The 63,063-nt window shown below is 43.1% G+C and overlaps 6 protein-coding genes and 1 long non-coding RNA gene across 7 annotated transcripts; all 7 read right to left on the reverse strand.

The window, feature by feature from the left end:
- Nucleotides 1–882: 882 nt before the first annotated feature.
- Nucleotides 883–1,433, reverse strand: LOC139351844 (uncharacterized). The gene is made up of 3 exons (XR_011603592.1): nt 1,383–1,433; nt 983–1,061; nt 883–898 (listed from the first exon to the last, which is right to left on the reverse strand). It is a non-coding gene; the product is annotated as an uncharacterized lncRNA (long non-coding RNA).
- A 6,473-nt stretch (nt 1,434–7,906) lies between these two features.
- Nucleotides 7,907–11,324, reverse strand: LOC139351843 (E3 ubiquitin-protein ligase TRIM21-like). The gene is made up of 7 exons (XM_070993848.1): nt 11,247–11,324; nt 10,149–10,717; nt 9,963–10,058; nt 9,408–9,641; nt 9,138–9,285; nt 9,030–9,056; nt 7,907–8,933 (listed from the first exon to the last, which is right to left on the reverse strand). Exons 2-7 carry the CDS (start codon nt 10,713–10,715, stop codon nt 8,365–8,367), a joined length of 1,641 nt encoding a protein of 546 aa, XP_070849949.1. The 5' UTR covers nt 10,716–10,717; nt 11,247–11,324; the 3' UTR covers nt 7,907–8,364.
- A 1,078-nt stretch (nt 11,325–12,402) lies between these two features.
- LOC139351765 (E3 ubiquitin-protein ligase TRIM47-like) lies at nt 12,403–14,110 on the reverse strand. Its single transcript, XM_070993771.1, has 2 exons — nt 13,583–14,110; nt 12,403–12,702 (listed from the first exon to the last, which is right to left on the reverse strand). Exons 1-2 carry the CDS (start codon nt 14,108–14,110, stop codon nt 12,403–12,405), a joined length of 828 nt encoding a protein of 275 aa, XP_070849872.1.
- Nucleotides 14,111–17,392: 3,282 nt separating this feature from the next.
- On the reverse strand, nt 17,393–20,050 carry LOC139351532 (E3 ubiquitin-protein ligase TRIM39-like). Its single transcript, XM_070993475.1, has 7 exons — nt 20,011–20,050; nt 19,091–19,679; nt 18,913–19,008; nt 18,595–18,828; nt 18,182–18,326; nt 18,072–18,098; nt 17,393–18,000 (listed from the first exon to the last, which is right to left on the reverse strand). Exons 2-7 carry the CDS (start codon nt 19,667–19,669, stop codon nt 17,474–17,476), a joined length of 1,608 nt encoding a protein of 535 aa, XP_070849576.1. The 5' UTR covers nt 19,670–19,679; nt 20,011–20,050; the 3' UTR covers nt 17,393–17,473.
- A 681-nt stretch (nt 20,051–20,731) lies between these two features.
- Nucleotides 20,732–24,080, reverse strand: LOC139351360 (E3 ubiquitin-protein ligase TRIM39-like). The gene is made up of 6 exons (XM_070993213.1): nt 23,130–24,080; nt 22,291–22,386; nt 21,947–22,177; nt 21,522–21,669; nt 21,377–21,403; nt 20,732–21,285 (listed from the first exon to the last, which is right to left on the reverse strand). Exons 1-6 carry the CDS (start codon nt 24,078–24,080, stop codon nt 20,732–20,734), a joined length of 2,007 nt encoding a protein of 668 aa, XP_070849314.1.
- Nucleotides 24,081–25,698: 1,618 nt separating this feature from the next.
- Nucleotides 25,699–35,626, reverse strand: LOC139351364 (E3 ubiquitin-protein ligase TRIM39-like). The gene is made up of 8 exons (XM_070993223.1): nt 35,563–35,626; nt 33,402–33,868; nt 33,095–33,286; nt 32,720–32,815; nt 30,301–30,534; nt 29,070–29,217; nt 28,106–28,132; nt 25,699–27,316 (listed from the first exon to the last, which is right to left on the reverse strand). Exons 1-8 carry the CDS (start codon nt 35,567–35,569, stop codon nt 26,778–26,780), a joined length of 1,710 nt encoding a protein of 569 aa, XP_070849324.1. The 5' UTR covers nt 35,570–35,626; the 3' UTR covers nt 25,699–26,777.
- A 757-nt stretch (nt 35,627–36,383) lies between these two features.
- LOC139351367 (E3 ubiquitin-protein ligase TRIM39-like) lies at nt 36,384–41,762 on the reverse strand. The gene is made up of 6 exons (XM_070993227.1): nt 39,708–41,762; nt 39,151–39,246; nt 38,225–38,458; nt 37,605–37,752; nt 37,352–37,378; nt 36,384–37,266 (listed from the first exon to the last, which is right to left on the reverse strand). The coding sequence occupies exons 1-6, from the start codon at nt 40,269–40,271 to the stop codon at nt 36,707–36,709; spliced, it is 1,629 nt and encodes a 542-aa protein (XP_070849328.1). The 5' UTR covers nt 40,272–41,762; the 3' UTR covers nt 36,384–36,706.
- Nucleotides 41,763–63,063: the final 21,301 nt, after the last annotated feature.

Raw genomic sequence — 63,063 nt, forward strand, 5'->3', positions numbered from 1 at the left:
GCAGGTGAAGCAAAAATCAAGGGTCTTAAACAGTAATACCTGTGACGATGTTTGATCCTCCCTGTCTTTCTCCTTAGGCTTGACTGCTGTTGCCGCAGGTGGAGTTGTTGGATGCTCCCCGTTAGATCTCTTCACCTGAAAGATGTCAGTCAATTTACACGTCGCTCTTCCAAACAACCAGACATGTATCAATAAAGAAACTAGGCTAGAAATGGACCATATTGGTAAGAGGATCCCAAAACACCTCTGACAATTTGACAGGGTCCAGATATCCTGTTTTGTCCAACCAACAGTCTAAAAAACAAACTGGAGAGCCTGAAAACAGCACCTCTTGCTTGGAAAGTGATTCATGTCTGTAGATAACTTCATTACAACCATTTAAAGCTATTTGTCAGTCTGGACCAACGTCGTGGACCAACCAATGGACACAGCCATGGGTACAATACAGCAGAGGCACCCGGGCTGTACCTGTGATAGTTTTTGAACCTCCTTGTCCTTCTCCTTCAGTTGGACTGCTGAAGGCTTCTGGGCAACATGCTTCATTTGAAAGAATGAAACAGGGAAACATTTCTGTATTCAAGCAAATCCTCTCCCATGAGGCCTCTCAGTGAGCTCAAATATAAGATTTACAGAGTCTACTACCTCTGATAGCTTTTGTTCCTGTCTGTGTTTCCTCTTTGGTTGGTCTGCTGTTTCCTGGGTCGTAGGAGCTGCAAACATCTGGGCCAGTTCCTTCACCTGAAACACATTGAACATTCAGTGAAAGGCAAGTCAGACCCAAATGATAACATCATGACCTCTACTGCACTATCAGCATTAGTTTATGCACCAAAGTCAAGATCCTGCTGTTCAGGTACCTTCATGCCAGTGGAGAAATCAGGTTGTGCAGTGTCACAAACTGTAGAGAAGAATACAGCAGTTTCTTAATTTTCTTGATCATTTAGTCATTTCCTGTGCTGAGTGAAACCATGCTACTACATACCTGATTTGGTATCCACCTTTGTTGTGGTCTCTGCTGCTGAATTAATTTGGGTGTTGGTCATCGTTGAATCTGGGACACTCTGTCAGACAAACAGTACACTGTAATTTGTGACATGACTTTTCCGGCACTTTTCCAGGTGGTTTCACATCGTTCATCGTTTCTGTGGCCGGTTCTTTCACATTAATAAGGTTTTCCTTGAAGGAAAGACTAATCTCATGCCTTCCTCAATCTCATCCACCATCAGTTTCATTTTAGTGTGAGTTCGAAGAGAATTCAAGTCATTTTCTTTTTTAGGTGGCAGCAACAACAGTGTGGTATATTACTTTTTATAATATGTGAAAAAGAATAAAATGCTGCTGTTTACCCCACAGGCTCTCTCCAATTGTCTGATTTCACTCACCTTTTCCTTTCTCAGCTGTGGTTTCGGCAGTAATTCAGGTTTAACTTTCCTCTGGCTTGCCTTGAATGAAAGCACGCACACAGTGCATGAACACACGTAGATATAATGAACATCTTGTCAGTGAACAGTGTCGAGTACAAAGTGGCTGTTTGTTTTCAAGGATCTTAAACAGTAATACCTGTGACAATGTTTGATCCTCCTTGTCTTTCTTCTTAGGCTTGACTGGAGGTGGAGTTTTTGGACGCTTCCCACTAGATCTATTCACCTGAAAGATGTCAGTCAATTTACACATCATTCTTCCAAACAACCAGACATGTAACTTACAAGAAACAAGGCTAGAAAAGGACCATATTGGTAAGAGGATCCCAAAACACCTCTGACAATTTCATAGGGTCCAATGTGGAAGTGAAAGGCAAGTCAGACCCAAATGATAACATCATGACCTCTACTGCACTATCAGCATTGGTTTATGCACCAAAGTCAAGATCCTGCTGTTCAGGTACCTTCATGCCGGTGGAGAAATCAGGTTGTGCAGTGTTACAAACTGTAGAGAAGAATACAGCAGTTTCTTAATTTTCTTGATCATTTAGTCATTTCCTGTGCTGAGTGAAACCATGCTACTACATACCTGATTTGGTATCCACCTTTGTTGTGGTCTCTGCTGCTGAATTAATTTGGGTGTTGGTCGTCGTTGAATCTGGGACACTCTGTCAGACAAACAGTACACTGTAATTTGTGACATGACTTTTCCGGCACTTTTCCAGGTGGTTTCACATCGTTCATCGTTTCTGTGGCCGGTTCTTTCACATTAATAAGGTTTTCCTTGAAGGAAAGACTAATCTCATGCATTCAGTATCCACCATCAGTTTCATTTTGGTGTAATTTCAAAGAGAATTACCCTAACCCTAACCCTACCCCAGCAATTCTTAACCCTATCCCTAACCCTAACCTTTACAGAATCACAGAAAGCCCTGCTGAGCAACTGAAAATATAGTCAAGAGTCTTCAACAGTAAATGGTCAAATTATAACAGTGATACTTGTGACAATGTTTGATCCTCCCTGTCTATCTTCTTAGGCTTGACTGGAGGTGGAGTTGTTGGATGCTCCCTGCTAGATCTCTTCACCTGAAAGATGTCAATGAATTTACACATCACTCCTCCAAACAACCAGAGACATAACAATAAAGAAACAAGGCTAGAAAGGACCATGTTGGTCAGAGGATCCAAATAAATTTGCTTTACCTGCACACCAGTGGAGGAGTCCTGCAGCTGAAGGCTCGCTTTTGAGTTTGTGGATTTTTGAAAAGGACGTTGTGGAGTTGCAAAAGCTGCAGTGAAATTACACGATCAGTCTCAGCTTCAGATGCTTCATTTAGGTTTTTATGATTTTTCTGCAAAATCTTGTTCTGGCTGATTTATTGTCTTGTGCATACGTGATTTGGGCTCCTCCTTGATTCTTGCTGATGCTGCAGAGCTGATGCTTGGTGAGATGTTCTGGCAGGTATAAGTGGAAAGTTAAAAGGTGTTAACACAGAGAAGATATTACTATTCATTTCGTAGTTAACCTTTAATGACAAATTCAGTTTCTCAATAGAGTCTAGAAATACTCCTCAGCTGTTGCAGCTAAAGTGAGTTCACACAAGCTTCTAAACCAGCTTCCCATCCTGCACCTGAAAACATGAAAAAAAAAAATAATAATAATAATATGGGGTCTAAAACACAGAGGAGTTCAGTACCTGTGATAATGTTTGATCCTGTTTTTCTTTAGGTTGGACTTCTGCTGCTGGGAAGGTCTTTGTTGGACCCTTCCCCACCAAACTCTTCACCTGAAACATGTCAAGTACTCAGTTAAAAAAAAAAAAAAAAAAAAAACTGACTGAATTCATTCATTCATTAAAACAGTGGTACATATGACAATAAGCAAAATGTTAAATAAATAAAGACACAAGACAAAAATTAGGATGAAATATCTAAAAAGTTTCTTAAATTCTCTGTATGTCCAAAAGATGTTTAAACCAATTACCTGTGATGATGTTTGAGCCTTCATCTCTTTCTCCTGACACTGGACAGCTGACAAATCATGTGACTTTCTGGCTATTTGAGAAGACCTTTGTGGCATTTCTGAAGCTGTAATGAAAGGAGATGATCAGTGTCACCTTGAGCTGAATTATTTTTCAGATTGATTTTCTAAATTTTCTCTTGAATGAAGTGCAATTCGGGTTCTTTGCGTACGTGATCTGGGCTCTTCCTTGACTCTGGCAGCTGTAGTTGCAGAGTTGGTACAGTTGTTGATGCTCCAATTTCCTGTCATCTCTCTATGGTCTGCTGGCTAATGAAGATATTAAAAAAATGCTTTAAATATACTATTAAATTACTTAATGTAAAATGTAATGCTACAGTAAAGAGTACCTGTGATAATGCTGGGTGCCTCCTGTGTTTCTCTTTTGGTCGGACTACTGTTACAGGCTGTGTTGGTGTTTGTTGCTCCCTGACTGGTCTATTCACCTGAAAGATGTCCATTTCATATAAATATTAATTTTCACATTTTTGTACATCAAGGTCAGAGAAATTGAACTGATCTGCTTTACCTGCACATCATCGTAGACGTCATGCTGCCGACGACGTGACTTTGGCTTTGTGGCTGTTTGAGTAGAGTGCTGAGAAGTGGCATAATCTGCAGTAGAAAGAGATGCTTTAGCTGTTTCATTTTTCAGATGAGTTTCCAAAATCTTGTTCTGACTGATTTATAATCCTGCACATACATGAGTTGTACTCCTCCTTGATTGTGGTTGTCATTGCTGCAGAGCTGGTATAGATGTTGGTGCTTGATGGCGATAGCGCAGTCTGTCAGGTTAAGGTTTAAAGTTGAAAATAAGTTGATATTATTTATATCAAGATCACAGTAATGATTGCAACTGTTCACTTACTGCTTAATGAATAAAGTAAACAATAAATTAGTCTGCAGCCAAGCTAGCTGCTCTGTGAAGCTGCACAAAAATAGCTTCCTGTGTGTCTCCTTTGGTTGGACTACTGTTACAGGCTGTGTTGGTGTTTGATGCTCCCTGACTGGTCTATTCACCCGAAAGATGTTCATTTCATATAAATATTAATTTTCACATTTTTGTACATCAAGGTCAGAGAAATTGAACTGATCTGCTTTACCTGCAGGTCATCGTAGACGTCATGCTGCCGACAACGTGACTTTGGCTTTGTGCCTGTTTGAGTAGAGTGCTGAGAAGTGGCATAATCTGCAGTAGAAAGAGATGCTTTAGCTGTTTCATTTTTCAGATGAGTTTCCAAAATCTTGTTCTGATTGATCTATAATCTTGCACATACATGAGTTGTACTCCTCCTTGATTGTGGTTGTCATTGCTGCAGAGCTGGTATAGATGTTGATGCTTGATGGTGATAGCGCAGTCTGTCAGGTTAAGGTTTAAAGTTGAAAATAAGTTGATATTATTTATATCAAGATCACAGTAATGATTGCAACTGTTCACTTACTGCTGAATGAATAAAGTAAATAATAAATTAGTCTGCAGCCAAGCTAGCTGCTCTGTGAAGCTGCACAAAAATAGCTTCCTGTGTGTCTCCTTTGGTTGGACTACTGTTACAGGCTGTGTTGGTGTTTGATGCTCCCTGACTGGTCTATTCACCCGAAAGATGTTCATTTCATATAGCTACTAATCTTCATATTTTTTACATCAAGGTCAGAGAAATTCAACTGATCTGCTTTACCTGCAGGTCATCGTAGACGTCATGCTGCCGACGACGTGACTTTGGCTTTGTGGCTGTTTGAGTAGAGTGCTGAGAAGTGGCATAATCTGCAGTAGAAAGAGATGCTTTAGCTGTTTCATTTTTCAGATGAGTTTCCAAAATCTTGTTCTGATTGATCTATAATCTTGCACATACATGAGTTGTACTCCTCCTTGATTGTGGTTGTCATTGCTGCAGAGCTGGTATAGATGTTGGTGCTTGATGGCGATAGCGCAGTCTGTCAGGTTAAGGTTTAAAGTTGAAAATAAGTTGATATTATTTATATCAAGATCACAGTAATGATTGCAACTGTTCACTTACTGCTTAATGAATAAAGTAAATAATAAATTAGTCTACAGCCAAGCTAGCTGCTCTGTGAAGCTGCACAAAAATAGCTTTCTGTGTGTCTCCTTTCACCACTCTGTCCCATAGCCGTTGAGATATTTCAGTCTGGACCAAAGTAGTGAACTAATCAACAGAGACCTTCATCCTGAGAGCCACAGCACTAACATGGTTAAAAATAGCCCTTTTTCTAACTGAATTTAAACTGGTTGTCTGTCACTGCTAAAACATCTACCTCCTTCTTGATCGTGGTTCTCTTAGCAGGCTGCTTTTTCTCTGGGATCCTCATTCCCTTCGTTGTGCATCCCATCTTCCCCTGGTGAGTCCTCAGGCCTTGGTAAGTCGTCACTTTGGACCAGCCACAGTGGCAAACCTGGAGGCTCTTGCTGGAGTAGTGGTCTGTTTTGACACATAAGTGAAGAGTTGACTTCAATCACATCCATTTTTTGAAGATTTTAACCTCTAGGTGGTAATAAAATTCACCAGTAGTTGTCGTTTTTACTCTATTTGTTGCTTCGTCCCTCTCATTCCACTTATCTGGCCTTGTTAATTAGCATGTCTTGTTGTTTGTGGCAATGTGAGGAATGAATGCGACGTGTAATCAGGCACATTTGCCAATACCCACCAATCTCGACATAGGCGTAGAAATCCAGACTGAAACTGTCCTTTTCAATGTATGTAAATCCCGTATCAGCCCACATCTGCTGCTGTTGACTCTGTACATCCCTCACACCCCTTGCCGTGCATCCCATCTTCCCCTGGTGAGTCCTCAGGCCATGGTAACTTGTCACTTTGGACCAGCCACAGTGACAAACCTGGAGGCTCATGTCTGGTGTTTGTCTGTATAAAACATTATACAACACATTACTGTTGATCAGGGATGGAAGAAGTGTTCAGATCCTTTACTGAAGTAAAAACACCAACAACACAATGAGAAAATACTCCATTACAGCTTTGTGATGATGCACTTTCCAGCTAATTTTTTAAGTAGTTAATTTATCTTAAAGAGGAGAATTTTCTCAACCCATTAAGGACAACTAAATTCTTCAGTTTTCAAATCACCAAATTTCAACATACGTGGTTTTCACTGGATGAGCAGGGTATGAAAAGCTGTAATCTGAAAAGTAACTAGTAGCTAAAGCTGTCAGACAAATGTAGTGGAGTAAAAAACACAGTATTTCTCTCTGAGATGCAGTGGAGTACACGTATAAAGCTGCATAAAATGGACAAACTCAAGTACAAGCACCTCAAATTTGTACTTAAGTACAGTGCTTGAGTAATTGTACTCAGTTACATTCCACCACTGCTGTCGATTCAGAGACTGCGTGCCTCTTTTCACTTGCATCCGGTAACACTTGCTATATATGTACTGCAAGCAGAGGTGGAAAGTTTTTCTGTGCTTTGCTTGAGTATTTTAATTTTGTGCTTCTTTCTGTTTGTGCTCTACTATCACAGGGAAATACTGCACTAGTACTAGTACTCTGTATTACGGTGAATAAAGGCTGAATTGAATTTCTGCCTCATCCAGGAAAACTGTCAGCTATTTCAACTAACCCTCCGCCTTTTCAATAAAAAACGTTAATTTCATCCTCTGGATATAAACTTCCTAATTAAATGTATCAATCAGCATTTGTAAATGATCTATGACTCCATGCGTAGAAAAATTATTTACTGCACCACTACAATTTTTATACTTAGGTTATTATATATTACAATGCATGATAATCAGGTCAGTGTGCTGATGCAGCTGTAAAGGCTGATGAGGTGTTTCTTATCAAATCAAATTAAAGCACAAAAATCTCTCCGTGGTCTTCTTAATCTCCGTTATTTTGAACGACTTCGTGTAAGTAGCACTTAAGCCGACTTGAAAAAGCTTGCGCCCTGCACACAATCCTACACTGGCATTCAAATTTTCAAAGAAAAAGATCAAGAGATGAGATTTAAGAAAATATATTGATGTGTTGCCTACCTTGTGCTCTTCTTCTCTATTGTGTTGCTGCCCTGCTTCTAAAATATTTCCTTTATGCCACTGTGATATTTGGCGGGTTCACTTTTTCTGCTTTCATTTTCATTTCCAAAAAGGCGCCACCCGCCCTCACTCAGCACCGCCCTGAATGACTCAGATGCAGAGGGGATTCTCCTCTAACTGAGCCCAGGCATGCTTCAGCCACACTGTGGTGTCAGACAGACCGGATCCAGTGGTGGATTACAGAAGTCACACATATTTGCAGAAGAAAAAAGAAACCAGATGTAATTTGAAAATGTTCATTTTATTTAGATTTTGGATAAAACATGTAATTACAGCATATTTTGTGAATAATCAGACTTCACTCTGCACACACACACACACACACACACACACACACACACACACACACACACACACACACACACACACACACACACACACACACACACTTCATGCCTAGAAGAATAAGTTGATGTTCCCTCATCACAGTGTTGCCGACTCTCACAAGACAAATAAGTGAGTGCAGCTTCAAAAGCAAGGCCAATATTGTGCCATAAACCTTTGCCACGTCTTGGTCGGGTGAAGCAGCTTTCAATCAAACTGACAGAAGCATTGTCCATGTACCAGAGAAAGAGAAAACAGCTGTGGATGCGCTATAACAATACAAGCAAATGCAAGAGGCGTGTAAACGTCATCAAATGTAATGTGGTAACATGTTGCATTGTGACTCCGGAGCAGCAAGGCTTGTTGATTTCATATATCTGCACACCTTTTTGCGTATTCATGGTGTCTTTTCCACCCACACTTCCAAATAATTTTGCTGGTTTCTCTACTGTTTATTTCTTCATACTACCACTGACCACAAATTCCCCAAAATAGATTCTACCAAGCACAACTGACCAAAACCAGAAGAGAAACTCACACATACTTCATATCCACGTCCTCACACTTTTTCACAGCAGAAATAACCAAAGGATCAGAGTTTTTCTCATCTTGTTTCACATGTGGACTGAAATACGGGAAGATCTTGCCACCAAACGAACACTCGGTAAAAGAGTAAATGTGAGACTGAGCCGTCACGTCGTAGAAGGACACAAGGCCTTCCTCGTAATCCACGAACACGCCCACCTTCTTTGGTTTCTCTTCCAGGGAAAGACAAACCGGCGGCGCCGTCAGGGCTGCGTACTTTTCATCTTCATAATGAACTGTAACCCAGTACCCATTATCTGGGTTCAGCGAGAGCTTTCCTTTACGGTTTGCGTCGCCTCGCGCCACACCCAGGTCCCACCCTGTCTTGTTGTTGACCTCCACCTCCCAGTAGGACTTCCCAGAGGTCAACATGTTGAGCCCCAGGATGCTGGCGTACAGATCAAACCTCTCAGGAGCCTCATCTACTTCCTTGTCCTCTCCTCTGTCTTTGACCTCCTTCCCATCATCAGAAATAAAAAGACGTTGGTGCGCAGTGGTTGGGTCCAGCCTTACGTCCACTGCCAATTTCAAGGTGAAAATAATTAGAAGACCTGAAGGCAAAAGTGTCTGTTTTGGAAGGATATTGTCATGAAGAAACAGATTTAATCACACACCTGTAAACTTTGGAACTCTCAGAAGTTCTGTGGAATGAAGGAATTGTTTTAGATCAGTTGGGTCCAGATTTTAGCTTTTGACATTTCCCACCATGATATGTCTCTTACCCGTCGACGTCAGCTTCTCTAGTTCTTGTTGAATTTGGTCCAACAGGGTTGTTGTGGTTTTTCTCAAGGTGCCAAAAGACAGTGAGGTATCAAACTCTACTTCTGTCCGGTCTTTGATGCTGTCCACATCTTGAAGAGATGGGTAAATCTGAGACAGGGAAGAAGACGAAGGAAGAAATCAACTAAGCTCCTTAAAAGCCGCACTTTGTCTTCATCGGCCAAACATGTATCAACCAAAAAGTCGTCCACTCCTGAAGAGTTTCCTCTCACCTGCAGGAAATGGACATGATCGTCAAGCTCAAATATATCGTCCAGCTTAGTGACGGCCTTCTCAAGCTTGTTGATCTCTTCTTCCAGCTCTTCTATGAGGTCTTTTGCCTGTTTCTCCACGGCCTGCCTCCTGTCCTTCAGCGGCTGGAGAGCTGCTGCCTGGGCTCTCTCCACGATTGCAATCACAGCTGTGAACACGCCATCAATTTCCCACCACTCGTTTTCAATCTGGTCCTGAAATTTGTAGAAAAGCAAGCATTGTCCAATTGACATTTGACCTTTCTTTCTGTCTCATACATTGTTTTTTAACACTTGCAGAAATGCTACATATACCACTAATGGTCAACATTTCCATTACTGGCATTACTGATATTTACCAACTGGCCAAAGATGTGGCATTATCATTTGTGTGGGGCACCTATAAATACTTCCCACTACATTTAACTGCCACAACGTTTGACAGCTTGCTCTGCCAGTTTAGGCTTTGACAGACTGGTCTGACTGGTTTTTCAATCCATGTCTGTCCAGGATCAGTTTGTCTCCCTGGCAACTTACCTTGCAGGTCTGTAGAGATGTATTAATCTCGTCCACCTGCGTTTGTCTCTTCTTAATTTTCTCTTCTATCTCCATCTTGGTGTTTTCAAAATCAGCCTGTAAAAACAGCACAATATGAGTCAATACATTTAATGTTTTACCTTGTGCATAAACAGTCAAAACTGTCAAGCCTTCATGGTAATTTACCTTCTTTTTTCTCCATTCGTCCTCCGTAGAAACAATCTCCTTGTGACCTTCATCCATGCACTGTACACAAATGCATCTCTCCTTCTTCCTGCTGTACAGCTCCAAAGGGCGTCCATGCTGCAGACAGGCCCTCTCATCTAAATTCTTCACAGGCTCCACCAGCTTGTGGCCCTTCAGCCTTTCAGCGGAGTGATTCTCCAGGTGGGTCGAACAGTACGAGGCAAGACACAAAAGGCAGGACTTCTTAGCCTTCAGCTTTGGCTCTTTGCAAATGTCACAGGCCACCTCGTCGGATGCTCCGGTGAACCTATCGTCGTCTTCCTCCGCGGCCTTTTTTATCTGCTCTACAATGTTTCTCAGGATGATGTTCACATCTGGGGCTTTGCTCTGATGCCTCTTGCACAGGGGGCACGACGAGTCATTGACCTTCATGTTGCGTTCCACACATTCCTTACAAAAGGAGTGGCCACAAGCAGTAGTGACGGGGTCCACAAATAAATCCATGCAGATGGGACATATTAGCTGCTTCTCCAGTGAGCAGGTCTCGTCGAGTGATGCTTGAGCCATATCTGCTTAAAGAGAGCACCATGAGGTTACTCTCGTAGGGATGTAATGTCTCAGATGAGTATGTTGTTGCATTTCAAAGAAGTGCACTGCAAACATTCTTGTTTTGTACTGAAATATTTGTCTAAATGTGCAATGAATAACCAGTTACTTAAAGCGAAGAGACTTTTGTGATAATTGCTTTGGCAGATGACAAGTACAGGATAGTGCTAAATGCTAAAACAACAGCAAAAGCAGACAAGAGTGAAGTACTCATAGCCATTTCTGGTGACACGGCCACTGGAAAATTCAGCCTTGTGTGTGTGTGTGAAGTCGAGATTTAAGTACTAAACCAACACACTTTCCCAAATCATTAATTAGGTAAAATCCCTGTCTAAAAAACCACCAACTTAATTCAACATATTTTGAAATTAAGTGCTACACACAGTAAAATAATAGACAAGGAACTACTGGTTTTAACCACAAAGACTTAATTCTCTTTATTAGAAGCATGTCTAATGTGATATAATTGTTATATGTGGAGGATAATATTACCTTTCAGCGACTGAGAGGCTTCTTATCTCTTCAGGCTTCTGTCTCGTTCCCTCTCTACTCCCAGCTATTGTGTGTCCTTCCTCTGGGGTTTCCTCCCTCTGTTAAGTTTCATTTCTGTTCTAAAGCTCTACTAGTCACTTCCTTTATTGAACGAGGCATGTCAGCATGCAACGGAGCTTCCAACTCATCTGTTTGTGAGCTGCAGGGTGTGTTGCATGTTGAGCAAGTTCGCACAGATCCAGCGGTGGATGAAGAATTCAATTGTTTAGCGAAAGTGTCAATAACAGTGAAAAGTCCTGCATTAAAAAGCTTAGCTAAGTGTTATCAGCCAAATTTATGTTAAGTATCATAAGTGAAAGATGCAGAATATGATCCAAGTAATTATTATATTTATTATTAGTAGAAGTAGCAGTAGTATTAATGATGTTTTTTGATTAATACTACTGGTGCATTAATGTCCATTAATATCCACACATTTCATTTCCAGAGTTTTGGCTAAAGTACAACTCCAACAACACACAAAAGTATTGATTTCTCTTATTTTTATTGTAAAAAAAAATGTTTTTACCATAAGCAATGTTTTGAGTTTGACATTTTATTAATTTATCCAAGAAAACAACACAAAAACACACAAACATGTGTACAGGTGCATGTAAGCTGACGAAATGACATCATCCATCCAAGCATAAGTTACATTCATACAATATATTCTCAGTTATTGTCCAAACCCCGGATCAAGTTCAGCTTATTTTAATTTACCGATCTATTGTGGTTCTTGAGATTTACTGTTTCTTTAAATTCATACAAATCATTAATAATTCATTTGCACATACAATATTTGCTCTTTTAAATCTGAGATAAGGGGATCAATTCCACTGTCTTCAACATGAGGCCAGCAGCTGGTTAGCTTAGCTTAGCATAGCACCAAGACTGGAAACTCTCAGCCAGACAGTGAATAAGCATGTTTCTCACCATCAAACTGGATATGCTGAATATGGATTATTAAACCATTTCAGAGAATAATAAAAAATGTTGTTCCGGTGCTCTTGAAGGTCAGTCGTCAACGTGTTCGTCCAATCGTTAAGATGAAGCGCTGAGGAGAAATTTCTGTCAAAACCAAGAGAGAGATGGCATTAAGGATCAGTGTTGATCAGCGTCACAGACCAAAGAAACTAAAAGGAGGAGATTTCACTGAATGATGGATGTGTCGACTTTCCGTGCAGACCTGTATGAAGCGGAGGTTGTCTTCAATCTGCTCCAGCTGCTCCAGCTCAGCGTTTCTCCTCTGCAGCTCACAGATTTCTTCTTCCAGCTGTCTGATGAGCTCTTTACTTTGTGGCCACGACTTGTCCGGACGTCCTCCGCCGAGGTCTGCAGAGAGCTTGATTTTCTCGACTTTGCTCAGTCTCTCTTGAACGGCTTGCTGAAGGTTCATCCTCTTCCGTTTTAGTTTAATCTTTTGAGGAAACGTTAGACACAGCGTTATTCTCATAAAGACAAACCAGACCTCAGTGTCACTGCTGCATTGTTCTCTCAGCATCTGAAGCATGTCGCAGTCCTGACCACAACTCTTCACTGATGTCAGTTTGTTCTTATTTTCCTTTGACAGTTGATGCAAAACAGGCCTGAATTTACTTCATTGAGCTTTTCAGAGCTTCAACCCACCAGCATGAAGGGTTCTCTTCCTTCCTTCATATACTCCCTCTTCAGATTCTATGCAAATTAATTGTGGTATTTTTGTATAAATGTGTGCTTAAATGAAATCATGCTTAAATATTTCTGTCATCCTGGTGGTTTTACTCTTGTTTTTCACAATTAAGACAAGATGTTCTCTAAAAGTTGTAGCTTCCTGCCGTAGAAACGATGTTTGTTTCCCCTCCCCTTTCTTTTGTTTTGTCTGTCAAACATTATATGTCATGATGAGAAAGCTTTAGCTCAGCTTTCAGGTTTTCTCATGAACATGAAACCATAAACAAATACAGCATGCAAGCAGATTCCAAAGCAGTTTTGTTAAGCTGTAAAGTATTTGAGCATTTAGCTAAACGCTAAAGTTACTGCAGCATAAGTGGAGAAGAGTCAGCAAACTGTCTGAAAACAACACCTTCAGTCTGCTAACATCAGCAACTGGTCATACCAGACCATGTAAAGTGAAGTGGTTTTAGTGTTGGGCAGCTTTTTATTTGAAAGCATTATGTTGTGAAATGTTAAACAATCAATAATATATCTGCACTCTGCAACTTCAAATGGGTTACAGAGTCCAAAGTTCAGCAAAATTGTCTATGAGAAGCAATATGCTCTTTAATGTTTCCTGCTGTGGGGCTTTTATTAGACTTTACCTTCTTCTTTGTGGCTTCCCCGCTGATAGAAATCATGTGATGGCCCCTGTGGTCCGTCTGGACGCACATGGCACAAATGCACGTTTGATCACTCCTGCAGAACCTGGTCAGCTGCTTTCCATGCAGCCGACACACAGAGTCCTCCAGGTTCTTCGCCACGCTGATCAGAAGATGGCGCCCAAGAGCTTCGTTCCGGTAATGCGGCTCCAGATGAGCAGCGCAGTATGAGGCCATGCAGTCCAGGCAGGACTTGACTGCTCGGAGCTTTTGTGGGCAGAAATCACAGGGAACCTCTCTGGCTGTTAAAGGCACAGTTGCTTCCTCTGTGGGGGCGCCGGCATGCAGTGTTTGGTGCGTTCTAAGTTGTGGCCTGGTGGGGAAAATGGCCTTGCAGAGGGGGCACTGACAGGCCCCATGGATCCTCCAGAATTCGCCTATGCAGGACAGGCAGAAGCAGTGTCCACAGGGGAGCGAGACAGGGCTGGTGAACTCATCCAGACAGATGCAGCACTTAGGAGGCTCTGACATGAGGTCAAAACTTAGCGTCTGTCTTTGCATGCGTCTGCACACACCTGCAGTCTGTCTGTCTGTTTATCAGCACGCACAGAAGATGGTGCATTCAGCTGGTTGTTGAATACAGTGTATCTGTACAGAAAACAAAGACTTATGTTTGCACACATATAAATGACAGGACCTCTCAGTCAATTTAGCTTTGATGGCAGGAAACTAAACCAGCTGAACAAGACTGAGTATAAGCATTTGTGTCTCAGTCTGTGGGTCACATGACAGGATCAAAAGACCAAAAAATTATTTATTCAACTGCACAACTACAAGTTATCTGAAGCATTTAAATTGTTTAGCCATTGAAGGAGTTCCTAGAATCATTTGCACCCTTTTCCAGAGACAATGCTGTCTGAATAACATGGAGCAGAGCTCAGTGTGGACTGGTTTGTGGATACCTGGACTGGTAATTTATGGAGTCCAGCAGTGAACTCACACCTGACCACAGTTTACCTGATTCCCAACTCTAACAAGAAGAGTGCACTCAGTAGATTGCAGATCTCTGTCAGGTGTGCAGCTGAAACCGAGGAACAGGAAATATCTGGTGGAGATTTGCCCTACGTTTACACGTAGCAGGGTATATTGGAAAACGGATATTTTGGCCCCTCTGTTTTCAAAAATAACATCATGCACACAACATTGTTTTCAAAAATGTTGTGTACATGAACCCAGATAAATAGGCCGTCAAGCGCTATCATAACTATGCCAAACCTATGTGTAGTGTAAACATAAGTCGCTCTCATGACATTAAGTATCTTCAGTCGCATGTTGTCACATTTTGGAACCTAAAATGTTGTTTAACCCTGTTTACATGCCAACACATAACCAGCGTTTTCAGAAATCTCTACTTTGGCCGGATTTTTTAAAAACGAACGTGAAAAAAAACTGTTTGCGTGTAAACGAGAGGCCAAACCGCATGAAAACATATGTGTTTTCCCTAAATGTGAACATAGCCTTAAATAAAAAGGTTTTTTTGTGCTGTAGAGTCTCAGTCTACTTTAAGATGCATAGAATAGTGTAATGCTATTGTTACTTAGTCTAAGAAATGCAAAGTTCTCCTTCAGGTTCAGTTTGAACCTTTTAACGTAACGTATCGTAACACACCACACAAAATAAAACATAAAACTTAACTCCTGCAAAGCCTCCAGCTGTTTTTAATATATTGTTTGCGGCTTTATGTTTTTCATGCTGCCTTCACTGTTTACATTTTCAAGCACCATGCGGAGAGGGTTGAACAGCAAATCATAGTTAAATTTACGAGAGTGTTTTGATTAAAGCGGAGGACCACTCCCTTAGACTTTGAGCTCTTTCTTAGCTTACATGCTAACAAACTTCTTTACTGGACAATAAATATGTTGAATTATATTTGTAATGCGTGAGAAACTTCTTAAATTGGAGTTTTAAGACAGACAATGAGGTTTAGCTGACCCTGACACACACTCACTCCTTATTGGGGTCAGGAAGTAACAGAGGAGCGAAGGAGGGTAGATTGCACAATATCGTTAAATATAGAGAAGTATAAACTATTTATGTCATTCCTGTGTTTAATTATAGGCCCTAATAGAGTGTACTGAATTTTATATACAAGTATTGTTGTCCACTGTTGGGGAAATACTTTCCGTCAGCACCGAACATAAACAAAACATGATTTTCCCTCTTCAGCAAGAAGAAGCCACAACATAGGAACATCTGACATGAATGAGCTTCCAGTCATGACGGGCTGCCATTCAGACCAGTGGTGGTGATGCTGAGTCAGAGCCATGTGGTCACTTCCAGGTTACAATCAGAATCCAGTATTCTCTCTAACGAAGGTAAGCGATTCATTCAAAATGGCCTGCTGATCACTGCATTTGTCAGAAGTATATAGAGTATAAAGTATTCAGTAAAAATAGAGTTCAGGTTGTGTGTTTCTGCTTTGACATGTCGGTCTAAATGCTGAAAATGAAAAGTGACTTAAATGAAACAGATTCACTTATAACTTGCACAACAGCAAACAATTTCTAATTAATGATCAGCTCACAGCTTGACTCATTTTTGCCTGAAAATCCACTGCACTAATCAAAACTTCAAAATAATGGACCATTAAAGTATAAGCAGCACATACCTTTCTTTCCTGAGGCTCTGCCAGGTTTGTGTTGCGCTCTTATCACCTGTTCTTCCGCTGTGCAGGCAAACACGCCTTTCACTGCAGGGAAAGAGGGCGGCCCTGCTGGACCATGCCATTTCATCAACACTCATAAACACATAAACACCTGCAGAAGCAGGAAGTGAACTTTCCTCATAACAAATAAGGTGCAGCTTCAAAACAGGGCAACAAATAAACATCTACCTCTAAATATGTTTATTGTAGTTCAGTAATGATACAAACACACGCTAATACCTTATTTCACCTTTATTCTAACCAAGACAGTCAATATAAGTTCATAAAATATCATTTTGTCACATCATGACAGTATTGCAAAATCACTTATAATGTGCTGTAGGTGATTACACCTTCACCTGATGAGAAGTCCGTTGCATTAATTTTAACACACAGGAGTTAAAGTGGAAGGGATGGATTAAACAGTGCTGCAGCCGTTTGCATTGCCGGCTAAACAACTTGCTACCCACCAGGCTGAGGAGCACATCCGCTGAGTAATATTAGCTTCCATAATCACCGATGATGTATAGTTCATTCACTTGTTCACTAAGCAAATGCACTTCTGTATGTATGCCAGTAAAGGAAAGGAAATTTAAAGTGTCAAGTTCAATCAATTAGAGCAAAAACAAAGGAGACAAACATCGGCGGTCAGCGTTTGCTCATCAGGTCCCGACATTCACGACTCGTTCGCCTTTTTGTCTGAATGCCGATTGGTTGACTGAACTCATTGAACACGGTAGCTGGGTTTCCATCCAAATGCATTGCAAGTTTTGACAGAATTTTAAAAACAATTGTCAAAAGCAAATGTTCATTGAGATAAGCAGTAGGTGGCGCCAATTCTCCAGTCAGAAAACCATGATAGCGTTGCAGAAGAAGGCACAACAAGATGACGTGACATTTTCTGAAAAAGTCACCAAAGGGGTCTTAAAAGTCAGCAAATGTAGACTGAAAGATGCTAAATAAGCAACACTACATGCAAAAATGGAAGGTTTGCAGACGTAGCAACAGCAACATCAGGGCCTTTTTTGGACGTTCGATGAGATTACTCAACAGTGCGTCTTTTAGGATCGATGGTTTTGAAGGTTTCATTTCAGAGGACCTTCGGTTTGACCTTGTAACACCTTTATATTCTTCAGTTACTCTTTAGCTTTTTCGAGGGACTGAATGAGAGAAAGCAGCGATGCCTGATCTTACACAAAGGTAATCGCCATAGGCTCCGATTTCTTGGCCCTGCTGTACAGATAGAAGTAGGGGAACAGTTTCTCTGTGAAAGACTCTCCTGTGAAAGAGTAAATGTGCAACTTCCTGTCCACGTCATAGAAAGAGACTCTGCCCTCCATGTAGTCCACGTAGACGCCTATGTTTCTCGGCCTGGGACACAGGTGAAGGACTGTGTAGGGCGTGCAGTGAACCTCATAATCGAGACCCCTCTTTCTTATGGCGAAGAAGCCATTTTCTTTTTTCAGAGGGACCTTCCCGGTTCTGTTTGCCGTCTCCTTGGCAACACCGACATCCCAGTCGGCTCTCAGGCCCACTTGGACCTCCCAGTAGTGGCGCCCAGAGGTGAAGCCCTTTGTGCCGAAAATCATGGGACAGGTGGACCTCTCCGTGTCATCTGATGATGAGTAGCTTGCATTTCTGGTGTGCTTCAAACGTTTCCCGGATTCATACACCACAAGGTAGCCGCCAGCCGTGGCCGGGTCGAAGGTGACAGACTCTGAGGACAGGACGTTTAGTTAAAGCTCTTGTCTTAACTGATGAATGAATTTAATATATTTATGATCTCACCTTTATATTGTCTCATCTTGGTCAGTTCTGGAAGAAGCGAAAACACCTCAGTTACACACACGGAAAGCAGAGAAATCCTCGCTGACGGAGGGAAAGCAGGAGATATTTACCGATTTCTGTCAGATTTTTCAGCTCTGCTTGAAAAGTGCACACGAGATGAGACATGGCTCTCCTCACCGTCTGCACACACAGGTCTGAGTAAACCCTGATCTTGGACCAGTTCTTGGTGACAGATGGGCTCAGGGCCTGCAAAGTCTGCAGTGATTCACAAACACATGATCGTGAGTGGCGCTGAGTTATATTTAATCTGTTTTTTAAAGCCAACCATCTGCACCGAAGCAGACATCTTCTTGTAGGCCTGTCTCAACACACTGTCTCACTGTCTCCTTAAGTGAGTCTCAGCCAAGAAATCCTGCATGTTGTCTACATATATTTGGGTTTCTGTATGGATTAAACAAACATCTCAAAAGTAAAAGATGCAGAAGAAGGGAAACGAGGTGACGAATGACGAGTGCTGCCTGACCTGCAGAAGGTGAAGGTGGTCGTCACTTTGCGAAAGCTCCTCCAGCTCAGAGCGAATCCTCTGCAGTTGGATGATTTCCTCCTGCAGCTCTTCAATCATAGCTTTGTCTTTGTCCTGTGATTTTCTGAGCTTCTCCTTGATATTCCACTTCAGGTTAGAATGCGCCTCTTGTACGCGATTCATCAGCGTAGTGAAGAGCTTATCGCTGTCTTCCAACTCTGTGATTGTTTTTTCCTAAAAATTAAATGGAAACATTGCATGAGCACAGATTTATATTGAAGTGCAAAATACTGCTTGTGCAAAACTTGCAGTACTCACTCGGCTTATTTCAGAGGAGTCAGTGAACTCCTTTATCTTCTCCATTCTGTCCTCAATCATAATTTTGATATTTTCTTTCTTGGATTCAATGTTTTCCTACAATATAGAATTTCAAGAGAAAAAGGTGACTCAGGTGCTCAATCCTTCAGTTTACTCATTTAACTAAATGAACTCTTACTTTCTGCTGAGCCCCTTCTTCTTCAACGGGCACCGTCTTGTGGTTTTTGTGATCTGTCTCAATGCACAGCAGACAGATGCACACCTGATCATCCCTGCAGAAGAGTTCCAGCAGCCGCCCGTGCTTCTCGCACATCCTCTTCTCCAGGTCGTCCACCGGGTCGATCAGCTTGTGCCTCATCAGCGCGGGGACTCTGTGGTGAGGCTCCAGGTGGTCTTCACAGTACGACGTCAAACAGGCGAGGCAGGACTTCAGGGCCGGGAGCTTCACCCCTATGCACACGTCGCACTTCACCTGCCACGGTGCAGCGGCGCTTTCAGGCGTCTCCACCTTCCTCCTCTTTATCTGGACTGAAATCTCCTCGAGCACCTCGTTTGTGGAGATCTCAGGCCTCATGTGGAATCTTTTATTGCACGTCGGGCAGTGGCATAAATAACTGTCGTCCCAGGCCTCGCTCAGGCAGGTTTTGCAGAAGTTGTGACCACACGGGGTTGTGACCGGGTCAGTGAAGACGTTCAGACAGATCGAACACTGGAAATAATTCTCCGGCAACGCAGTGAGGACGCTGAATGATGACATTACGAAACCTCTGTGGGAGAAAATGTGGTTTATATGCTTAATTTATCATTTCTTTAAGGCTTTTTACATCATGCTTAACATGACATAACTCCATGTTTTTTGCTTTGTACTGATTTCAGACACAAGAACCAGGAAAAAGAGAGCCAAAAAGTTTGATAAGTCTTTAGAATCAAGTCTATTTTTAGGTTGTTGTTGTTGTTAGCGATTCCTGACCCGCCCTATGAGTCATATTCACATGAATAAGCTTCTTAATCATCTTAATACTGCATAACATCCTTTATCGTTCTGTATATATGTACACACATAACAACACACATAAATGAGCTGTAAGCAAGCCTCACCTGACTCTCCGTAGTTCTTCTGTATATTCAAAAGGGCTGAACAGTCTCTCACATAGACCACACACACCACAAACACTGCAGCTCTCACCATCCCCAGACGAGCTCTGAGAAGCTGAGGCAGCCTCACTTACTTCAGTGGGTGTGGTCAAGTAATACCATTTAGCTGAAATGAAACTAAAAGTACTTCCCCAAAAACCCTTTAAGCCAGAAATAATGACATTTATTGTTATAAATCATGAACAAACATCTCTTCAGCGTACAACCTTGCCAGCAGCGATCACACCTAATTAATAATCAACATGCAATCATGGACAGAGATCTAAAAACTACACTTCCTTTTGATTTATTTGACATGTCATGCAGTTCAGGGAATACTTCAGCTTGGAGCGGTCTTGCTGAGAGTTATATGAGAAACTCAGGTGAAACTTAAAATGCTGCAAAATGGTTTTTGAGACAGAGACAGGCTAGCTGTGTCCCCCCGTTAACCCTCATCAAGAAAAAGAATAAGCATATTTCCCTTTAAGTCTTTCATTGAGCTTCATTGAGCTGATATGATGATAAGGTGTACAAGTATATTTGTTGAGCTACACTATACATATAATAAATATACATAACACGTAGAATACAAGATTTTATCGCAGCAGTTACGGCGACACCGAAACAGTCAGTTATCACCTTCGCGTGGGTGTTTTAGTGCGGTTTTTACCGGCTGACTGTCTTATTAGCTTTGCTTGATCAGACTTTTCTCATTCACTGGACAAATCACCATGGTATCAGAGGCTTTGTCGCAGCAGTACAGGTAGAAAAAGGGCAAAATCTTCTCTTTGAACATGTCTTTGAAGGTGTAAATATGAGTATGAGCCTTCACGTCATAAAAGGACACTTGCCCCTCCTCGTAGTCCACGTACACCCCCACCCGCTTGGGCCTGGGGTCGAGGGCAAGCAGTGTTGGCGGGGATGTTGACACCCGGTACTCCTGGCCTTTCTTCATGGCCAGAGCCCAGTAGCCCTGGGTAGTGCTTACAGAGATCCTGCCCTTTCTGTTGACAGAAGACCTGGCGATGCCCAGGTACCAGTCGTCCTTGTCCCCCACCTGGACCTCCCAGTAATGTCTCCCTGAGGTGAAGCCCTCGCGGCCCAGGACGATGACCACTGTGTCAAAGCGATCGGGGTGGTCTGGGAGGTCCTGCCATGCACCCAGGTGTCTCACCTGATGTCTGTCCTGAGAAAGCTGCAGCCAAGGGTTGGCCGAGTCAGGGTCCAGAGTGACGTCCACTGCACAAACACAGGACAATGATGGATTTAGTCTGCTGGAAGCTTCAAAGATGATGAAATGATCAAACCAAATGCCAAAAGAACATTTTACCTCCATATTTCAGGATCTTCTTAATCTCTGTAAAAAAAAAAAAAAGATATGCTGTGTTAAGCTTATTCTGGTGATGCTCTGAATTTAAAATCAAAATGAACAGAAACATATGAAAGATATATGGGAACATTACAGGAAATCTTACCACTTTCAGCCAGTTTATCAATCAGTTCATTTAATGTTGCCTCCAGTTTGGACACGGCTCTCCTGATCATGCCTACGCATGTGTCAGTGGGAACACTGGTCTCAGACCAGTCTTTGACAGAGGGAGGAGTGCTAAGGGCTGGGAAGTTCTACAAAGAGATGGAGCAGAAAAAATGACTCAGAAACAAGTCGTATTTATCTACTTTATACAAGACTGTGAGATTATTTCCACGGCGTTGAGTCTACAGTGTATTTTAAAATAGGTGCTTTTGGACTGCATTACACATCAGTACAGGAAGAGGGCACTGTTGTTTCAGCAAAAATAATGTAATGGGTTTCCAACATTTGACAACAACACTAAAAAACCTCTTGTATTTACCTTTAAAGTGACCCCCGACCTTTCACATTAAAGGAAGGTTCTCTCACCTTTAAGAAGTGAATGTGGTCGGTCCGAGCCACGTTCTCCAGGTCTGTTTTCCTCCTCTTCAGCTCAGCGATTTCCTGTTCCAGTTCAGTGATGAAGCCTTCGGCCCACCTCTCCGTCTGCCTCTGCTTCTCCTCTATGGTCAGAACCAGCTCGGCCTGGGTCCTCTGGATGGAGCGAATCAGGTCTGAGAAGACCTGCATGCTTTCCTCAATCTCCCTCTGAGCACTCGCCTGAGAATACAGGCAAAATACTCAAATCTATGTCGAGCAATAATCTTTGTTTAAATGCCTTTGATGATGGTGCTCGGTGACAGCAGTCTATATTTAATCTCAGGGGGACTCACTTTGTTCAGTTCCACACATTGCCTCATCTCCTCCACCTTCTTCACTCTGTCCTGGATCATCTGCTGGACGTCTATTTCTGTCCTCTTCAGCTGCGCCTGCACAACATGATTTAACACAAGCAAGGCTGACGACATGCTAACACGTGATAACTTGGTCCTTACTTTTACAGTTGTAATTGTTTTCCTTTAAAAGTTAGTTAGTGAAGTACATGACAAGAGGTTCTGGTTTAAAAAGAGGATTTACTGGTGATCTAGCAGCTAGCTTAGCCTCTTTGGTTGCACACACAAAACTAGGTGACTCGTGAACGTAGCACACTGTGGCTAACGTTAACAAGCCAGGTAAGACCACGCTACATGTCAATAAGATGACTTTGCAACAACAAGGAGCTGCATTTCTCCTCATTTGATAGCGGCTTTTGGCCAACCGCCTCTCGCCACTAAGCTAACACATCCTTTAGCTTAGTTTCCAATGAACACTGGGAGTTACTGGAGTAATTTAAAGCCTGAATTCAAATTGTAATCCCTTATACTAATGCAGCTAGATTACTGCCAAACACTGAAGACGGCAGTATATAATCTCATCCCTGACTATTTGCTTTGCTGGTTTATTCCCCAGCAGAATGTGTATCTGTTATCAGGGTCAAATATGCGTTTGTGCATCTAAGTTACTTTCATTTTTGCTTTACCCTCTTATGTAAACCTAAAAACCTGTTTTACTCCCTTATGTGACACACTTTGAATACCTTAGACTGAGTGGAAGCTCCTTTGGGATTGTTTGGCCCTTTGAGAGCTCAAGCGAAAGCCTTTACCTAACTTCGTTAGGTAAAGGTCCATCTCACCTTTTTCTCTGTCCATTCCCTCTCCACAGGGACGGTGTAGTGCGCCCGGTGGTCCGTCTCAGTGCAGAGCACGCACACACAGGTCTGATCCTTCTTGCAGAACAGCTCCAGGAGCCTCTCGTGCTTCGGGCACATCCTGTCCTCCATGTTGGCCACAGGCTCCATCAGCTTGTGCTTGGTGAACCTGGCCGAGTGAGATTTCAGGTGCTCCTCGCAGTAGGAGGTCAGACACACCAGGCAGGATTTGACCGCTCTTGGCCTGCCTTCCCCCAGGCAGACATCACAGAGGACCTCCTCCCAGCATGGAGGTGGAAGTGGAGGAGGTGAGGATGGAGGAGCTGGAGATGATGGTATTTGAGGTGAGGGCGGGGGCGATGTTTGGGGCAGCGGAGGCGGGGGCGGCCCCTGAGCTGTGGCTTGGGGTGACGGCGGAGGAGAGGTTTTGGGTGCTGACACAGGAGGGATCAGCGGTGGTAGCTCCTCCTGTAGTGGGCTTTTCTCCCCTGCTTTCTCCTTCTTCCTCCTGTCCTCTTGCTTCTGCTTCAGCTCCTCCAGAAGCTGCTGCCTCTGATCTTCCTCCAAAAGCCTCTCCTCATCCTCCTTTTTCCTTCTTTCCATTGTCCACTTCTTTTCCGGCCTGTCCTCCTCTTCCTCCTTACTCACCTTTCCTTCCACACTTCTAACCCTGATCTCCTTGAACTGCTCTGCAATTTCCCTCAGGACCGTGTTGATGCTGATGTCCGGCCTCTTGTAGAAAGACTTCTTGCACATAGGACACTGGTACAGAGGGCTGGTTTTCCAGTATCCCAGGATGCAGCTCTGGCAGAAGTTGTGTCCGCAGGGGATGGACACCGGGTTGGTGAAGACGTCGAGACAGATGGAGCAGTGCACCTGCTCTTCGGAAAGGTTCCCAGTGGTGGCCATTCCTACACGGCGGAGAGGCAGGGTCATTTTCAGCGCAAGAAACCAGGCTCTGAACGGGTCATCAAACCTGCTGTGATATTGAGGTCGCTGGGGTTAGATGGCGGGACTTGATTTGGGGTCATTTTCATGCAGATCTACTAAGTAGAGCATGACATGAGACTCATTTATCACTGCAAAGATTTCTGTCAATTGAAGATTTTGCACCGTCAGATTAAGTCACATTTAGTCTTTTTCTGTCCTGTAATAAATGAGCCCCTGTAAGTGCAGTGATGTCAGACTGTGCATTTATTTCTGTTTCTGATTCTTCAGCCTGACCAATACTGGATTTTTGAGGCCGTATCTGATAATATATCGACACACAATATAAGCAAATGCTTTTGATAAGGATCCTTTTAATTTTCTTGTTTAATTAGCTTGTACACTGGCAGAGCGTCTGAAGCTGTAGGTAAACCAGTCTGTCTTCTCACACTCTGCTTGAGGCCTTGGTATTCGTGGACCAGATTAACATCTTCCAAAAATATTGGTCCAGTCGTGCTTCCCTTCTCTAAACAATAATCCGGGCTATTTTGACGCTGAAACATCTGATGCCTCAGAAAATACAAACTTGTAGCTCTGATTAAAGTCTTTTCTTGGATTTTATTTGTATCCGTACTGAGCAGGCTGCAGCAGAAAAAAGCCCTCAGCTCAGGTCACAGCTCTTTAGCAGCCAAACAGTAATGAAACAAACGAAAGATACAAACAACAGACACTCTCTGAAGAGACCTGCTGGTGCACAGAAAAGCAGATGTGACAGAATAGAAAAGAAAAGGCAGGAGAGGACGAGGAGCCACAGAAAAAGCAGAGATATGGGGACACTCACCAGACAGCAGCTGCCTCAAGGCTCACGCTGTACACTGACACATGAGACAGGCTGTAACCACCGCCACCTCCACCTCCCCCCACTAATAGACACACACACACACACACACACACACACACACACACACACACACACACACACACACACACACACACACACACACACACCTCAGACCCAAAATACAACCCCCTCCCTCCACCCCCCCCCCTCTTTTTACCCCAGATACAAATTTATACCCCAGGCCATGGCCCTCAGAGCTCCAGGAGGCTTTAACCCTTACAGCAGCTTTGCCACACGACATGAAATTCCAGTTTGTTAAAGCTCATTTTATTAGTTTCTTGATATCTATTGGCTAAAATTGTGGTTTTAAAGTCACAAGCTGTGATTTGTGTCATTTGAAATGTCAATAAAAACACGAGCTTCACTCATTTGGCATTGAGAGCTACTTTGATATACTGCAAGGTGTTCCTGCTATTTTGTCCACCTCCTGCAGGTGGAGCAAAAGATTCTGAATTCAGGCTGCCAAAGGCAACACCTGATGGTGTGTCTGATCTATTTATGTTCTCTGAACTACATATTAAACTGGCTGATTGATTGAGTTGGCATTTGCAGTGATATGCACCAGAGCACACCTATAAGGAAAGAGAGGAAAAACACTGGATACAAACAAAACAATTAGCTGAAAGAAGCTAAAACGCTCCACGAGGCTGAATGCACGCAATCACTTGATCCGTCGTTGATCACTCTCACTATATGGAATGAAAAGTACGTTAAAGAGTGTCTTTTAATTGATCTTTAATGAACAAGTTCAGAAAGAAAGTACAAAAGCAAACATTTGATATAAAAAAAGAACATCGGTCCATGAACAATCCTGGATCCAGGTAAAGTTTTTGGACGTTGGACACAATGTCTTCCAGTGTGTACAGAAATCTCTCTTTTGGTCCCCCAGGCAGGCCTCCAGATACTAAATGTACATCTTCTTAAGTTCACTGCTTTAATCTGTAAAATCTCCAAAGCCTCATAGTTAAAGCTGAAGGTGGGATGAGTCACTCTGTCGGACGCCACCTGTTCCTGATTGGCCGAAAGAGTGTCAGGTGGCCACTTTGTCGTTTCCCATTCACAGAGCTGTGCTCAGCGTGCACTTCAGATTCAGAGAATGTTAATCTTCCTCCAGAATGACTCACCACACCTTTAAACAAGGACTTAGACAGTCAGGACAGTGGCAGAAGAACAGCAAAACTCACATTCAACAACGTCAACATGTGCAGCTGAAGCAGGCCTTCAACAAGAAAGACCCACAGCTCGAGTCTGGCCCTTAGAATAATCCCCTCTAGTCCTTCACATGTTTTTATACTTAAATATACAATTAGAGATGAAAGTATGCATAATAAAGGAATTATTTGGTGCTTCTGAGGAACCAAAATGGGAATACTTTTCTCTGTAAGATGCAGTCAGTCAATACCAAGCAGCATCCACGCTTCATTTTGGTTTCCTTTGACCCAAACACGCTCTGGAATCACAAAGCTTTCTTCCAAACAGTCACTCCAGGTCAGCGGCCTTTATAGGATCTGTGCTGAGCCTGATTTCATTAGAACAAATATCACTTTCATATGATGAAAGAGTGTTGTAGCTGCTGGTTTTGATATACAAAATGACTTTTTTTAAAAGTTGTTTGAGATAAAGTGCTTACATGTAAAACTGTGGTCAAGTTCGCTCACTGAGGAGAATGAATCTTATTTTAAGACTGAATAAAGGTTCAAATCACCTGTTCCAAATGAAAAATCTGCACTTTGCACCAAACTTTTCTGGTCCTAAATATGATATTAAACTTTAACCCTTGACTGGCTTTTGACTGGCCGCCAGTCTCAGGTGTGTTTAACAGGGGTTATAATGAGAGGAGATGAGTTCTTCCCGTCTTGGACGAGGCAGGGGCTGAAGATCGGGTACAGACTCTCGTTGAAGGTATCGACGAAGGTGTAGAGATGCAGGCGTGCCTTCGCGTCATAGAAAGAAATCTGTCCTCCTTCATAATCCAGGAAGATTCCCACTTTGCTGGGTTGGGACTGCAGCATTAGAGGCAGGCGGGATGAAGCCAAAACCTTCACCTCCCCGTTCTTCAGCCACAGGCACCAGTACCCCCCCTCAGGACTCAGCTTGATCTCACCCTTGCGGCGGGCTGAGGTACTGGCCACGCCGAGCGTCCAGGCCGTCTTGCGCCCCACGTCTACCTCCCAGTAGTGCCGCCCAGAGCTGAGACCCTCGCGGCCCAGGACGAAGAGGGCTGGGCTGAAGCGCTTCGGACCCTCTGTGTGGGAGGCCTTACGCTCTTCATATTTCACCTGGCGGCCATCCTCGGACACCACCAGGTTCCTCTGGGCCGTGGCAGGGTCCAGAATCACCTCACCTAGACAGGACAGAGAAGAAGAGCTTATTCTTCACTTGCACCACAATGTGAAAACACATGAAAAAGTCCTACTTTAAAATGTCTTCTTGAGTAAAAGTGCAGAAGTATATTCAGCAAAATGCATCAAAACTAAAAGTACTCTTGAATAAATGGCCCCTCTGAGTTTTCACCCTTTCACTGAGCTTTAATTCACCTTTTTGTCACTGTTCTGTTAGTTTTGTTTAAGTTAAAGCTTAATTAAGTTTATTTGTGCATGGAGTTTGGTGGCCTCACCTACACCCTAGCATTGCTTTGCTTTGCACAACTCTAACCTGACGGCCACAATAACTGCAGACACCTGTGCAGGTGTGCAGGGCTTTTAGTCCATAATAATCTTTCATATTTGATCATAGTTTTGCATGTACTTGAAAAACTTTAAACTTTAAAATCGATTTAGTGGAGTAAAAAGTTCAGTATTTCCATCTGTCATGGTAAGAGTAAAGTTGCATTAACTGAAATTACTCAAGTTAAGTGCAAGTACCTCAATATTGCACTCAAGTACAGTTTCTTGAGTAAATGGACGCTGCGAAGGTGTAACTTTACACTCATGAACTCGCTGCATGACCCTGAGTGAGCTCTGAAGAGGTGGGGCCATCGTGTGGACAATATGGAGACCTGAACATCACGTTATGGTTTCATAAACTCCTCCCTTTTTTCCTAACATCTCTTATAAGAAGAATCAGGACTTTCTGCCCCAAACAAGTGGAAGCCTACAGATCAACAGATCTGACAATTTAACGTCTTACTCACTTGAATAGTTCTGAACCTTCCGGAGCTCTGAGAGAGAGAGAGAGCAAAACACAGACAGAAAGAGAGAGAGCGAGTCAGCAAATCATCCAGCTAAAGAGTCAAAGTCAAAGCAGATGGCACGTGTGGGTGGTAAACATGCAGCTCTAATCCAGAGCTGTAAACGCTCAAACCATGTGCCACCGTCACTCTGCAGCCTCTCCACCGATTCCAAGTGGAAGAGCTGTGGCATCAACACCATCTCCAGCTGTCCGACCATCTTGCATGTGTGGACGTGTGAGTGTGTCGGGGCGGTTGGTGCAACGATGAGTCACTTTTCTATTTCGAAGTGCTCGTACAGTGACCTACATACCCCTGATTTGGATTTTGCACAGGAAGCGTAGTACAGGGGAGGGTTTCACTGCAACTTCACACAGATCAGCCACACAGACACCCTGCACAGTGCGCTGTGTGTAGTAGTTGTGTAGTAGGTTCTTAAGTGGTAGGGACTCCAAAAAGCACCAGCAGTTATTATATAAGGATGCAGCACGTTAGAAATAATGAATTCATAAAGTTCTGTTGATCATATGTTCTAAAAATTAGCATGGATCTAAAATAATAGGAACACCCAACAATCCAGTACAACAGCCTTTCAGTAGATTCATGTGAAGCTTGTGATGTTTAATAGATGTTAAGTTAATGTTTCATTCACCTTTTTAAAGCCATTTATGGCTTTGCAGTATTGTTCAATGTGTCTACATTGTTACAAGGTGTTTCTTTTATTTTGTCCAGCCCTGTGTATCAGTAACACAAATGGGCCTGCTTCCCTGGTGGCATAGTGTGTGCATGTTGTCGATATGTTGCAGATAAATTCTCGTTTATTTACTTATTTTCTTTCTCGACACGGTGAATCTAAAATGCATCTTTGGCAAATCGCCTTGTTTTATCATAACGGAGCGAGAAATTAACTTCGCCCGGTCGCCCTCACCTTTGCCGTACAGCCTTTTAAGCTCCTCCTGGAACTTGTCGATGAGGCTGCTGACGGAGGAGCGGATGGTTCCCAGGTAGATGTCGGTGCTGATGCTGACCGCCGACCAATCAGCGGGCTCGGGTGCGGGCGGCAGCGTCGTCAGATTCTGCAGGAAACAGAAGAGCAAGGTTGTGCAAGGTGAGATTAAATTAAAACGTAATGGGGCCTCAGGGGAAATAAAGTCTTTGCAGTGAAAAGAAAACAGTGTGACGCAGATGTGGAGAAATTCTCACTATGCTCAGCGCTGTCTTGTTGATTTAAATGGGTTTAAGGTGAAAAAAGTCTGGAAAGTGTGTAGATCTGGTTCTATAAATCTAAGTCTAGTAATGCAGAGCACTGCACATTATCACTCTGACAGAAAAACCACAGAGCAGTCAGTGCAGGATATTGTCCAGAAGAAGAAATTCATATCAGCGGACTTACAGATTACACTGTGTTTGGGTATGTCTTCGCTCCTCCTCATCCTCTCTGGATGAGATTCTAAATGAGCGACTTCAAAGACGACTTTCGCGAGAGGAAGTCAACATTTTATCTACGTAAACAGAGAAATGCACAAGGGGGAACTTCCACAGCAGCTGGCTCTGCTCATAGAGGCTTTTGATGTTGTGTCGCAGATCTTATGGAGACAACAGCTGGTGCAACCACAGAGGTCCACCTGATAATTGGCTGTGTGGATATCGCCCAGATAAATTATGATGAGATGGCTTTAAAAATACACTGTTCCAGCCTTCTTCTGTCACATTAGTCTTTTAAAATTGACATCTCTCACATTGCCATGAGTCTAAGTAAGCTTACGCTGCTGTTTTGAAGGTTTTAGCCTTTTAACTAATTAGCTTCCTTGCTGTGTCCTAAATGCATATTAAGTGTGCTTTGTGTATGTAGGCTACATGCTGGATCATGACTAATGAAGTTGTACTTGAAATGCCAGCATGCATTTTTAAAATTACAGTCGGAGTGTGGTCTCGGTGTGAAATATTGATCAGCAGCAATGAAAGAATCGGAAGAGCTACGCCCAAAGCTGGGTGAAAATGGGACATTGTGGAGGGTGGTGCAACAGCAACAGCATATTCTGCCAGTTGATCCCCTTAAGTCTCAAACTCTGGACCTTTAATCATATCCCATATAGCTTCTCAAGAGGTCAGCCCCCAACATGGCCGCCGCCGTCATGTCACTGGAAGCCTTTCACTACCTGCAGGAAGACCACTCTGTCCTGGGTGTGGGCGTAGGCCTCCAGCTCGTTGCTCCTCCTCCTCAGCTGGCTGAGTTCGTTCTCCAGACCTCGGGCCAGCTCCTGCGCGTGACGCTCGGCCTCGCGCTGCCTCGTGGCGATCACCTCCACCAGCTCCGCCTGGCTCTGCTCCACCATGCGCTGCAGCTCAGCGTAAACCTGCCAGCTGTCCTCCAGCTCCTTCTGAGCGCTGGCCTGCGACGGAGGAGACATGAGGTGGAGGCGAATGTGAGCATGTGCAGCATGGATGTCGAAAAAAAAAGGATGGGGGGGGTTCCAGTCTGCACGATTACTTCATGACTGGTAGAGACCAAACATCGAGGTCAGACTGGGAGTAAGTTACAGCAAAGTCAGTGAAACCAGTTTCATAATGTTGTCTGTGGCTCTGAAGGAGCTTTCTATTGTGAGAAAATAACCCAGATGACATCACTGTGATGTCATCAGGGTTATCCCAGCATGAGATTGGAGACTACGACGTAAAGCCTGCATTACAAGTCTGACAACAAGGGCATCCGTCAGGCTAATGAAAAGATCTATACTGCAGACTAAAGAATATTTCATCGTCTGCTGTCTAAGCTTTGACCTTTAGTCAGATTCTAAATTCATACGATGTCGTTTTTATCTACTCTGTTATTTTGCTCTTTTTTAAAATTATACGTATATGTGCCTTTATATATTACCTCGTGTCTGTTTCACAGCTTGGCTCAGTGCCTTCTTGTCCTCCGTACATTGTAAAGCAACGTGTTGTTGAGGGTGTGAAACAAATAAACGCGCCTTGCTTTAAAGCGTCTGTGGACTACAATGTCTGACAAATTAGCCTGTTTCTGTTTTATCCTTTGTTTCCTGTCTGCTGCTGCTCGTACAACTGGATTAACAGGTTATGTCTTCCTGCAGCAAAGCGAAGGAAACTACCGAGCTTTCGATTTCAAATTTTCCCATAGGTTTCAACATTAATCTGCAGTCTACTGTAATTCAGGTATATGAAGAGGTTCATGATATTTGATATGCATGGTATTTATTTAGCTCCCTCCTGTGCATGATTCCTCAAAACAATCCAATGATGCATCCTCGTCTTTATCTATCAGTCGAACACACACGCGCCAACATGCAGTTGTGTGTTTATACTGTACACACACACACACACACACACACACACACACACACACACACACACACACACACACACACAGATGTGAACATCCTGATATTCAACTAAATCCTCATTGTGTTTATAAAAGTATGAAAATGTCACCGAGCAGGAAGCTAAATGAGCTGCACTGAACCCGGGACGGTTGGCTGAGAAAGAAATGCAGTTAGTTTCATAAGGGTGAAAGACATCAGCAGTATGTTGATCATGTGTTATTTAATACAGTTTCATTTTAGCCTGATGGCATTTAATCTCTGGGGTTTGAAACACTCATATTACTCACTGGATTATTACAGAAAACCGCTCAAAACCTCATTAGCATTTCAGTCGTTTTACAGCTATGGTTACAATCCTTTAATCTATCTGAACAAAAGCAGAAAATCATGTTTTTAATTCTCATCTTTAAGTTTTACTGCCGTGAGGCTGCAGTTAAACACAGGGTGTGAGAAACTAAAGGTAAAGCTTCCTGCTGGTCACACCGGTTGGGCCACCACAGACGTGGATACGAGCGTATTTACTTAAGAGAAAACAAACTGCATGAGCAGGCCGCCTTCGTCACTGCCACAGAGCACGAGAGGTATGACAGAGATGATGTGCGACAGATTCCCTAACAAAGCAAAGGTGAATCTTGCTTTTATTTTGAAATGTCAATTTCACGCCCATCATTGAAATATGCATCAAGCTCTTGATTTGCTGCCAGAGGAAAGATGAATTAGCTCATGTTCATGTATTACAGCCATATACCTCAGTGCATTTAATAAGACGTTAAGCTTTGTTTTTTTAGCGCTACACATTTCAATCCACAGTGTTTTAGGATTAATTATTCTCATCTGAAATAAAGTTCCTCTTGTTCAGTTTTCTAATTATGAGTTAATGTCACGAGAACAACTCTGATGATGTTTTGTTTACGATTCGCCGTGTTTTTATCCTCTTCCTTATGCACTCTGGAGAGATGGTGTGTGTTAAGAGGCTTATCCTGTAAACAATATATTTGTCCAATTTTAAATAGGAAGCCTTGTTTGTTCCTTGAAACTATTTGCGTGGGTTTGTTCAAACAGGGGCTGCAGGCAGGGTGAAAAAAAGCTGCTCCTCGCACTGCTTTTATGCTTTAAAGAGCTGAAAATGACACCAAAACTTTCAAACAAGCAGTGTTTTGTCACACATTCAGTGTTCAGACTCACAGGCGAGAGCTTGGTTCCTAACTATTCTTCTACCAGACGTCGGCCGACTCACCTTGATGACCTTGATGGATTGTTTGATCTCCTCCAGTTTCTTGGCTCTCTCCTTGATCAGGTGTTTGAGCTCTGACCTCTTCTTACCCAGATTGCTCTGTGAGAAGAAAATCAGTATCGTGGCTCACCGAGATCAAGCTCAGCACAGCTTTGTACCGTGAAAATCACATGAAAGTCCTCGTAACTGTCAGTGAGGCCTTCATCAGCTGCTTTTCATGCAAGAGAACAATCTGAGGCTGTTCACATACAGAGGACAAACAGCTACATGTAAAAGGTGTGAAGGTTTTAAAGCTGAGTCCATCAATCAGTCAGAAAACTAGCTGAGAAAATTAGCTTGTAGCGGCACATTACTGGACGAACAGCAGCAACGGCTCACCATCTTCTTCTTCCACTCGTGGTCGATGGAGACGGTGTCGTGGGACTTGTGCGTGGCCTCGGCGCAGGCAGCGCAGATGCAGACGTGGTCCGTGCGGCAGTAGACGTCCAGGAGACGTTCGTGCTTCTTACAGATCTTGTCCTCCAGGTGGAAAGTGGGTTCGATCAGGCGATGAGATATCAGAGACTTCACCTGCGTGGAGAAAGACGGCCGTTGACGTGAACGGGCAAATGTAGGAGCAGCGAACTCGGGACTGTGGTTTGGAAAGCTCGCCTTGTGATAATTGTACAGAAGACGAAAAACTGACCTTTTTATGGTGTCTGAGGTGGGTCTCACAGAATGATCCCGGACAGTTCACACAAGACTTGAGTGCCTTTAACTTCCTCCCAATGCAGGCATCACAGGGAACCTCCCCAGGCCGGGCGAACTCCCCGGTGTCGGGCCCCTGAGAGCCCGGGTGGGCTGCATCTGAGCTCAGATTCAGCGTGGATCCCCGTGAGGCCCCCTCAGCCCCTCCGGCCAGCACCAGGCCCTGGAACTGGGTGGAGATTTCCGCCAGGACCCTGTTGACGCTCATCTCGGGTTTTTTAGAGTAGCTCTTCTTGCACATGGGGCAGACGAACTTCTTGCTGTGGTTCCAGTAGCCCTGCAGGCAGGCCTTGCAGAAGCTGTGGCCGCAGGGGGTGGAGACAGGCTCCACGAACACCTCCAGACAGATGGAGCAGCTGAACTGCTCTTCAGAGAGGACTCGGCCTCCCGGAGAGCTCATGTTGCCTTGAAGAAAGAGGGAGGATGATGATACAGATTAGATGCACAAGCCTTTAGGTATGTTTCTACACAAGAGAAACTGCATATCACATCAACACACACTCAGTGTAGACTGCTGGATTTGCTTCCAGCATGTTTTGCCATCCATCCAAGAGGGTCGTTCACACCTTCATGTTAAGAGTCACTAAGATCACACAGCAGTGATGTCACAGTCATGAGACGTGAACTGAAGTGTGAACTGCTGTGAAACTGCCTTCAGGACAGCAGTTTCACTTGCAGATTTAAAAAAAACACACATTTTTTCCCATCCATCCCACTCTCCTTCAAATGTGGACCTTCTTGCTCGTCATACTACGTCACCTGACTTCCTCCTTTGCTCCTGTCATAATTACTGGGGCCACTGGAGATTGCAGCCTAACAACAATCGTAAATATGTGTTGTAATAACCTGCTTGCACAGACGACTTAAACGGCCATTTTTGGCTGACCACAGCAGTGACGTGTGTCCCTTAAAACCAGATAAATCAGCACACTCTTTATACACCCTCCACAGATGGCTAGACATTTAACTGAGAAATATTTATTTGCGTGACTAAATTTAACACTCTTCATGTTACAGAGAGACGTGGGCTGAGGATTTATGGTGTCTGTGTTGCCCTCAGTCTTGACTACAGGGCCAAAGGTCAGTATGTGCACAGGTATAATCTGGTATTGTTCCTCTGGAGCTTCATCATAAAGAGTCACAGAGGAGAAAAAAAAGGGTGATAAGTGTTTCATAGCATGACTGGAAAAAAATCTGACGACCTGTGAAATCCTCAAAATGTAGATGTAACTCCATTTTTGGTCAATCATGAGGCTCAAAATGTCTCACAGGTGACCTATCAAAACATCAGCAGGCACGTGGGAGGAAATGTTGGGAGCTCAGGGCAGGGATCTAATGAGGAGAGTAAAGAGACGGTGACTAATACTCAGAGCTGATAAGTGTGAGTGTGAACAAACAGAAAGAGAGCAACAACGCCACACATCTCAACAGAAGCGGGAAGATTCGCTACAAGACGATAACAATAACAGCTTTTTCACCCCAAATTTCCTAGAAGTTTTCTGACATTCAGCGCCAGAGAACGCGAAGCCTTCACACGCAAGCAGGAAGTGAGTTTAAGTGTGTCATTGTGTCCAGTGATTGTTGAGAAGTTATCTGAGGAATGCAGAAACTCAGGACCTTCTACCTCACAGCAGCTGCTTCAGGTTTAAAAGAAAACACACTTTGGAAATTTACTCTGAGCCAGCTCCAACCAACCGACAGCCACTGCTGCTGGCATTTCTTAATTAAGCCTCAATATCACGTCATTATTTTAAATCAAATTGATGTAACAGAATCAGTGGTTATTATTTTTTTCTTATCATGTAAGAGCTGCTGAGAACTGAGTTAGACTGAAACATGTCAGCCGGAGCAGCATCATGTCAGGACTTTAAGGTTGATTCACAAATATCAGCTTATCAGTATCAAACAAACAGCTGCCCTCAGCTTTAAGTTTCTATTAGTAAACGACACTCAAGGAGGTTTTCTCTCTGTAAAGAAGCATGATCATTTTACACTGTTTGAACACAAGATCTACAGAAACCTGTACTTAACAGCTTCATAATGTCCTACAGTCGACAGAAGAGGCAATAAAAAAGCACATAAGATAAAGGAGGACTTACTCTGCATGTTTCTCTCTGACGTGAAGCAGCGCAGTCCTTCACTTCATGCACTTTGCTGTGAATCCAAGCTCACAGGTGCTTCCTGAAACCTGAAGTGGCCCTCCCACTCTCAGTGCGACACACCCAGGCCTCCACACATGCCCTCCCGCGCTATCACGCTCTGATTTCTACAGCTCTGCGGCATAGTTATGCAAAAGCGCAGGACGGGCTGTGAGTGAGCAGTTTACACCCTGTGTCATTCTGAAAGGTAACAGTTGCTACACAATCCTCTCACCTCAGAAAGTCTCATAAACAGGTTTATGAGATCATAAACTGTGACTGTGGAAGAAGAAAAAAATCTGATTGAGAGCCGACATCAGTCACTTAAGCATTATCTTGGAAAATCCATGAATTTCAAAGTTCATTTTCTTTCAATGTTTTAAATAGGCTAAAAGCATGAAAAATATCTATATCTAATCAGTATTGATACATCAGATCAATGGAATCCATGCAACACGAAAAACGCTATAAATCAGTGAACTGATGTCACGAAAAGGCAAATAAACTGAAACTATACAAGGAAATGCACAAACATACACAATGAACGTGCAAAAACAATGACAAAAATATCCAAAATGACAATAAGTAAAAACAAATTTCCATTTCGGTGAGCTTTAGCAGTCATTATTGCAGTGACTTTCTTTGCTGTAGCCTCAACCCTCCTCATTTATTTCAGCTTGTACTGATCAATTTAATGGAAAGCAGAAAAGTCAGGTCATACAGCGATTTTAAGTTTCATTTTTCCTTTAAGACAAAATAAGACACACACAAAGACAGGAAATATATTACTGTTGATGTTTATTTCAGGGGGAATCTGTTGGGATCATGTTTCTAATTGCTAAAAAACAACCTCAAAATCACCTCAGATCCATTACATTACATCAGTGCATCTGGGCGTGTTGCACAAGCATGGCCGCCACCATCATCTTGACCATATTACAGCTAGAACAATGTTTACAAATGTCAAACATATCCACAAATTGAAAGATATGCAAGTATATAATTATTCTGCAATCCTATCATAAAGCATGCAATTACTTGCTTTTGCAAGTATTTCTGATGAATGTGATTTCTGCACTTTTGGCCTTTGCTTCGGGTCACAAACCTAGACCAGTTTTCCTTGTCTGATCTCCGGGATCATAATTTTCAGAGGAGCTACCTCCTTCTTTTCTGTCGCCAAACACGGATCAAATATGGGGTAGACCTGGTCTGTGAAGTTGCACTCTGTGAAGGTGAAGATGTGAGTCTTGGCCTCCACATTGATGAACAATACCTGCCTCTCCTCGTAATCCACAAACACCCCCACCCTCTGGGGAGGAGGAGACAGCATGAAAGGGAATGGATTTCGCGTGCATGCGAAGTACTGCCCTCCATCCCTGTGACCTACAGTCCACAGGCCGTTCTCCGGGGAGGGGGTTATCTGCTCCTTCCTCTTCAAAGTGCCGGATGCTACTCCCAGCAGCCAGTTGGATTTGTCCTTCACGCCGACCTCCCAGTAGTGCCTGCCTGTGGTCAGACCCCGTGTAGCAACAGCGAAAGTGTTTTCGGTGAACCTCGTTGGGCTGGTTGGCACTTTCTGCTTCTTTGGAGACTGTCTGACCTCTTTTCCATCTGCAGAGACAGTGAGCCAGGGCCCCGCAGTGTCGGGGTCAATGGCGATGTCCTCTGTCAGAACAGACGGGATGTAAGAATTAAATATGTTGATGTCTTTCGACACATCATCCAACTTCAAATATGAAAAGTGACAAACCTGCAAATTTCTGCGCTTTCTTTAGGTCTGTGGGGGAAGACAGAACATAATCAGTGATGTGATAAATGATGCTTTTGATGTGACCAATGATAGATGACAGAGAAAAATAGGTCAATTTATCAAATCTCCTGTTGTGGTCAACTCATCGTTAGTGACAACACGGTTTATCACTCTTTCTTTATTGTTTTCGTCAAATAACCTTCCACTTAGTTTAATCCCAGCAAAAAATGTGCAGAATGCTAATGAGGCTTACCGTTGGCTGCCTGGTGTCTAATTTCCAGGTTGATGAACTCTTTTGCTTTGACCAAAGATGTCCGCACGTAACCCAGGAAATCCACTTCATTAACAGGGATGCTCGGCCAGTCCAGAGTCGATGGTAGCACATTGGCTCGGTCGATCGCCTGTTGAATTGACGTTGTCGCTGGCTGTTAGCTTGCAGTTGTGGAACTTATCATACTTGTGTGCCAACATGCCAAACATGAGCACATTTCTGTTGTTAATGTTAGCATGCTAATGTGTAAAGTTAATTTAATGATGAGCCAGTAAAGCTGTGGGCCATAAAACCAAAACAAAGACCTGCAAGATGCTAAAATGCTACATAGAGCTGAAAGGAACTGCAGATTCAGGTAATAATTTTATGTTATTTCCTTAATAAAACCAACCCCTCAATCTATTGCAGCAACGTATTTATGAATTTGGACTAAATAAATGAAACTGACTTCATTTGCTTTCAGCTGCTACCATGGCTGTAGACCTTTATTGCATCAATGGTATAGATGTTTCCTCTCATTTAGAGCCCAGAAGAGATACAACCAGTCATCTTCTGTCCTTAGCATACTGTACACAGCAAGATAAGATTATTCCAGCACCGACCTGCAGGAGTGTGATGTGGTCTTTGATAAGTGAGAGCTGCTGGAGTTCAACATTCTTCCTCTCCAAGTCATCAATTTCCTGCTTCAGCTCCTCGATGAGCTCTTCAAACCTCTTCTGTTCGTCGTCACTTCTCGCCTTAATCTCCTCCATAAGCTCTTGGTGGGTCTTCCTCATTAACTCTATAATAGACACAAACACCTGGATGCTTTCGTCCACTGCGTTCCGTTCATTCTTCTGAAAGTTGAGCAAATAAAATATGTCGTCATTAAAAGCTCGTACCCTGTGTGTCAGCAGCAGACATGAATGGTTATGCTGTGCTAACCCTAACCCTAACCTTCACCCAAACCTAACTCTAAGTGTGGGATTTATTCATTTGTTCTTGATAACATACATGAACTTATTTCAGCTCTGACATTGTCCATGCGCCATAGTGGAAAAAGAAAAACAGCATGCACCATTGCTATTTTTCTTGTCATACAGGTTGGAAACAATCCTTCACACACTTTAATACTGATAATGGAGCCTAATCTTTATCTGAAACTGTGCAGAAATACCTGGTGTGAACAGAAACGAAGCTGAGCGGCATTCGAATGTTGATTTACAATCTGAATGTGAAGCTTATGAATTGAATGGAGCTTCAAACTAGATACAAACAACACTGTAATGTTTGTTATGTGGTAAATGCTGCTTTATTGTAAGTAATTTCAGCCAAATAAAACACCTCTGCTGTCAAACACCATGTTGTTTTTAACAGTTCTTCTGCTCCACGTTCAGTCAGACAGAAGCTGTGTGGCTGTAAATGCTTGTTTCTTTGTGCAGTTCTCAGGTTTACAGAGTGGGGGCTTAATTAAGGCACACTAATGCAGTACAGGTGTGCACTGTGCATGAGTTCAGGCAGGTGTGAAGAGCTGGAGCTGTTCTGTCACCTTGGTTTGTTTGCGGGCGCGGTGGATTTCTTCCATCCTGTTTTGCCGATCCTGAATCATCAGACGCACTTCTCTCTCTCGCCTCTTTACCTGAATCTGGGAGGGGATTGAAAGCATCAGCTGTGGTGAAAATACAGAGTAAAGTTTTCATTCCTACAAACACAATCACAGCATGTTGTCATGCACTTTGTTTCACTATTGAAGTAACTGCTGTCAATGTCTTCATACTTTTCATCATCTGTCAATCTTTCTCTGCAATAAGCAAGAAGCTAAACTTCTGCTTCTTTAACTATAAAAACATCCAGCAATCCATCTGATTTCCTGCCCCACTGGTTCGTATTGTACAACGTAAAATGAATTTTAGAGGCCATCAGCCATCCTGAATTTTGCCCTGACCATGCAAATGTCCACACTGACGTCATGTAGTTTAAACACTATATACACAGCGTAGAGCTCTGAATCCTGTATCAGCCCGTATATCTGCATTGAATAATAATATTTTGTTCTGCGTAAAAGACAAAAGCAGCAAAATGAAAATACTAAAAACTGAATTTTACCATTTTTTGCTGTGATGCGACCTCTACCGTCACCACTTTGTGCCGGCTGTGGTCTGTCTCTGCACAAATCTGACAGATGAACTTTTCCTCCGTCTTACAGAACAGCTCCAGGATCTTCTCGTGCTTCTTGCATATCCTTTCCTCCAGGCTCTCGACCGGTTCGATCAGCTTATGTCTGCTCAGGGCCGCCGCTGTCTTGTGATGCTGCAGGTGTCTCTCGCAGTAAGACGCCATGCACACCAGGCAGGACTTGACGGCCTTCAGCCTCACGCCTGTGCAGACGTCACACGGCACATCGCTGGCTTTGGCCTGGCAGGCTTCATTGATGCTCTTTGTGTTTCTGACGTGATTGACAACATCTCGGAAGGAGACGTTGATCCGGAGATCAGGTCTCTGGTAGAACGTCTCATTGCACAGGGGACAGCAGTACACCTCTGCGCTGTCCCAGTAATTTTCAATGCAGAGCTTGCAGAAGTTGTGTCCACACGGGGTCGAGACCGGATCGGTGTAAAGCTCCAAACACACAGAGCAATGAAGGCGTTGCTCATCCAGTGCGTCTGCCATGTCCGAAGGTCTAACGGAAGTGAAACCAATCAGAACAATAGCAAGGAACAGAAAACTAATGACTGATTAATGATGTAATGGGTGAAATCCAACTCCACCCATATCGAACAGGTTTGATGGAATGTGAGATTCACAATCCGCTTCCAAAACGAGGCTATAAATAAAAGTAAGCAAATCATAAATGTTGTTTTTTGGTAGTTTGAGGAAATGACTTGGGCGAGTCTACACAAGATTGATCGATAAAAAAGATTAAATCACTTCGCTAGTTTTCAGGTTTAAATGCCCTTCAGCACATTTTGAATTATTAAACTCATTAGAAACAGATTATTCAGGGTTTTAGCTTGAGCTCGAGTGCAGATTTATCCAAAATGAGCCAAGTTTTTATGTCATTTTCTACGTACAGAGCCATAAAATGATTCATCATAGCTGAAGGTAGTCTGAATTGTTTATCATAGTAGCAAGAAAACAGAGTAAGAACTCCCCAAAAATACAGTACCCATATCTATTACCGTATGTATAAGCCCACAACACATAGAAAATAAGAAATCAAGACATACCTGTGTGTTTCTTGACCGTTCGCTCAGGTGTGACAGGTATTAGGTAAGATCTCTCTTCCTGTTTGTAGCCGCTGGAATCTGTGATCGCTCTATCCTCTTATTTATGTTTGCACGTGAAGCAGTAACACATTTTACTCCTCCTGCAAACGTAACTGCTGGGAAGCTTTGTACTTCCCCAGGTGCTCGTGTTGCCAGGTTTCCACAGATGCTTTCTCTTTTGTTTTGGAACGACAAAAGACGATCTCAAAGCCGCTGTGCATTAGTGAGTCACGTTAATGTTGATAGATGTGATTATTTATATGAATTTGTCTCAGTGGGCTTCACAGACTGTACAAGGTGGCCTGTGAGACCTTTCTTAAACCCCCAAAACTGAACATAAAACAACCTGTAATAGGAAACAAGTCGGCATGTCTCAACAAGCATATTACACGCTGACTCTAAGCAGACTTTAGTGTATAGTTTCATACAAAAAAACTCAAATCAGACCAAAAAAATTGATTTTTGAGGGTGTGCGCATTCTTTTTGTATGCTAACTGCTTAAACAGTATGGCAGTTATGTAATATGAATATGTATGCAGCAGAATGAGCATGTGGTGCTTTTAGCTAAAGTCTAACGTCATTGCCATTCAGCATGTTAGCATGCTGTTAGCGTTTGTTTAACGAGTGTAAGGTAAAGTGTACTATGTTCACGCTCTTATTTTAACTTGTTAGCATAAGAATGTTAAATGCTAAGTACAGCTGATGTTGACAGGATCCTGAGGCACAAGGAAAGAACGGGTTAGATAGAAAACCAGAATATCAACTGCTCGAAATATAAACAGAGTTGACCTGAAGTCTAACTACCACTCTGGTAAAAACAGTGATTCAGCAGCGAGTGGGGGTTGAGGCAGGGCTGAAACGATGCCGGGCTGATGAGCTGTTGGACAGCAGGTGGGCAGCTTCAGCAGGTGTGCGTCATCAGCAGGGATCAGGAGCTGGGCATGAGAGAGGGATTTCCACACTCACACACACACACATCAGATGTACACAGGGATTTTTCCAAATGCAGCTTTTCTGTGAGTTTTGGCCTTTCGCCGCACAGTTTTAGGTCACTGAAAATCAGATTTGTGTCACATGACAAAATTCACTGCAGTTCATGCAACGAGGGGCATGAATGTCAAAATGTCATGGCAATCCACCCAAAAGTTGTTGACATCCCAAGAGAAAAGCAGCTAGTATGTGTTTTTATGATAACATTTTTGTTTGTTTGTTTGTTAAATCATCAATTTAAATCATATTAGTTGATTACATTTTGAATCTTTATTGTATTCCCCTTTAAATATTAAAGTTTTCAGTTTAATGCACGGCAGCACTGAATGTGTTAGAAGCTGCGATCCTTCATCTCCACCACTAGTGGGCGGCGTTGAGCTAGCACTGAGGGAACACCAGCTTTCTGCCAGCAGACACTTCACATTCATGCATGTTCTACCCTATAGCTGATGCTGTCGCGCATGGCAAGTTGTCAGCACGACAATAGGACAGGCCTAAATTCTCCTAAACATCCTAAAGAAATCAATGTCGGGGTAAAAGATGCTGCGCCTTCCAAACACTGTACAATCAATACTGTGAGCTGCTTTCCCATCAGAAAACATGACAATGCACTCAGCGTCATTTCACAGAACATTCTTCCATTTCTGGGCTACAACTTTGAATGATGACCCTCAAACCCGCCACCCGCCGAGCCCTCAGAAAGATTGATTTCTTGGCTCTGCAGCATATTGACGGCACTGATGTCAATGAGACCTTAAAGAGGGGGGTTCTGTTCTAAAAATGACCACATCTCCAGGTCTCTGAGATGTTATTGATCCTTCTCACTTCCTCCAAATGTCACTGCGTCTCTATTTATCTGTTGCATATTATTGATTATCTTATATGTCTTCATTTTCCTCAGTTTCTATTGAGTCACCACCTGAGCTTGGGTTGTTATGGTCTTATTCCATCAGCTTTAGTTGGAAACTTATAGTTGAAACTTATTATTACTATATTTATTACTGCTGCACAACTGTGTGCTTTTGTGCGCTGGAGCATTGCTGTGTGTTTGTGTGTGCACGTGGGCATGCATCTGTGCGTGCATGCTATAATATTCAGCGTAGCCCCCACAGCAAACCCACTGCAGAGATTGTGTCGCATGATGTTCTGGAGCCACAGTTTCTTGGAGAGGGGGATTCTGCTTTCTCTCCCTGTCGCAGTGTCAGTCAAGGTAAATGTATTCCTCCTTCCCCCTTTCCTCCCCCTTTTCTCTTCCTCTCCTCTCTCCGTCCACTGGCAGCTCGAGCTCTCCAGCTGTTCTTTGTATCCATCCATCTTTCATCTTTTGCACTCATCCGGCTGTCTTTTCTGACTCCCCCCTTTGTTCCTTCTCTCTCTGGTTTATTTTCCGTAGCCCAATCCAAAGGTTCTCTTTCAGGTTTATAAATAGAAGCTATACCCTTCTCCTTTGCTGTCTCTCTGCTTCTTATTCTCTCCATTGCTTCCTGTTTTTTCTCTCCTTGTCTGCAACCCGAGTCTCGGCTGGAAGCTACACTGCACTGTTTTCCCTGTGTTGAACCCTCCTCTCTTTTCTGCACATCTCTCACTCTAAACTCCCTCGTGCTGCACCCCCGTCTCTCTCTTTCGTGTCACATTTTGAGGAACTCTGACAGAACCCTGCGAACACACACAGGTCTTTCTGAGGAAAATGTAGCTTTAGGTTGCCCACTCGCTTGTCGCTCTGCTGGAACAACAGTTAGCTCGCTCTCCTCATACTTTCTCGCATCTCTGCATGTTGCTTCCTCTCCGGCTCACCTCTCCTGTGCCATCTTCCTCCGGACGCTCTCTGGTTTCTTAGAGAGGGTATCGCTGCTCTCACCTCCTTCGGGGGATACAGTAGCGCTGGTGAGCATTATTGATAGTCGGAGCGGATAGTGTCACACTCTCTATGTTACTGATAACCTCGCAGTGCCCCGGCAACCGGAGGACAAAACCCACAGCTGAAATGACTCCTCCTGGATCTGATCATGTGGTATTTCTCAGTGGGGTAATCGTGTTGCATTAGCACCTCTAATAACACCCTGAGACGATATTAATCCCAGTTGGGGTATTCTCCTTGGACTTTTTCGGGGAGGTGAGATCAGTAGCTCAGAGGCCGATACTGAGCGTCTTCCTTAAGGGCACTAAAGCAGAGCAGGTGTCCATGCCTGCAACTTTGAAGCGGTTTCCGGACCTTTAACTAACCCTGCTGCAGCTGAATGGTTACGTAAGAGCACTGGTGCAGACTGATTGATTGATTGTTCCAGAGGAGTGTTGTGGCACAGCTGATTTGTCAGTGGCATGACATGTAAATTATAGCAGCGCCAAACTGATCCGACCATGAGGTGCTCCATTAGCTCACGCCAAATGAAAATCAGCGCACTCATTAACTCTTTCATGCAGAGTCAGGAGTCGATCATGAATTTAACAAATGCATGAATTCAGGTCAGTCAGACCAACATACAAACCCAAGATGCACTTTGCGTTTTTTAGCTTCTTTTAGCTGAAAAACACTTTAATCCTGAAAATGGATGGTGCTTAATGTCACTTTGTCCACAAATCAACTGAATGGAAATAGAAACTACAAAGTTGTTTCAGCACGTTTCGCACAAACCCCACAAAATATATTGCAGGTGTATTTATGTTGGCGAATTCATGCTAGGTGGATCTTCCCAAGCTTCCAAGACTTAAAATTCTGACTTCAGTGACTTCACTTTTCTATGTTGTAGGTCAGCGTTTCCCATGCATGTGCAGTGGATTGCAGCATTAATGGTAGTTAGCATGCTAACATGTTACAAAAAAATATTTTTGTGCATTCTGATGTTAGCATTTAGCTCAAAGCTATTGCTTTGAAGTACAGCTCTGGCTGCAGACTCTAAAGTCTTGTTTCGTAAAATATGAATTAATTACCTATCAAAGTGATGAAATGCTACAGAGCCTTGTCTGATGTTGACCCATCGACGACACGAAGCAGCAGCGTGAAGCTCCGAGAAGAAAGATAATGAGTGCAAGATTGGGGGAGTCTGAGCAGAGTAATGAAAGCATACATTTCCAAGTCACCTTTCAACAGCACCATTAAATCATCTGCATGAGTTCTGCTTCTGTCGATTTTGCTGTTAGTCATCACTTTGATGTTTTATACGGGGCCAAAAAAGTAATAAATAAGACTCAGTGAAGACTGCAGTTTCTTATATGCTCCCCTGCTTTTAATTTGTATTCCAAACACTGTTTCTTTAAATGTTAAAATTCATCTCCTCTTTTGCAGGAGAGGAGTTTCCCAGGGAAGACATCCATACTCATCAGCAGTCTCTGCCTCGTAGAGCCTGTCGAAGCGTGCTTGAATGAATGTATGCAGCTGCATTAATGTGGAACGAGAGCAATGCTGAGAAAACCATCCCGGCGGTTCATAGAAGCACAGCGTCTGCTTCAGAAATAAACCTATTTTCAGAGCGAGAAGCCGTTTTATCGTCCCCGTCATTCAGACACAAATGTGTGGCTGTAACGTGCCTTCAGTCCCAGAAGCTCCACCGCGCAGGGGCATGCGGCTGAGGACAAGCTACAACACTGCAGTGCTTCATTCACATGCAGCGCTCAGTTTGTGGGCTGCTCTGCTCTCTCAGCTTCTGCCTGTTGCTGCATGTTGTGTGCGTGTGTGTGTGTCTATATACACCCTGTCCCTGAATGGGGGAAGTGTCCTCCAGTGAATTCTTTCACTGTAATATCTGTATCACACCCGTGTCAGGTAATGCCTTTTCATGCCTCACAGTGGCCGTTTGTTGCTCTGATGACTCGTGTGTTCTTTCAGTGTAATTGAGACGTGAAAGCTTGTGCGTTCGGGCCAACGTCGGATTTTCCTCAAACCGTGTTGACAGTTGCAGTTGACAGCGGCATTATCTCCTCTCCTTTCAGATGTGATCTGATCTAATCTGATACTGTCTGATCTGATCTTGTCTCTCCTCATCTTGTGTAATTTGAATTATTCTGCGCATATGTCTCAATGAAGACAGTGAAACGCCACAGAAGACGAATGGCATGTCTAATCGTGGTGTGATCGTATGAGACATTTTGAGGCTGAAGCTCGTGTGGTTCAGCAAACATGCGAAATCCCATCCTTAAATTATGGACTCCCAGAATTCAGCAGCAGGATTTTCTTATATTTCATCTTAAACAGAAGAGCAGATCAGGGTGAAGGCGGCCAAAAGCCGACGGATCTCTGTTTTCTTTTCATTACGCTTCATCTGAGCATCTTATCCAAACACAGCTCCTCAAACGTATTTCCTCAGTGTGTGTGAAGCATAAACAAAGCAGGCTGACCTCTGACCTCCTCCAGTATGTCCTCACATAAAACATCCTGCATGTATTGATCAAACATGGATTTCTCTCAGAACCATTGTCTGGTTGCTTTTAGCCCTCTCAGCTCAAGTTTTCTGTGTTTTACTCACGTTGTCAGCCACGCTCCGAAAAGGAATCAGATAATTGCCCTGAAATATTCATTGAAAACCACCGCAGGCGTCGCAGTCTCTGCTTTCAGATCGACTTTACCTTTGAGCATTGCCTCTGTGAAACTTTATTGATCCTTCACTGGGAAATTGATCTACAAGCCTGCAAATTGATCCTCCAAAGGAAATTACAATAAAGAATCAATAGGACACAGACGCCACCACAGAAGAGAGAAAATGAATCCAACACGGTGGATTTGAGGCGTCTGCTCACAATCAATTAAAAGTTAATTCCGCATTCTGTATATATGTCTGATTATTTCTGATGGACGTTAGTTGTTGCACAATGCCTTTATTTCCATTATTTTATTGTAAATGTGCTGCTAATGTCTTCATGTCCAAGACTAATTTCCTAATCTTCAGCGTTGAATCTTGAATCAAAGTCCAAGAAAAAAGGGAGTTCAGCCTGAAGTCTGGCGGATAAATATGCTGAAGTTGATCATTGTTGGACGGAAAGAATAAAATCATACTCATCTGCCTCTTTTTGACCTTAATAACTCTCTCTGTGTCTCTCTCTTTGGATATATTTTGATGTTATTGTGTGATGAAGTGCTATCAGTTACTTCTTTCATTACTTTTTCCTCCATTAATCGCTGTAATAATCACCACACAAACATATGAGCTTATCACTGCATATATCCCTTTAATGGTGAACTCTAAACTCGAGTCGGTCGAGACATTTTGAGTTGTGCTACCTCTGTTTGGCCACCAAAACAGGGCACGCTGCAGCTTCATAAGTTTTATTATATTATTTATCAAACTGTATGTCATTGTATTAAAATAATATATCACAGTCACAACTGTCATGTTGTCAATCCAGGTTGTTATTGCTAATATTGGTAATAGTTACTCAACACACCCAATTTAAGCACAATAACACTTGTGGACATTAAGTTACACTGAATACTCTGTTTTCTTGTGTTTGATCAGTTAGTAATGGGTTGTAGAAAACCACAACGAGAGGATCCATCACCCCAAAAAACTGTTGTGCTGCTGCAAAAAAGCACATTTAATCAGGTCTTATTCAGGTCTTACAGAGAACACTGCACATAAATGAGTTTTTGTTAGTTTTAAATGACCAGAAGTGACTTTTTATGACTTCAGAGAGTTTATTTTGAGATGTGTAATATTAATAAAAGTGATTTATTTCACTTAAACGTGCACAAATATATGTCTGTGTGGGAGCACGGAAGCATGCACGGCCTCCCTGACCCCTGTGGTGTGTCACATGCTTCCATGTGTGCCAAAGACAAAGCGTCCCATTTAGCCCGTGCATAATTGACTGCTCCACATTCCTAAATTCCAACGCTGTAATGAAGAAGCCATGTTCTGTGGTGTCATCCACGAGCCTGTTTGAACTGGAACAGCACCCAGAGGGGACTGGATTGAAACCAGCTCCTGTGGGGACCCTCATAGCAAGCGTCCCCTGAAGGGTCCAGGCCGGAAGGATATTCTTTAAGATATTGGAATAACTTCAGGAGCTCTACATTCAGTTTAACATGTGACACAAAACTGAAAACAGCGAGGCATCTGCGGTTCAAAGCAATATGCAGCAAATTTTATTAAGTGCAGAAAACACAGTACAGGGAGGGTTCTTGTGCATTCTCACCTTAGCCACCATTTCTGAAAGTCCAACAACACATCATAGATTGAAATGTCAAAACACACAGAGGGAATTTATAGCCTAAAACATACAAACATGGATTTCACATGCCTTCACGACTAAACAAGTTCAGAGGAGTTCACAACAACGTGGGCATCCACAGAAATGACAGAAACATGATTTAATCAACCAGCAATAAATAAAGCGTCAGGGTAGGAGAAGAGATGAGGCCATAATAACATTGGTGGGTCATGGGATGGGGCCCGGTAGAGCTTCCTGATTGGCAGATGCCTCCCTGAAAGGACAGTGGTCACTGATTGGCCACGCTGTGAAGGGTAAGCCCACACCTTAACGCCACATTGCGAATCACCTTCAACACAAACTACAAACCTACTTCACAGGCTTTCTGTTTGTAGCGTGGTCACCACAGCGGGACGCACCGGATTTCTTCTTCTGGGTCGCTTGACTGCGTCTTTACAGCGCTACAGACGACATAACAGAAGGGATGCACAAGGAAGGATTATCTAAATATACATGTTTTTGTTCTCTAAAGTATGGCTTTGATGTCGTTTCTCGGCTGTAAAGCTGTGCCCAAATATCCACCGTTGGCGTACCGCACCAATTACTTTTCTCCGTCAAGTACATTATATTCTCGTCAAGCATAATAAGAAGTGGATATAGATAAACATATACAAGCAGAGGAGAATATTAAGTTAGCAAGCATGGATTTGGGGAGACACTGCACAGACGCTGTAGTGTATAAATGGTATGTACAAAAACCCTGGCCGCTGTTTGCCAAGCTCTTGTCTGCCGTGACGTCAAGAGGTTTTTAAGGAGGATGTGGGGACTTCACTTAAGCCATCTTGGACAAACTATACGCGGCTTTGCTCCATTCATGATCACAGCAGTGAGACGAGCTCTTTATTCCACCCATCCTTTGCACTCGCACACAGCGACCGTGCTGTGCTCGCCGAACCCCCCGTTCGGCTGCCTTCGGGGGCAAAGTGAAATGAGGTCAGGCGAACAAAGCAAAGCGAAAACATCGACAAAGAAAGAAAGGCAGAAATAAAGAAAGACCAGCGTGCTTCTATGCTGTAGTGTGGTGCAGTAGATTACAAGAGAAGGGGGGCTACATGTCTAAAATTAGCTCAAACTCCGGATTAAATATCGGAAAAATAAGAGATCAGGATGTGATATGACGCCTTGACAGCCTAACCTGGAACATCTTGCACATCTGGATCAACATGCTAAAGTAGCAGCATCTGTCATGTGATAAGTGTAGCTATGTTAGCAAAGTGCATCCACACAAATGGCTTATCAGCAGTTAATTAGCTGTTTCGGAGAAGCGGTCATTGGATCGGTAAAGGTTTTGGCTGTCCTGATATCGCAAAGAAAAAAGTGATATCCCTGCTTGGTAGTAGTAAAGTGTCACAAATGGACAGGATTAGGTTTAAAGAGTGTTTTAGATTTGACTACAAGCAAACTCATGACTGACTGTAGGCAAGTGTGACTGCGATGGCTTTATCAGCTTTCCTCTAGAGGCTGAATTTGTATCAAACTCCTTTCTCGCCCTCCTGGAGTGAGCAAAGGTGACTTCTACAGCTGAGGCTTGTAACTTCCACTAATCCTGAGCAAATACAAGGAAGGGAGGAAAATCTCGTCCGATGCCATGACAGACACACTCCTGCGAGGATCGAACCTGTGACCTTTCAGCTGCGGGTCACCTTTATCTAACCGCCTGGGTGATCTCACGGCCTCAAATCCAAAGGCTTATCACAAGTCACATTTCACATTGAAATGACCAGCATGGCGCGACTTCCTTGAGTTGTGGCTGTTGCCAAGCAGCACTGAGCTTCTTTAGCCTCTGACAGGTAGCTATTTACAGCCTCCAGATGCAGACTCTGTTTTCAATTACACGGATCTGCCTCCCGAACACGTCCTACAATGACACTTCATTCTTTTTTTCTATGCAGCACATGCAAGTCATAGCATTGATTTGCACTGACTGCGCTCTATAACCTTTACAATGATGCTAAATGTGCAGCTTTTAAATTTTGGGGGGCCAATCAGATTTCAGTGGTGGTACTTTGAGGACATCTGATGATTAAAGGCCCTGAAAACGTGGCTTCAAACCTTATTATTTCACAATAATACTATATATTTATGACTAAACATGCAGCAATCAAAGTTTAAATAAAGTATTGTAAGGTATTATTTAACTGTTTATTGCAAATGTCTTTTTACTACAGTGTTCTTCTTCTAATATTTCTCCGCACAGGCACCTACGAAACTGATTGATGGAATGCAGGTTGATTGACAAGCGTAACTGTGTTTTCCCACATTGCTCTGCAGTGTTTTCCTTATTTTCTACAGACACAGTATATGCTGTCCAAATTCAGAGTATGCACTACCTGCAGACAGGTGTGTAACATTCAAACACTGCTTACTTTAAGTGTGAGCGGTGTTGGAACAGCTGGATGTACAGTAAAGGGGGCAGGTGCAGGTGCATAAAGGAGGTTGAATCTCAGCGGTGTCCGGTAAGCTTATCGGAGCTGTTTTCTAAGCTCAAGCACAAATGTGTCCACACTGGATAGACCCACACAGACTTAATATTTTACGTATTATACAGCTATGCTTTTCTAGACGTGGCTCTTCATTCAAAACGCCTGCCAAGTCAAATCCACCTAAAGCCGTATTACTAAGTGTACGTCAGGTGATTATTCAAAAGCCATGTCAAATCCAGTTACGGGTGAAAAAGGGGTTTGATATCAAGCTCAGGTGAAGTCATCAACAAATCTCCTCTACACTGTGAAGGAAGGAGGGAACAGTCGGACGATGACGGAAGAGCGAGCGAGCGGGTGGGCGGCGATGGCGGCTGGCTTGTGCTGGTTGCGCGTTTTGGAAACGACTTCCTGTCCTCGAAATAGAAAAGAGGTTACATTCCAATAATAATTCCAGTAATTAGTGAGATTATTATTAAAGCGATGGAGAGTAAGTCTGGCTTTTTAGAAGCAGTTTGTGCTACATACATTGAGGGGGAAGGGGGGGCATGGATGAAGCAGTGTGTGTGTGTGTGTGTGTGTGTGTGTGTGTGTGTGTGTGTGTGTAGGCTACGTGTATATTGATCATTCATTGAACAGTGTGCTTCATATCTGATTCTGCAGGTTCGAGTGGAACAAGAAGTTGAATTTTCTTTCTCTCAGTCAGTGTCTTTCTTTCCGTCTCTGTCCAACAGCTGCAGCGTCTCTCTTCTCCTTCTGTCTCTCTGATCTAAAGGTGACAGGGCTCAGGTTCACGGCTGGCATCTGCTCCGAATCATTATCAAGTGTTTATTTAAGGATGCGGAGGCTTGAGTTACCTACTGGGGCACTGAGTAACCCAACACCGAGCATGTTTGAGAGCTCTCAGCCACAGACAGACACTGCGTAAATGTTGTAATTGTGACTTAAGGCAGAGAAGCAATATGATGCCAGTTGTACAGACGAGCAAACGTCATGTCACTGGCTTCAGGCCTGGTTTCCGGGCTGCTGGAGTTCAAAACTATTCCTGGTTGTGTAAAGACAGTAGAAAGGTGCTGAGCTGAGGCCGTATGTTGTGGCATGATAACAATACACACTGTAGTCAGTTTCTATTCTCTTTCATATTTAATCACTTTTGTGTTAAAAGCCACTTGCAGAATGCAGAATTTGTATATTTTTTGTGTCAAAATGCCTTATTTATGAGGAGGGACCATCCTTATTACAGTGTGTCCCCTGACTAGCTTTTTCCAGAGCATTAGTGAGTGGATTTTGCTCAGTTAGCTCAGTTCTCATACGCCATATGTCACTACGTCAATGAGAGCTGAGCAAACTCCATCAGCTGAGGATTATGAGATGTGGTCGAAAGTCTAAAGTCCAGAATTAACTGGATGGCAATGACAACACTACTGGCCAGAAACAACAAAAAGCCAACCACAACAAAGTCATGGAGCTAACTTTAGCTTGCTACAGCTGAGGAGCCAGTGACAGATGTCGGGTCACCCACAAAAATGCAGTGTCAGCAGGTAATACTGGGCTGTTCGCAGTATCAGAGCAGTCTGTGAAACAAAATGTAATCTATACATTCGTGAACTTGCACACAATTTTTTCCATTTTCTTCGTGACACTCGGTACGGTTTTTAAAGTAATAAGGACGAATGTAGTATAAAGAGCGGCATGGACGGAGGGACAAACACAGGAGCCTGTGGTTTGATTCCCATGTGAAGCCAATAGTCAGTGCTGATTGTTTTAGGAAAGCTATTTTAGTCCAACCCATGAACTTTTCCTAAACCCTATGATTTCCGCATTGATGTCGATGGATGAGGAACTCTTCAGGATGCTCATCAAGTATGATGTAGCTATTGAGGTCCTTGGGGTGCGGAGTCTTTGGCACTGGGATTGGGGTAGGCCATTGGACAGACAGTACAGTGGATGTATGGGGTGGCATTGAGCTGAATGTTGGAGGAAGTGGGTGCAGGTGAAGAGGGGGCAACAGATGGGTAGACGTCTGCTAAAATCTCTTGAACACTGATCCCCCATCCTGCTTCTGTAGGTGTTTTTCCCTCTCTGATCCTCCTCCTCAGTTCCCTCTGCACGTTCTTCAGCTCCTCTTAAAACATTTTCCTCCAGCAGAGCCTTTACATCCGGAGTAATCCAGGGTTTGTCGTTGGAAAAACACCGTACAGTCCTGGTGGGTACGACATTCTCCACACAGAAGTTAATACAATTTGTTGTACAGTGGGTGAGACTGTCAATGTCCTCACCATGAGCATCACAAAGTACTTCCCACACAGTTGTACCAAAAGAGTCCTTCAAAGCCTCCTCAGCCTCATTGGACCATTTTCACTGTGTGAGTGACAGCTGGCTGCCTGGGTGTAAGAGGTTTGTACACAGGCAGGAGGTGCACCAGGTTGTGATCAGATCTTCTCAGGGGAGGTGATGAGTCATACGCCTCCCTGGTGTTGGCATAAAATAGATCCAATATTCTCTTTACAGAGGGGGGGCTTTACACTGCTATCACTATAGCATGCAGATGAGAACATTGATGGACGTGGTGCAGGCGTCCAGCTGAAAAATATTAGTTTAAAAGTCGTCCTGAGTGTCACGAAAACAAAAGGACAATTCAGGTCCATGTACGTGGATCCTTTTGATTACATCTTGTGACTGTTTCACAAACTGCTCTGACTGTGTTGGCCAAATGACTGACTGATGGGGGACCGTTACAAGATGCAGACGCTCGAGACACGGAAACACCTGATGATCACTAATGTGTCGGTCAACGCGTGAGAGAGGCGCCAACGACTACTTTCAGTCACATATCGATCCTGCCTACAGCCAACTGCCTCTGACCGAGCGAGTTAGCAGCCAGTTTCCATGACCACCACCTCCGTCACCTGTGAGATCAGACTGGCAAAGGCAATCCAATATCTGGTCTACACGGGAGGAGATTTTACACCTGAGACAGTTACTCGGTGTTATTTTCATCCTTGCAGAGAGAGAGAGAGAGAGACAGAGAATGAAAGAAAGCTTGTGACGGCAAAGGATGCAGAAAGAAAAGAACCTGGAAACTAGAGAGTGTGCTTCTCTTCTTTTTGTGCGTTGCTGTTTCATCAACGTTGAAGGACGTGTGCTTGTTCTGTCAGTCAGCAGAGACGAGCGTTCAGCTGATTTTAAGCACAGCTTCTGTCTGTTTGTGTGCTGGGCTTGTGTTGCATCTGCAGGACTAGCAAGGACGAGGGGTGCATGTTCGGGAGCATCGAGGGACACACGGGTGACATGTAGGGAGGAAGTTTGCAAAGGTTAATTTGGTGATGGGAGATTACAGTATTTCATCATGCTAGATTATAATTCCAAATTTTTCCCATATTTTCCCTCTTTCTTCGCCCTTACAACTTCCTCATCCTCGGTATCAGTCGATCTCTCATGCAAAAAGGCGTTTCATGACATTTTGCATAATATGACATTAAATCCTGAACAATTGAAACCCCTGCTCCGTCAGCCCCCAAACCACTCATCTCAATCATTTACTGTATTTCTGTACATCTGCGGAAAGGTTTTTTTTTTTGTTTGTTTTTTTTTTTTTCTCATCTCATTTTCTTTCATTATCAGTCACTCTACTTCTTTTTCTTCTGGAAACGTCTGAACTGGTTCTGGATGGCGAGCGCTGCCTTCTCCGTCTCCGGCGCCTCCAGGTCAATGTCGATCTCCTCCTCCTGTTCCTGAGGCTTGGCTGCCGATGCTTTCTCTGGAGGGGGGGGGGGGGGGGGGGGGGAACAGAGGTTAATACACAGCAGAGTGGACAGGAAGTTGATCGATCTGTCGATTTTTCAGTTTATTAGCAGTATTTCAATCAATTTTCTTCTTGGCTTAAACTAGCATGTTATTGTACAAGAAGTAACTTTCAGCACTCTTTCCAAAACATCCCATCTCCGATTTTGAGAAGGAAAAATGACGACAAAGACAAAAATAAAATAGAGGTGATAAAAGCTACAGAACATAAATGTACCCAACTGACAGTAACGAGTCAGTGTTTGATGGTGCTTTAAAAACCACACGGCATGCTGGTCTAATCTGCAGTGACTGTGCAAAGCGTCGTGTGGATGAACAAACAGCACTTCCGTGCAGCCATGCAGAACGATCTCTTACAATCTTGAGTTTATTAAAGACAAAGGAACCTTGGTTGTTATTTGAGAACCAAAGATGTCACTGTTAATTTCCAGTTATGAGGAACAGCTCATTCTCCGTACAAAAAATAGACCATAGAAAACGTTCAGTCAGCTAAAAATGTCGAGACCCTTAAGACGGCTTTGTCAATAAACAGACTAGGATTCAGCAGCCCTCATGTGAAACATCTACATCTCTCAAGAGGTAAAATGCTTGAGACTGATGGGAAATGTGAAGAAAGTAACAGACTATTAATTGATTTGTTTTTAAGAATGAAATTCAGTTAATAAATTCAGTTACTTCAGTTAGGTACTTGATTAACGCATAAAGATGCATGTTGAGCGTCTGTATCTGAATCCTGCATATAAATAACACTTTTATGAAGAAATAGATATTTTATTTTATTTGACTTCACAAAACACTGAAAAGGACTTACACTTCAGTCAAACAATCCACTTTTCTTTAATTTATGTATAAGTTAATTTACGCAACGTCCTCAACATGTCTCGTACATACGTAACATAACTAACGCGGTTATTTTAACCCAATCCCGGATCTTTCCCTACATCTAACCAAGTAGCTTCGGTGCCTGAATCTAACCAAACTAGGAGCGTCACCTGAAATGCTTCTCAGCAACCTTTCTCTTGAGAGTCTCTTGCTAACGTAATGAGAACGTTTTCTTTTCTTTTCCCCTTATGAGGCAAAACTTGGCGCTGACACGGTGGATTTATTGAACACTTTGGCACGATACCAGGCTGCATGGGCAATAGTATGATTCAGAGCACTACGATTAGCCTCGGGGTTTCTCCATTTCCACTGTGCATGTACGTTAGCTACAAGGCACTGTGGTCATTACAGCAGGTGAATCTTGCCTTAGGGCCAGAATGGAAAACCTTAATGCGTAAGACATTTCAGGCAAAAGAGAGAACAGGTGACAAGAAGGAAGGTAGAGGGAAAGGTTGTAGTTCATGTTAGAGGGGAAAGCACTGAGAGCCAGTGATGTTGTTTCATGAAATACTGAAAATGCAAGATGTGTGGAGGGAGACAAAAGCTGTGCATTCACAACGTCATTGGACCGGCTGATCCAGACCGGTGGTGCATTGATAGATGGTAAATTCTGCAGTGCTGGAATTGGTTATTGATGAGCAGTGTTGCACAAGTTAAGCTGCAGCCAACTTTTCCTGTCTGACACACTGTGATTCCTGCCAAAAGACTGCCTCGTCTAAGTTGCTTAGCTCATGGAAAATCAGTGGTCTGACCTCTGTAAAGCAGAATGTCAGGTTTCTTGTATTGTGGAGGCTCAAAGAGGGAGTGAAAAAGGCAGAGATAAACAGGAAAAAAAAGGACTGAGGAAGAGAGACACAAGCCTTTCAGAGACTTTTGCCACTTGAAGACTTGATATCTCTGATCCCCCTGCATCTCCAGAGTGACTCCACAACAACTGCCTTTAGCTTTCCTTATGGAATAATGCACTCACCATCAAAAGCAAGACCTTTTTGCATGATTTAATTATGAAGCCAGTAGTTTTAAAAACTTCTTGGGGCTTTCCCTAAAAAACCTGCCAATGCCGATGACTCAACTGCGGGCATAATGTGAGTTTGAGAGAGGAGTACAAATAAAGCCTGAAGACTCCCCGAACTTCACTGGAAACTCTTTCAAGGAAAGTTGTTGATGTCTGCTAAAAACTTTCCTCAGCTCTTAACAAACAAAGCTATAGAAAAGCTCGGCAGCAGTGATATTGTTGACATTGTTCTCCAAATTTTGCAGCACTTTTCCTCTGCTCAGAGACGTACAGCAGCAAGCTGGGAATCATCGTGGAGGTGGTGAATAAAAATGAGACATACCTTTGTCAGCTGCAGTCGTCTGGCTGCTGTTAGCAGAGTTAGTGGATGCCACCTGTAGAGAATAAAGAACAGCACTTAAACCAACATGCACTGCAGCTGCACACTTTATACTGTCACACAACTTCCTGCAAAGAAACTTCATGAGTAACAGACATTTGCATTTGAGATATTTAGTGTATATGCACGTGTACAAAGACACACACAATTAGCGCAACATATGCATAACAACTGCTCCATCAAGCACTTCCTGATTGGCAAATTAAAGTGTTTTCAGTCATAATTGAATCATCCAAGTGTCACGATTGTATTAATAAACACAGTAGCTCCCACACACACTGTGGATAAATCTGCGCTCGGGTCTGTTTCAGCTTTCTGCCAAACGCTGCAGCTTGAGAGTTTCATATTTTGCTGAGACACGCTTCCTGGCAGACTGGATGAGAGGCAGAAGACAGTATGGTGTCTTCTTGGAAGGGATCAAATGACTGCGAGGGACTCAAAACGACACATTCGCTGCTGAATGAGTGCGAGTGGAAGCCAGGTTCTGCTACATCTTGTCACATGCCAAATGTGCCTGGCGTTTACCTTCAGAGAGGGAAAACAGAGCAAAGCAGGGGGAGGCTGCGGCTAACATCTCCACCATCTCCAGATGACGACTGATCTCATTTTCTCATCTTTCATCTTTTTGTCGGTGCCTGTTTTTCTGTCTCACTGAAATAACATTTGGTTTTTTTCCACCATCTGTCTCACTTCTTCTTCAGGATCTCTCTGTTTCTCTCTTAGCTAGTTATCCTCTATTTGCGTAAATTCTTTTCTCAGCTCTCATTTTTTTCCTCTTACCACTGTTCACATTTTTACTGTAACAGTTTAAGACTTAAACACATAGTATCTAGTTTCTGCTGCGAGAACAATGAAAACAAAAGGCATAGTTTTCATATTTTGACATATTTCAACAACATTTCTGATCTCTTAACGCTACATTTATGAATATTTCTATACGAGCAATGAGAGACATGATTATGTGTTGGCTGTTGTCTCTCTTGACCTTGTTTGCAGAGGCTGGCAGGCAGGGTGGGAGGGGTCATCAGTCTGATGAGACACACCTGAGCCAGGTGTAAAGTCAGGGATATAGAGGAGACCTGAGCACAGGTTGAGGAAGCTCTTTCCCTGCACACATGCTCTCTTTGTTTGTGTGATTTCTTACAACCAACCTGCTTACAGCACACAGAAAATCTTCTATTTTAGCATCTTTCAGCTCATTGTTTTGGTTTCAACAGCCTACAACTTTACTGTCTCACAGCTCTAATCAATACTGATAAACCCACTGAACTCTAACTGCCCAGCACCAAACGAGACAGAAAGATTTAGCTAGCAGACATAATGGAGCATTTAGCAGCTAAAGAGCTACGTATTTCCATCAGAAGTTGGGGCAGAGAAGATCGGAGCTAAAATTAGAGTCGATGATGATAATGATGATGCTTTGTGTCTGTTGGATGTGAACATAGGCAGCTGTTTGAAGACATTAGCCACAGGTTTCATGTCTCTGTGTTGTGTTTACATCTTGTTCTGCTGCCCGTGAGTGGCCCAAAAGTGCAATCAGTATCTTACATTTCCATTCATTGTCAACATTTGTGCCCTGTGACGGTTTTAGTTCTGCGCCTACATAAAGGTTAACGTTCTCACCTTTTTATTGTCACCTGACTGTAGGTGCTGCTTTTCCACTGGGTCATTGCACTGTGTAATTTGTCTTGTGTCATGAGGTGCAATAAGAAATGACTTCCTGTTGTTGAGTAGAGACTGTGAACTTGTTTTTCTCCCTCCCTCCCTCCCTCCCTCCCTCTCTGTCACTTTTTCCTTTACGCTAATTTCCCTTGCAAAAAATGCTATTTTTACCTCAGACCTCCATTAGCTGTCATACTTCTAACAGCTTCTCCCTCTTGCATCTCCTATATTTTTTCTGCTTCAGTCCTTTCAAGCTTTACTTGCCATTTTGCCACCACACTATTAGTGTTACTCTTGCAGACATGTGAGTCAGCGATACAGGAGAGAGTGAAGAAATCTGACAGAGAGGGACACGGACATGGGGGGGAAAGAGATTTAGACAGATTCTGCGATTATGCAATATCGTGTCAGATGGAGGGAAAGGAAAGGAGAGAAGTCTGCGCATGTCCAAGTGTGTGTTTGCATGCGTATTAATGTGTGACTTTAAGGGTGTGTATGTGCATCTATCCCTGCTTAACTCTGTCCTTATTGCACTTTATGATCCATGTAGCAAATGGCCCATGCATAACACAATCTCCAGCAGAGCATGAATGAGTTGGTGAAGAGAGGCCTGTCACTCCAGCCCTGCCAATAACTCTGCAAGAGACTGTGCGTGTGTGTATGTGCACCTATGTCTTCAAGCATGCATGAGTGCATGTGTGTTGTGATGTGTGTGGGAGTATTTTCTGCGCCCATACAGTCTGTGAGCGTGATGTGTGTGATTTGCGTGTGTGCGTGTGCACACGTGCAAAACAAACCCAACGGGTCGACAGCCAATCCGGGGGGCCCACGTTCAAAGCCAGACATGGAAGAAATCTAATGTTCAGTGAGTGCAAGTGTGTCCTACAGTATGTGAAGAGAAAGGCTGCGGGTGAGAGGCATAGAGAGAGAGTGGGAGACAGAAAGAGAGAGAGAGGGGAAGGCAAAGAAGAGAGAAGAAATTCAAATGACAGGCAAGGAGGCTGAGGTAGAGGAGGGGGGTTACAGGACAAGTTGGGAAGAAAACAAATACATATAAAGAGTGAATGTGCCTGAACAACGTTGGCTATAATTTACAAGTCATAAGAGCTCAATTTCAAGTGTCTCAATAAGCTGTAGGTTGCTATAATAGACCATTTTCACAGCAGATATTCTGGCCTGCCATGGCACGAAACACAGAGATGTTGCTAATAACATTAAGCTCTGTTCAAGTGCCCAAGCACTGTGTTAGCATGCACAGTGAAGAGGACCATGAAACCAAAGCAGCTAATGTTATTTAAATCTGCGCTTTCTTTAGTACTGTGACCTGTCAAAAGGTCTAAAAACACCAAGGACAGCTGTCATTAAAAAATGTAGGCTACAAAGCTCTAGCTAATTCACGTAATTTCTGCGAGATTGCCAAACAAAAAAAGGAAATGTGTCTGTTGTCTAGGTAATATGCTCTCCTCATACCAGTGTTTTGACTAAAGGTGGTTTTGGTTACAGAGAAACACCCATTTTTATATTATTGATGTTTGAACGAGTGAAAAAGTCTCCTCGCGTCAACTTCAGACAGCTAGTGATTAGCTAGCTAGTTGTCGAGTGTAAATGACAGGCAGCTTAACAACATAGTTGTTGGAATCTCCTGTTAAAATTAGCAAATTATATTATAATTTAAGGCTAAAAGTATCATTTGACACTTCAGCACTAATTTTTAATAATTATTTAATTGTTGTAGTTGTAGCTGATTGTCCCGTCTGCCTGCGATGCTATTACGCTAGCTTAAACAGCTACACAGTAAGGTCGTCAACAGCAGCGTTGGGCGTCCTCAGTCAGAACATGTCTATTTGTCGGACATGACTCGTGAAGTCCCAGTTTCTGTTTTTTTTCCTAATTTTTCGAATTTGTTCACCCAGACTGTTGTAAGGTAGTTGCTAGCTATGAGCCAGGCAAACGTAAATTAGCCAAAAACCAAAGGACTCCCAGCTACAGTTAAAAGCTGCTGACCTGGCAAGGCAACATTTTACAGAAGAGACTAATTCAAAACCTCATATATGGCTGGACTGATAGTCAATGTGCTCCTGAGGACATAATTGAGGACTATTTGCACCCATCCCTTTTGACAAAGCATTAACCATTGGTGTACTGCAGCTAAGATTTAAATCTCTGTTAGATTTTCAACCTCAAATTATTCAGCTCCACCTGAGGGAGAGAAAGTTACTGCACCACTGCGGTCATGCCGAAAACCTCAAGGCAACAGAACACAAGCAAGAAAATGAGCAGCAAAGGTGCAACAGAAAGAGAGGCAGTGAGAACAAGGGGATAAAAAAAACAAAAAAAAGAGAAGTGGTGAGGTAGAAAGACTGCAGAGATATGAGTGAGGGCGTCTGCAGCGAGAGGGTGAAACACTGCAGAGAGGCAGAGGTAGGCTGTATGTTCAGCATTAGCACACATCACACGGTGAGACGTGCAGAAGCTTTCAGGGAAGAAGAAAACTGGCTTTTTACCCAGAAAGGAGCCCTTCTCAACAGTGAGTCTGATAAGCCGAGTGAGAGACGGGCTGAATTTGGCCTTGACAAACACGAGGATAAAAAAAACATCACAGGAGACGTGTGGGAGAAAACGGGGAGACAGTATGACAAACACAAATACAGACGGGTGACATATTGAAGAAAACATCTGTATAAATGAGTGGAGACACACAACAAATACTGATGCCTCCATTCAGGGAGCAAAGGTCCATGAATTGTCTGAGTATGAACTTTTTTGAATTAAATCAAAGCGACTGAGCCAGTTAATTTGTGTCTCTTCTTTTTTCTTTCTCTGTCAAAGTCTGTTTCTGGTAGCAGATGAAAAATAGCATCAAGAAAGCTCATTTGAAGAGAACCTGGGAAAGAAATTCAAATTGCTGAAACCTGATTATGCGGCTCACAATTAAAGCTTAACATAATGCACCTTAAAGGGCCACCAGAATAAGTCTTTCATGTGGATGGAAGGCTTCATTTCCTTCCCAATACTAGACATATCTGTATGTGTGCAACTGGCGACTGGCGACACCATTACATGTTAAAGACTACTGCATAAAGTGGGATGATTGGACGGCAGATGAGCATCGTCTGACCTGAGATCTGACCTTGACTTAACCTCTAGCATCTTTGCTGCAAGTCTTTGTAACTTAAGAAAACATGTTGCTTTCAGAGTTCAGTCCCTGTTCTTCCTGCTGCACCTTTCCTTCCATGAACCTTACTGTGCTTGCTATTGCAGGTATTCTACCAGCACTTTTAATGCCTTCAATTGTCTAACTGTTTTATTGTGTTTACTTTTTACGTTTTTTATCCTTCCGTGCTGCAAAAATAACTTCCTCTTCGGGGGGACAAGAAGCATCTGACGTGAACCGAACCGTTCGTTTGAGTTATTGTCGTCTTTAGGAGATAACATATTTTTAAATACCCTCAGACATCGAAATAGAAAACCTTTTGCAGCAGTCTTATGAAGTATCGGCCAGCATCCACACTGAGCCAATCATGTTATTTTTTTTAATGCTAGCCTTGCAGATACATCAGCATTTTCTGTTGATCATCAGTTAATCTTAATGAAACACCCACGATCAGCAGATTTGGTCATGGAGGTGGGTTGAATTCAGCTGGTGCTTTCAGATATAGCTCAACATCAATGAAGTGAGCACACATGTTCCTGCCGTTGACCAATCAGTAGTCATTATTAGCCATCACACCATCAAATTTCATACGTATTTCGTATCCATTTTGCCACAAGCAAAACTAGCCGCAACAAACGATTGCTACTTCAAAAGCTGCAAGCTTTCAGTTTCCAACACAACCTCATGCTACACAGCCATAAAGTTTTTAATTACTATTCAACATCTTAAGACAGTTAATTGGACAACTTTAAACATGGAAGACTTAACATCTCAAAACAGACATGTTTTCATCCAAACATATCATAAATTTTAGCAGAAAATCGGCAAAAGAAAATGCAAATTCATGCATTGTTTCAAAATGCCATTATGCAAATATTAGGAGTTGCTTAGTGAAGATGAGCAGAAGGTGGCGCTAACGCTCCAGTCAGGTTCCATTGTACTGGAAGCTTCAGCGGACGAAGTCAGGTACTTCATGTTTGTCATTATTTATCCACTATGTCTGTTTCTATTGCACTTTGTCATATTTTGTTTTTATCACGTTTCCCGCCTCCGTCAAGCGTTAAAACTTTCTTGCGACATTTTTTTTTTTTGACCCGCTTGTCTTTCCAGTCAGTGCTCGATTGATGGTGGCAGTCGGTTCGCTTCCCTTTTAAAACACAAACCAAACCTCTGTGGGCTTAAAGAAACTGCCGTGAAAGGTCGTCGGCCCGGTGCCTCGGACCTGCTGGGAAATTCTGCTCAAAAATAACATGTAAGAGTCGCTTTCCCCCCCTAGTTTTGAAGGGCACTTAACCCCCTTCTGCTCCAGTGAAGCTGCCCGGTGATCGACAGAAGATTAATGTGACTGTGCAGAGCAGCTTCCTGTGCCAAACTGTTAATGTGAAGTAGAGCTCATTCGCTTCGAACTCAGCACTCGCCGAGATGTTTCTGCTTCTAATAGCGCCATAAATGAGCTTTCTGAAGTCGATGAAATGAAGTTAAAAAATTGACCTCTGAACCTGATATCCTTATACAATTACCCTCGTATCATATGTCCATCCTTTTGTCCCCCTCCTACTCGTCTCCTTTCCACTCTCTCCCTCTTAATCACAAATGACAAGCTGGGTTTAACCCCCCCTTGAGATACGTTCTTATCACCCCCCCGAGGGAGGGAGGGAGGGAGGTTGGGTAAGGATGGGAGACAGAGAC

The sequence above is a fragment of the Chaetodon trifascialis genome, chromosome 23 (assembly GCF_039877785.1).
Source record: "Chaetodon trifascialis isolate fChaTrf1 chromosome 23, fChaTrf1.hap1, whole genome shotgun sequence".
Lineage (NCBI taxonomy): Eukaryota > Metazoa > Chordata > Actinopteri > Chaetodontiformes > Chaetodontidae > Chaetodon > Chaetodon trifascialis.

What these genes read in the sequence shown, in the direction of transcription:
- LOC139351843 (XM_070993848.1), bottom strand. Translation starts at nt 10,715, where the DNA reads ATGGCTCAAGCATCACTCGACGAGACCTGCTCACTGGAGAAGCAGCTA. An exon ending in ATCATGTCCATTTCCTGCAG is followed by an intron (nt 9,286 to 9,407) that starts GTGAGAGGAAAC and finishes TCCCTGTCTCAG; the next exon opens with ATTTACCCATCTCTTCAAGA. An exon ending in AGAGAAGCTGACGTCGACGG is followed by an intron (nt 9,057 to 9,137) that starts GTAAGAGACATA and finishes TTCATTCCACAG; the next exon opens with AACTTCTGAGAGTTCCAAAG.
- LOC139351765 (XM_070993771.1), bottom strand. Translation starts at nt 14,110, where the DNA reads ATGTCAGAGCCTCCTAAGTGCTGCATCTGTCTGGATGAGTTCACCAGC. An exon ending in GGGAAGCCACAAAGAAGAAG is followed by an intron (nt 12,703 to 13,582) that starts GTAAAGTCTAAT and finishes TTTCCTCAAAAG; the next exon opens with ATTAAACTAAAACGGAAGAG.
- LOC139351360 (XM_070993213.1), bottom strand. Translation starts at nt 24,080, where the DNA reads ATGACCCTGCCTCTCCGCCGTGTAGGAATGGCCACCACTGGGAACCTT. An exon ending in AATGTGTGGAACTGAACAAA is followed by an intron (nt 22,178 to 22,290) that starts GTGAGTCCCCCT and finishes CTGTATTCTCAG; the next exon opens with GCGAGTGCTCAGAGGGAGAT. An exon ending in GAAGATCCTGAAATATGGAG is followed by an intron (nt 21,286 to 21,376) that starts GTAAAATGTTCT and finishes GTGTTTGTGCAG; the next exon opens with TGGACGTCACTCTGGACCCT.
- LOC139351367 (XM_070993227.1), bottom strand. Translation starts at nt 40,271, where the DNA reads ATGGCAGACGCACTGGATGAGCAACGCCTTCATTGCTCTGTGTGTTTG. An exon ending in TCGCATCACAGCAAAAAATG is followed by an intron (nt 39,247 to 39,707) that starts GTAAAATTCAGT and finishes ATCCCCTCCCAG; the next exon opens with ATTCAGGTAAAGAGGCGAGA. An exon ending in TAGACACCAGGCAGCCAACG is followed by an intron (nt 37,379 to 37,604) that starts GTAAGCCTCATT and finishes CTTCCCCCACAG; the next exon opens with ACCTAAAGAAAGCGCAGAAA.
- LOC139351532 (XM_070993475.1), bottom strand. Translation starts at nt 19,669, where the DNA reads ATGTCATCATTCAGCGTCCTCACTGCGTTGCCGGAGAATTATTTCCAG. An exon ending in GAAAAATCTGACAGAAATCG is followed by an intron (nt 18,099 to 18,181) that starts GTAAATATCTCC and finishes CGCTTCTTCCAG; the next exon opens with AACTGACCAAGATGAGACAA. An exon ending in CAAGATGAGACAATATAAAG is followed by an intron (nt 18,001 to 18,071) that starts GTGAGATCATAA and finishes TCCTGTCCTCAG; the next exon opens with AGTCTGTCACCTTCGACCCG.
- LOC139351364 (XM_070993223.1), bottom strand. An exon ending in ACAGAGTGGTCTTCCTGCAG is followed by an intron (nt 29,218 to 30,300) that starts GTAGTGAAAGGC and finishes TGTTTCCTGCAG; the next exon opens with AATCTGACGACGCTGCCGCC. An exon ending in GAAGGTTCAGAACTATTCAA is followed by an intron (nt 27,317 to 28,105) that starts GTGAGTAAGACG and finishes TGTCCTGTCTAG; the next exon opens with GTGAGGTGATTCTGGACCCT.